A 72089-nucleotide genomic window follows, 5' to 3' on the forward strand; every position below is an offset into this window, starting at 1 on the left:
GGATGAAAATAATCCAATCAGAATCGATGAATGAAAATGGAAATTTGTGAGAGATATGTAACTTAGAGTGCTCTAATAAATCTGGAGGGATATGTAGAACTGTATTTCTACAATAAGTAACTAGGATTGCGAAGATACCGTTCACGTTGGCCCTACAGAGAGTTTTTATTTGCAAGTGAAAATGTCAGAGGTTTAGCCAAAGTCAAAACAATGTCAGTTTGGTTTGTCAACGACGAAGATGATAGCATGAGATGACACGGACGAGGACCGAGATCTGAAAAAAGGGTTTTCATATTCATCGATGGTTCGAGACGGTCTGCTGCGGTCTGAAGTCGTAGGCATGTCCTTGCCTCTAATTCCATTCTCCATAAACACCTCGAAACCTGTAATCTGTTACTGTTAGATAAGGACGCTATAGTATACGGAAAACTGTCGCGTTTGTAGGAGGATACAGGTTGACTAGGACTGAATTTCTATTTGGGATGATGACTGTCATGTTGCTCTAAGTGCAAGGAAAAGTAAGTTAATGAAGGTGAGTAGGGAAACGAGTCCTGTAATCATCAAATAGAAAATTAATCGTGTGCTGCTTTTGATTACACATGTAGTGAAACGTTCCAAAGCGACTTAAAGTGGAACAAGCAGATAAGGTCCGTTGTAGGAAAGCCGAATAATTGTCTTCGTTTTTCTTTTTTTCGGGAGAATTTGATAAAAATGGAAATCCTCTGTCGGATACGTAGTGCTAGGTGTGTCATCTGTAGGTCCGATTAACACGCATTACGGACATGCTACGTGAACTCTAATGACAATCTCTGGAGCGAGGCAGACTTTCCTTTCGCAAAACTCTATTGAGGAAACGTAGAGAAAATGCGTTTGCATCAGAGTACAGATCGATACTATTCCCACCAACAAACACCTTACCCATGATAGAGAAATCAAGGCTCGTAGGAGAACATATAGCAGTTGCTTTTCCCTCTCGTCACTTGCGAGTGAAACAGAAATGGGAATGAAGCAGAGTAATTTAAACTACCTTCCGCCATCCACAGCGTTGTGGCTTTCGGAGTATGTACAAAAATGTAGCTGTAGACATGTAAACAACAGTTGACTAGAAAATTCGATCGTCTGCACTAATGACCAGCGAAGAGGAGATTATTTTGACGAGTATTACTTTATGTTATATGACACAGACTTGTTAAACGTTAGGATGGTCATTGCATGAGGTACACTGCAACGTACATCAACAGTGTAGTCAGATGTATCTGGTTCTTTATTACAGTTATCATGCCGTCTTTTAGCGGTGTTTTGTTTTGACGGACAACGAATGTTGGGAAAAAAGGATTCCGAGCGTCTCTGCTCTAACGTTTCAGTCATATGTTCACCTGAAAATGTGGCTTTTAGGGCCACGAGACCGGTAGTGATACAGGAATAAAGGATAAAATACAGCTGAAGCGGTTATTAATAACCAAGATGAATACTCGTAGCTGTGGTTGCCCCACCTACAAGGCTGTCTGCAGTAGTCAGATGGTTTACAACACTACTGGATTCAGCCTCTGCCATCCAACTGACAGTGAGTCGCAGAGTATAAATGTAGACATAGGTTACATTCAGCCACCTTCGAAGCCACATTTCTCACAGCCGGAAGTCGATTGTGTGAACTGTACACAACCACGCACTATTTGATTCCAAACCACGACGCACAGATGCCTTGATTTCACTATGTGATGAATTGACATCGTAAGAGCTCATGTGAATTTCTGTAGTTTTAACCACTAATGCACTGTCATTGACGTTACGTTCAATTTGGCCTCACGTCATATAACATTAGAAATCCTTACTACTTGTGTTGAAGTTTGGGTTGATAATAATGATGCCTAAAATATGTCAGAGATCAGCGTTCTAAATCCTAAGTTATTTATTGAAGTAATACATTTCGAAAAAGACTAAGTAATGAAAATAATGTTCAGACTAAAGCATGTTTTATGAACTGTGTAAACGTCTTTATGGCTGTATCTGTTCCAGACTACTTTTCGTTCTTGGATAACTGTTTTCACGACTGTTTCATAAATTAGTCTTTTACCATTATATTAATTTGTAGTACTCCATAAGGTAACTGAGGCCTTTAGAAAGAAATTATGTCTTCTTCACAACGCAAAATAATGTTCTGTTGCATGTGCCTTGTGTCATCTTGCTCAGAAACAGAACAAGGCGTGAGAGCAGTGTTACAAAAAGAAGCGCGTTACTCCTCTTCCTTCTTGAAATTTCGTAAAATGGCGAAGAATGAATAAGACACATTGACGACCTGTAAAAGAAAAACATCATAAGTGGCAGATTCTACATTTATTCAACTTCTTGTCCAGAAACACTATAGAGTTTATTCTTACGTACCGCATGTTTGTAGCTGTTCCTATTTAAAGATGTTATGAAAAGGCCAAGGTAGTGCGTCATTTCGAAACTGCTGCTAAAATTAACTTTTCAAGGAGCATACCAGATCCTAGCAATATCCATAATTTCACGGTTACTTTTAAATTTACAATCATCTTATAATTTGAGATTTTAAGTGCTACGAGTAACCCTCTTGTTTCTGTGAAATATAATGCAGGATGCTTTTCAGTTTATTTTGCTTTGCTAAGAACTGCACAGTTTTGGGTCAGTTTGTGTATGTTGTCACTATAGCGAACATTTATCGTCATCATGCAGACCTCACAATGAACGGCTTCGTGCAGTTTAACAACCATGTCTGAATCATTCAACATCTTAACACAATGGCAAAACTTATGCTCATCAGACCGTCCTTTCTATAGCTGTCCTGTCCAGTATACATATAAATTTTGTTTTACCTGGCATGATATGAATTCCATTAAACTTGAGTACTATTTAATAAGCAGTAAGAGGGTTTGAACACTGATTATTACAAAATGGATTGAAACATTCTACACATTCTGTCACTGAACCAAAATTATACCAAGATATAAATTTGAAACTTCAGTTTCAGAAATGAATTTAGTCAACGTTTTTGGTTACAGTGCGTAACTATTCGGTAATTCGCTTACTTGGTAAGTCTAGGAAGATTTCAACTGGCTATTGGTACAACAGAGTCACTTATGTCTAATAATATTTTTGTCTGATCGTATTAATACTGCAGTTCATTAACGAAACAACAACAAAAAATAGCAAATGAGCTAAGCGATACTATGAGGATTCTTCGACGTAAAAGATGAAGAATTCACACCTGACGGCCGTGAAACGAAACAAAATATTAATTTAATGTCAATTATACATGAGGTTATGTTTCGCAGAGCTTACTGTGCAAGCTCCACACAGATCATAACTTGTCGTTATTTTCGGGTGATTACTCTGAGACAGAGCTAATTCAGATGGGGCAGATGATAATATCTAGGTCGAAACTGAGTGTTCAGTATTTTAAGTCAACAGTGTTAGCACAGGGACAATGATTTTTGAATTCACTGATACACAAAAAGTAGATGTGTGTCAGTTTTGCTTTAATTTCTCAGTTTTGGCGAATTAAGACCTGTAGAAAGTTCAAGGACACTGATGAACATGCTGATCGAGGGATAACACAATAACAGAGAGATGACACAATAACACGCCGCGTCGCATCTTTCGCTGGCTTAGTGCATGGAAGGAAGAAACACAAAAATTTAACTGACGATTCATTGCAGGACAAAGTACTACTTTCTGCTTCATAGGAGAGGATTGATGTAAATTTACTAAACCTTGGAATGTGAGTATTTAGTTGAAACATGAGCTAGTAACGTGTTCACATAAATCACGCGACGTCGCCTACATGAAGAAATCGCTAATCATGTTAGTGATGCTACCATACAAATTACGATGGCGAAATCTTTTATGTATTTCGATTTGTTCTTGAATTATTTCAGAATACAAATAATATCTTAGTTAAAATTCAGATTAAAATTTTGAAGCAAACCTAAAACAGTTTCTTTATGATGATTTGACACATGATTCAGTTCATTATTTAATGTTAAATGAGTTTTGTTGTTTGGCCCCCCGCAGTGCAAACTATGTCTTTTAATGACATGATTATTACGAATATAAGCCAGCTTTACTGCTCTTTAAATGGCTTTTATTTTATAAATTATTCACGATGAGCCCATTTCGGAATATTGCCATCATCAGGTGCTCTGTAAATACATAAGTTAAGGATAGTCTTAATATAATGGTCTGTAACTATGATTATAAAAATCATAATACGTCGTTAGGTGTTTTTACCTTGCATAATAACATAATGAAAAACAACTTGATTTCCACCCTTGGCTTATAAATAATGATAACTATGTAAACAAGTAACATAACTGATCCAGTGTCATCCAAGCAGTCAACAAAAATAGCGTACATGAAAACCATCTAAAAGCAGATACGCATCTCCAGTGTACATCTTCTAAAAAAGACAGGGCACAGCAGCAAGTATATTACATGTAAGGTAAAAATACCTAGCGATGTATTATAACTTTAATGATCACAGTTACAGACCATTATGTTAAGACCATTGCTTACTTTTGAATTTACAGACCACCTGATGATGATAATATGCCGAAATGGCTCATCGTGAATAAAATATAAAATAAAAACCATTTTAAGAGCAATTTAGCTGGCTGATATCCATAATATTCATTAATCTGAAACGTACATAACTTGATCGGTTTTCCCCTTTTTTTAACTTGGTATTGCACAAATTAAAATTGTTGGTTTACAATGCTCTCCTTATTATTTCACGTTTTTCAGAATTACATCCCGGCCGCCGTAAGTCCAATAAGGTAAATTTTGAAATATGTAACGCTTGCTGTTGAAAAATTAAAAAGTGTTGGTTACTTGACAGATATTAAAGAAACGAACAATATTTATTTTTATCGAAGAAATTTTGTTGTCCTAAATATAATTCAAGTGGATGTCGAAATGCTTTGGAAGAAGAGTAAATATCTTATATGATGTCGACACCGACGTCATATGAGATTAAGCGACAGCCTGAGAATAAGGGGTTGTGGAAGTCTTTAGTGTTCTAAGCAGTGATCGCTATTTTCATCAATGCAAAGGAAGAACCAAAGTAGTACTGTAAGAAGTGTGTTCGAGCCAGGCTCTTATTGAATAAGAAACCAATACTACCAAGACAAAAATGCGTTGAGAATTTAGAGGAAGGAGGGCCAGCTACGTTATGAGTTGTGGCAAAATGATGGAGGTTGCGTTGCCAGTGGCTCCCTAGGATAGGTGACACTTTGGTATTTCTTGGTAATTGCAGTTTGGCCCAAAGAACAGTTGTTTGCCTCGAGAGATATTAGTTGTTAGATGCGGTAGTATTCAAATTTCAAATCTTGCTCTAATCAAAGGGCTTATACAGTTTGATGAAATGTATCTGGACGCCCTAATGCAACTGACCACGAGAAATCACGAGACGTGGACCTGCTGGTACAGAAGCAGGCGGAGTTGTTAGAGGAAGAGCAGGAACAGCAGTATTGATTTGTTAGGAGAGCACAGTAGCTTCAAATGTGGACCAGTCATTGCACGTCACCAGAGCAACAAATCAATCAGTGAGTTTTCCAGCCTTCTAAAGCTGCACAAGTCGACTGTTGGTGATGTGCTTGTGAAATGGAAACGCAGCAGAACAACCACCGTTAAGCCTAGGTCAGGCCTCATGCACTGACGGACTGGGACGGTCGAGCATTGAGGAACGTTGCTGTATAAAACAGGATGGAATCAACGGAAGGAAATCACACGTGAATACCAAGTTGCTATCAGTAGTCTAGTCCCGGTAGCACGAAGACTGTGCGTAGCGAGTTGATAGGAATTGGATGCAATGGTCTAGCTCAACATTTGTGTAGACAGTGCTAAGCGACCGTTATGGTGGAGTAAAGTCTGACGCTGCGAGACAGAGGATGTCCAAAAACGATTGATTTGGAGTAATGAATCACGCTATATCCTATGGCAATCCAATAGAAAGGTTTGAGTGAGACTAATTCCCGGAGAACTTTATTGGCTGTCCTATTTAGTGCCAAGAGTGAAGTAAGGAGTGGGTTGTGTTACGTATGGGGGTCTTCCTTGTGTCGAGGGCTGGTCCAATGCTGCTCCCCCAGTTACGCTTCAGAAAACGCTAAATTCAGTAGGGTATCAACAGAGTTTATAGAATTATCTACCGCGTACAGTACATGAACTGTTCGGAGACTCTGACCGTTTGTACAAGCATGACAGTGCACCCTGCCCTAAAAGACAGTCGGTGAGGCGACAGTTGTGAATAGTGACGTTTCCCAAAGTGAATGGCAAGCTGATATTCTCGACCTGAAGCCAATGGAGCATCTTAGGTATGGTTTACAACGTCAGCTTCTATTGATATCTCGGCGTCCGACGTTACTACATTCTCTATTTTCGGCTTTTCAGGTATAATGGGCTACTGTTCCTCCACATGCATTCAGACGCATCAAGCAAAGTGCCTCCTGCAGACTTCAAACCCTTCAAAATGGTTAAGGGTGGCCATACCCCACTGTAATGACACTATTGTTCAGATAGTGTATAGGTACATGAACTACTCGGTCGAAACAGATGCTTTTGCAATACAAATAGTATTTAATACTGGCGAATTGTAGATTTTTGTCTTTTTCGGCATTTGGTGTAACTATCACTACACGACTCTTGTTGTAAGACTGGCCATTAAAATTGCTACACCACGAATTGCTACAGACGCGAAATTTGACGGGCAGGAAGAAGACGCTGTGATATACAAATGATTAGCTTTTCAGAGCATTCACATGCGGTTGGCACCGGTAACGACACCTACAACGTGTTGACATGAGGAAAGTTTCCAACCGATTTCTCATAAACAAACAGCAGTTGACGGGCGTTGCATGGTGAGACGCTGTTGTGTTGCCTCGTGTAAGGAGGAGAAATGCGTACCATCACGTTTCCGACTTTGATAAAGGTCGGATTGTAGCCTATCGCGATTGCGGTTTATCGTATCGCAACATTACTGCTCGCGTAGGTTGAGATCCAATGACTGTTAGCAGAATATTGAATCAGTGGGTTCAGGAGGGTAATACGGAATGCCGTGCTGGATCCCAACGGCCTTGTATCACTAGCAGTCGAGATGACAGGCATCTTATCCGCATGACTGTAACGGATTGTGCAGCCGCGTCTCGATCCCTGACTCAACAGATGGGGACGTTTGCAAGACAGAAACCATCTGCATGAACAATTCGACGACGTTTGCAGCAGCACGGAAAATCAGTTCGGAGACCGTGGCTGCGGTTACCCTTGACGCTGCATCACAGACAGGAGCGCCTGTGATGGTGTACTCAACGACGAACGTGGGAGCACGAATGGCAAAACGTCATTTTTCCGGATGAATCCAGGTTCTATTTACAGCATCATTATGGTCGCATCCGTTGTTGGCGAAATCGCTGCGAACTCACATTGGAAGCATGTATTCGTCATCGCCATACTGGCGTATCACCCGACGTGATGGTATGGGGTGCCATTGGTTACACGTCTTGGTCACCTCTTGTTCGCATTGACGGCACGTTGAACAGTGGACGTTACATTTCAGATGTGTTACGACCCGTGGCTCTACCCTTCATTCTATCATGCGAAACCCTACATTTCAGCAGGATAGTGCACAACGGCATGTTGTAGGTTCTGTACGGCCCTTTCTGGACACAGAATATGTTCGACTGGTGCCCTGACCAGCAGATTCTCCAGATCTCTCACCAACTGAAAACGTCTGGTCAATGGTGGCCGAGCAACTGGCTCGTCACAATACGCTAGTCACTACTCTTGATGAACTGTAGTATCGTGTTGAATCTGCATGGGCAGCTGTACCTGTACACGCCATCCAGGCTGTGTTTGACTCAATACTTAGGCGTATTAAGGCCGTTATTACGACCAGAGGTGGTTGTTCTGGGTACTGGATTTTCAGGATCTATGCACCCAAATTGCGTGAAAATTTAATGACATGTCAGTTAAAGTATACTACATTTGTCCAGTGAATACCCGTTTATCATCTGCATTTCTTCTTGGTGTAGCAATTTTAATGGCCAGTAATGTAGAATATATGTACAACGTACGAACGTAATAGCTCGAGAATTGATGCATTCTACTGCCCCGTGGACTGTGATAGCTTGAAGCCTGACTAGAGAGGGAAGAGCAGTATAATTTTGTAACTATTTTTCACAATACTTTCTGGACAATCAAGTCATGCCTAACAATGTTATCAATGTTAATCTTTTTCTATTCGTGAACGAGGAAAAAAAAGTTACAGTTTCACGCCAGCTAAGTACCATCAAAACTATCGAAACTATGTGAAAATATGTACAGTTGACGATGCATAGCAGTGACGCCGATAAAGGTAAGAAGTTTCTGTGAAATGTTTTGTACGTCAAGTGGAACATGAATTACAAAATGGCTCCTCACCGCGACAAAGGACTCCCTGGAGAGGGGAAAGAACCCACTAGCCGTGATGCACAGTGGTCGTTGCGCGCGGTGCATCAGAAGCAGCAGCGACCGTTTGATGGACAGAGGACATTCCTGCAGTAAGGTAGCCGCGTCGTAGGCTGCCAGGGCCACGTTCTCGCTCTGCAACGGACCAAAAGCTTCAGAATGCAACTCATTATGACTTACTACGATCAACATATTGGTAAATAGTTTCAACACTACAATGTCATACATTACTTTATCTAACTGATAAATGTCAGTTAAGTGTATCAAATTACCGACAAAAGTTTCACAAGCTATCGTATCATCTACTTAATATTGTCATAATCACGGTGGAAATATAACACTTTGGAAAACACCATTCTCATTAATATATGATTACCGTTAACACTCAGGCAATAGAGTTCGTGATACAACATGTAAGAGGGAGTAGATTACATCTAATGGACCAATGATGGACTGCCGGTTTCAGTTATCTGTCCTCTGCGGTCTGTTTATTTCGATGATTTATTGAGTTTCATTTAAACATTTATTCTACAAAGGTTAACGATATACTACTATTTGAATGAAATTGGTTCTAGAACCGAAGACTGAACCTGTAGCATCACCTGTTTAAAGAGAATGCTCTAGTGAGTTGAAATAATTGCCATGTTTGATATATGAAGATAAAATTTTGGGATAACTACTCCTTTAAGAAAAACTATTGAATTATTCCTTTAAGAGGGGATAGTCACTGAATGAAACTATGTAATTAAAATCGTACATGGGTTCTAAGAAATTAAACTTTGTAATCAAGTGAATAATTTTTGGTAAGTAACGAAAGTTTTAGAATACATTTCTGTCTAAATAAAATCATAGTGTTTAATAGATTCTAGTGTGAGGGAAACAGAAAAATTTGTAAGCAGAATTACACAACGGAAACATCATTTCCTCATTTTCTATAATCAGTACTGAACTAATATATGGTGGCTAAGAATTAAACAGAAAGGCTACAAATTCGTCTGTATAAATAAATTTCCTGGATGCGCCAGTTTAATTTCCTAGGAAATTTCTAAGTCTCGTGGTTGAGAGGCAGCGTCTTCGGAACGTTCTAGGTCAACGGACAGAATAAGCACTGTTTGAATTTAAAAAGAAAGTAATCAATGGCGGCCAAAGACTTCCTGCGTTAACAGTCTCCCTCGCTCTGCCAATGGACTTGTCAGAGAGGAGGGAGTAAGAGGGAGACGTTTACGGCACTCTCTCCCTCTTGAGGTTGGAAACTACCACAGAAGAAGAAAGAAACGGCAACGGTCGACGACATGAGGATACTGAAGGCAATGGAAACCACTTAATTAACGACAAACAATGTGTACATACAGATCATTTCGCCTGTAACTGAAAAAGTTTCATGATGATACCTCTGTTTGTAAAAGAGGGATTAGGTCCCCATTCGGATCTCCGGGAGGGACTGACAAGGAGTAGGTAAGCAGAAAATACGATGAAATTAGTAACGAAAGTATAACAGGCTCCGAGTCGGAGCGTGGAATGTCAGAAGTTTGAATGTGGTGGCGAACCTAGAATATTGTGAAAGGTAAATGCAGAAGCTTAGTTGGGGGTCTGTAAAATTAAATGAAAGTAAGAAAAGTGTTTATGCTCAGACGAATGTTGAAGAAAATCAACAGCATCAGAAAATGGTATAACTTTTATAGGATTCATTATAAATAGAAAATGAGTACCTGTGAACAGTTCAATGATAGGAGTTCTTTTATCAGATTCGGCAGCAAACCAAACGAGACGACAACAGTTCAGTTATACATGCTGACATCGCAGGCACAAAATTAGGAGTGGGAATTACAAGGGGCAATCAAAAAGTTTCCATTCGGAGGGCGTACAGTTCAGATTCAGTATGTTAATCAGGTAAAACAGCTCTGAAACACTCATAGCCATGACGAACCAGGTTGAAGATAACCGTTCGGTGAAATATCGTGTCACTTTGCGTGGAGAAGTTCGTTACTACCGCTGCACATTCCAGTCCGAAAAGAGCCGTTCACCCATCTAGGCCATTTTTAAGGGACTGAAGGTATGATAATCGTATGAGCAGGGATCACGACTATAGCATGGATCCTTGAGTGTCTCGCACTTGCATTACTTGTTAGCGTAACTTCTGCGTTTCGACAGCTGCAATATGAGAATGTGCATTCTCATGAAGTAGCAGCACACATCGCCGCGGTTTTCATGAATGTTTCGCCTTAACTACAAGCCGTAATTTCTCGAACGTTGTATAGTGCTAATCCTCAGCGATGGAGTTACCAACCCCTTTGATATCAACACGTAACCGTCCGCTGTAAATAAAGAATGGGGTGAACATCATTTTTCCAGGAAGTGGCTGTCTCTTGAACCTTGATACCACTGCATCTTCAACGTTTACCACTACATTTAGCAGTGATGGCACCATCTTAAGTCGCCTGCAAACACGCGCTCTAGTAACTTGTTGCCTTGAACACTGAAATGCATCAGGTGCTGCATGCGAACAATCACCGGCTTTACTTTTTGTTCGGCATTCAGAGGCCGGGGTGTCCAGTAGCTGCAGATCTTACAGTAGGCTAGCCCCTGATGTGTAATTTGCTGCAAGCTATTGAAACTGAAGGCGAGATCCTTTGCTAGCACAGGAATTGTAATGTGTCGGTCCGCCCAAAAAGCATCATCAACCTACCGCCTGTTGCTGTCTGCAGTGCACGAGGTTAGCTTCCCAGATCGACCAGCGGCGTGATCAGCACCGAACTTCGTGCACCGTTCTATAACGTACGTTTTCGACCGATATGCTGCCCGATACACATTCTTTGTTCTCCAAAGGATGTCTATCGGTCTTTGTCCTTCGACGGCAAAGGAAAGAATTACAGCACACATTTGGTAATTACGCCGCCACAGTTAATGTTATCGTATTTACCACACGCACGTCGGAAAGACACGAATGTAACAATAATCCTTGTCTAGATGTTGGTGCTTATATACCTGCATCGAACTCGCAGTACTTTGTATATACGCTGCATAAACGCCCTCAAACAGAATCATTTTGATAGTCTCGTTTATCTATATCATGATACTGAGTTTGTAATTCTGTATATTAAGAAGCTGATAATGTTATTTAGTCATGGGGTACAGTGATAATGGAAGCAAGATTGAAGAATAATAAACACGCATTGGCAGGATCTGTTGGTCTGAGAAAAGAGTTCCACAACGTGAAACGTTGCAGGTTGATCGTAATTCTGATGAAAAACGGAATAAGTTATAGGGAACGACGGCTAATATACAATGCGTAAAATACTCACATGGGACGGTAAGATTGTTAGACCAAGAACGAAGTGCCCGGATTAAAAATAATGTAAGACAAGGCTGCCGTCTGTAGCCTCTACTGTTCAATATACACACAGAAAAAGCAATGACATAAATAAAAGAAAGATTCTAGAGTACGATTAAAATCCTGAGAGACAGGATATCAACCATAAGAGTCGCTAATGACATTGCTGTTCTCAGTGAAAGTGAAGTAGAATTACTGGATGTGATGAATGGGACGAACAGTCGAATGAGTACGAAATACGGACTGAGAATAAACCGAAGAAAGACGCAGGTAATGAGAAGTAGCAGAAATGGGAATAACAAGAGCTTAATATCAAAATTGGCGATCACGATTTAGACGAAGTTAAGCAATTCTATTACGCTGAAAGTAAAATAACCCAAGACGGACGAATCAAAGAGATCATAAAAAGCGGACTATCACATGTCAACAGAGCATTCCTAGCTAAAAGAAATCTACCGGTATCAAACACAAGCCTTTATTTGAGGATGAAATTGCAGAGAACGTCGTTTGGAGGACAGCGTTATATGGGAGGGAATCAGACAGAAGACAGAAGAGAAGAGAATCGAAGCATCTGAAGAAGAATGTTGAAAATTAGATGATCTGGTGAGGTTAGGAATAAGGATGTTCTCCGCAGTATCGGCGAATAAAGGAAGACAAAATGAAGGGAGAGGGTGACGACATAGATCTTGAGACATCAGGGAATAACTTCCGTGATACTAGAGGTACCTGTAGAGAGTAAAATCTGTAAAGGAAGACAGAGGTTGGAATAAATCCAAGAAATAATTGAAGACGTTGGGACGCTGGTTGGAAGAACTATTCTGAGATGAAGATATTAGCACAGGAGATGAATTCGAGGAGGGCATCATCATACCAATATGGAGACTGAGGACTAAACAAAGAACTTATAATTTATTCGGAAAACTTCTGTTATTGCAGTTGATGAGCCCTTCCAGAAACATATGTATATAGTTTAATGTGTATATTAGGTAGTTAAAAATTAAATTTGTGACGTGAACAGTAGTAAAAAAAAAGACGTATGCAACATCAAACTGTTTGTCGTAAGTAACATTATGTGGAGAAGATTAACGTTAAGTCCAGTGGTCCCTATCACTCTGACAAGCGTACTCAAATTGGCTACTTCAAAAGTAAAAATAAATAAAAGAAATCACTGCTCAGCTTTGATGAGATTAATTTCGCCAGTGTCCGTGGTCCGTCTTCATCGGTTCTTTATATTCTCTTTAATCCCTACAACATGCTAAAAAGATTGCGGCATTTTTCTCTGAACATTGTTGCATAATCCAGTGACCCATATTCTCAGGTCTGGCTCAGAGAGATGACGTAACATGCTGTTGCATCCTCTATGCCGACTGATTCTAGATGTACGTTGTTTGGTTTTAAGCTACGCTACAGATACTTTATTTATGAAAATACAATGTACAATCTCCAACAAATTTTACATATTCACATACACCTTTGCCTTTAATCCAAACGTATACAGACTCATTTACAGATATTTTACGTCTACTACGTGTGTAGAGAGATAGAGGGGAAGATGACATATAAAGAGATTTTCCAAAGTCTTTATTAGCAAGTTCTCCAATATGATATGTGCGATAGGCGATGATGTCTCTATCGACGAAACTCTCCAGGCCGCCAACAGCAGGAACACCACTACCACCTCTTACAATGGCTACGGTGAACCATCCGTTGCCATGCGAAAAGGAATCATTAATATCGATACTAAAGTTAAGTCTACATCCATGAAATACACAGGGTCCCTCGACAAGTTCGCTAGCGGAAATGTTCTTCAGAGTATTCTTTTTGTCTGCAGCAGATGTGGTCATTTCGACGTTTTCAATCGTTTTATAGACTGTTTGACGAGCACGTCGACGGTACCTTCTGTATACCATCTCGTCAAACAGTCTATAAAACTATTGAAAACGTCGAAATGACAACATCTGCTGCAGACAAAAAGAAGAATGCTCTGAAGAACATTTCCGCCAGCGAACTTGTCGAGGGACCCTGTGTATTTCATGGATGTAGACTTAACTTTAGTATCGATATCAACGATTCCTTTTCGCATGGCAACGGATGGTTCACCGTAGCCATTGTAAGAGGTGGTAGTGGTGTTCCTGCTGTTGGCGGCCTGGAGAGTTTCGTCGATAGAGACATCATCGCCTATCGCACATATCAAACTATAGTCTGTTGAATGTATATAAAAAATTCTCCTTTCTCCAGTTTTTCAGAAAAATGATTCAAGTTTATGACAAAGATGATCCGGGAAAATTTTTGTAGTTTATTTTTTATAAACATGCATAATCAATGGAGAGTTTATGATTTTATAAATGAAGTGCATTCACATGTTACACACGAAACTCGATGGCTAAAACTAAGAGGTGTGCATTTTCATACATTCCAGGATTACCTATCACAGAGAAATGAAATATATACTGAAACAGGTATTGGTGTTGAAGTAAAAACTGTGTGTTATTGCAAGTCAAATGTTCCTCAATAAAAGACTCACTTCTGTAATGAGGTCATCTCCAAACCAGCAGTAAACAAAGAGCTCCGTAAGCATTGCGTACAAGTAGCAGCCAGACTTCCCAACCTGTCGTAGACCGTTTGCAGTCTGTAAAATAGCTCGTGTTAAACATAATAAATGTAAAGAAAGACTAGCAGTGACATGTTATCACTAATAGAAAAGTTGCTTCGGCCCGAAGAGTCCAGTTAGCAGGGTAAAGTTTGTCTACATAAGAATAAACTCAGGATTTTGAGTTGCCATCGAATGACAGAGTTAAATTTATGTTTATTGATGGCAGTTTCCCATCTGATCTTTTAGTTTATCTGAGTATGCTTTCATCTTGAACAACTCCTTAGCAAGTGAAATTCAAATTTTAAACACTGCGCTAGCAAAGCAAAAGGGAAATGCTTACAGTTACAATAATGACAACGTGAATAAATAATATATGTATTACAAAGTATTATTTTGTCCAAACTATCAATCGCTGCGCCTCGGTTCGGCTTTGGAGAAACGAAAACGTAGTCCAGTATATATTAATGGCCGCTAGATGTCAGTTGCCTTCAGTTTTGCTTGGTAACCGTCATATGTTTAAAATGGCTACTCCGCAGCAGATATCATTTTGTGTTCTCAAGTTTGCGAAGTGCAATTCCGTGATTACAGTGCAAAGACGTTTCAGGTTGAGGTACCAAATTCATCCTCCGAATGGGTAGAACATTCGCAGATGGTATCGATAGTTTCTCGATACAGGATGTGTATGTAAAGGAAAGAGTCCTGGACCCCCACATGTTCCTGAAGAAAATTTTGCACGAATTAAGACCTTTCCATCGTAGTCCTTCAAAAATCAACTCCTCGTGCCAATCGGGAGATACAACTACCTACAAAAACAATTTAGCATGTTTTGAGACGTCGGTTGGTTATGAAGCAGTACAAGTTACAGCTGTTACAAGCTCTGTGTCCTGATGACAAACACAAACGTGTGGTACTTTGTAACAAGATTATTGATGCTATCGACAATGATAACACTTTCGCAGGTAAACAAACACAACGTTCGAATTTGGGGCCTACTGAACCCACATGCAGCACTGAACATATACGAAATTTGCCCAAAGTCTATGTGTTTTCTACGTTATCCCGATCAACTTTTTACGGCCCATTCTTCTTTCGTGGAAACAGGGTTAACGATCAGCAGTATCTCGATATGTTACAAAAGTAGCTGTTTCCGAGGCTGCACGAAGACAACTTCATTTTTCAAGAAGATGGAGCACCCATTCAATGGAGTCACGAAGTGCGTGAATATCTGAATGAAACTCTACCGAACCGTTGCATTGATCGTCAAGGGACAGGCGACTTAGCACGTCTCAGTTGGGCTCCACGGTCACCGAATTTGACACCCCCTGACTTCTTCCTGTGGGGTTTCGTTAAAGACAACGTTTATGTGCCACCACTCCCACAGAACCTGGAAGTTGAAGAACCGGATGAGTACTGCCATAACATCAGTGACGAAGGACATGCTTGCCCGAGTATGGGAGCAATTTGAGTATAGATGTGATATTGTTCGTGTCGTTGATGGAGGACATACTGAATATCTGTAATCTGAACTTGAGAGGTTCGTAAACATGTGAGTAAAATTTCATATTCGTATGTCTTAAAGTTTAATAAATATATGCATTAGAAATATATATTTTCTTTTTGAAACACCCCGGATAATAACAAATAAAAATGAAAAAGGAATAACTAGATGCTGATTATCATATTGGCATAAACAACTATTGTTCCGAGTATGTATCATCTGTGTCAAAGATATGGAGGACAAACTAATTTTAATCATCGCATCAGTGTGTCAGGAATCAAAATTGGAACCAGATGTATGGCCTGCGAAACAGAGGAAAAGAAGGCAAGGTTCAACAAAAGTGAAGAAAAGGGAATGGAGATACAAGAAAATCAACAAGAGAGTGGACGAACTAACTAGGATAAGCATTTGACTACACAACAGACAGTGCATGTACAGATACAAAAAGGTATTTTATCTTTAGAAATGATAAGAATGATCGAGCAGCAATCGGTCTAAGTAAGTATTATTTCAAGTCTGCGAAAATAGAGCTGTTAATAAATGTAATCATACAAGCGAGAGCAGATCTGTGACTGGACGTGTATCACGCACAATGCAATGCACGATACATTCGCGTAACTAGTGGTCAGCGATTAGTATATTTGTTTCTCTGCTTAGTGAATGAAAATGTTCATAACATGGCAGAAGTTTACGGGCTTTGTTCTACTTGACCATAAGTTGGCAAACAAATACGTACCACAGCAATTATACCTGAAGGAAAATTAGTAAAAAGGAAATTCGGAAATTTGTGGTAAGGTCTTGTAGGACGAAACTGCTGAGGTCGTCGGTCCCTAAGTGTACACACTACTTAATCTAACTTATACTAACTTACGCTGAGGACAACACACACACCCGTGCCCAAGGGAGGACTCGAACCTCCGATGGGTGGAGCCGCGCGAACCGTGACAAGGTTCCTGACACCGCTCAGCCACCCCACGCGGAGTAGTAAAACCAATAATTCAGTGAAAAGTATGAATAATTTTCTTTGAATGGTTTCACCGTAATAACTTTATTCGTCGTAATTCTCTTAAAGTAAGAGACATTAGGATATCTCAAGATCGTATGAAAACTACACTCCTGGAAATTGAAATAAGAACACCGTGAATTCATTGTCCCAGGAAGGGGAAACTTTATTGACACATTCCTGGGGTCAGATACATCACATGATCACACTGACAGAACCACAGGCACATAGCCACAGGCAACAGAGCATGCACAATGTCGGCACTAGTACAGTGTATATCCACCTTTCGCAGCAATGCAGGCTGCTATTCTCCCATGGAGACGATCGTAGAGATGCTGGATGTAGTCCTGTGGAACGGCTTGCCATGCCATTTCCACCTGGCGCCTCAGTTGGACCAGCGTTCGTGCCGGACGTGCAGACCGCGTGAGACGACGCTTCATCCAGTCCCAAACATGCTCAATGGGGGACAGATCCGGAGATCTTGCTGGCCAGGGTAGTTGACTTACACCTTCTAGAGCACGTTGGGTGGCGCGGGATACATGTGGACATGCATTGTCCTGTTGGAACAGCAAGTTCCCTTGCCGGTCTAGGAATGGTAGAACGATGGGTTCGATGACGGTTTGTATGTACCGTGTACTATTCAGTGTCCCCTCGACGATCACCAGTGGTGTACGGCCAGTGTAGGAGATCGCTCCCCACACCATGATGCCGGGTGTTGGCCCTGTGTGCCTCGGTCGTATGCAGTCCTGATTGTGGCGCTCACCTGCACGGCGCCAAACACGCATACGACCATCATTGGCACCAAGGCAGAAGCGACTCTCATCGCTGAAGACGACACGTCTCCATTCGTCCCTCCATTCACGCCTGTCGCGACACCACTGGAGGCGGGCTGCGCGATGTTGGGGCGTGAGCGGAAGACGGCCTAACGGTGAGCGGGACCGTAGCCCAGCTTCATGGAGACGGTTGCGAATGGTCCTCGCCGATACCCCAGGAGCAACAGTGTCCCTAATTTGCTGGGAAGTGGCGGTGCGGTCCCCTACGGCACTGCGTAGGATCCTACGGTCTTGGCGTGCATCCGTGCGTCGCTGCGGTCCGGTCCCAGGTCGACGGGCACGTGCACCTTCCGCCGACCACTGGCGACAACATCGATGTACTGTGGAGACCTCACGCCCCACGTGTTGAGCAATTCGGGGGTACGTCCACCTGGCCTCCCGCATGCCCACTATACGCCCTCGCTCAAAGTCCGTCAACTGCACATACGGTTCACGTCCACGCTGTCGCGGCATGCTACCAGTGTTAAAGACTGCGATGGAGCTCCGTATGCCACGGCAAACTGGATGACACTAACGGCGGCGGTGCACAAATGCTGCGCAGCTAGCGCCATTCGACGGCCAACACCGCGGTTCCTGGTGTGTCCGCTGTGCCGTGCGTGTGATCATTGCTTGTACAGCCCTCTCGCAGTGTCCGGAGCAAGTATGGTGGGTCTGACACATCGGTGTCAATGTGTTCTTTTTCCATTTCCAGGAGTGTAGTTACAGAAACAGGCTGAAAAACATCCATTTAGTAACAGGTAGTAAGCTTCGACTTAAGCATAACTCTTATATGTATCCTGAAATCTCTTTTTTCCTCATACATGGTGGGGCATTTGGGTGGAGCAGCGCCACAGATGACAATAAGCGGAAAGCATATGTAAGTATGAAAGGGGAGTTGTCATGACGTCACAACACGAAGCCGACGTTCACCATGTCGGTTGCCCCAGACACTAACTTCTGGTGGAAGTATTTTTGTCTACCAAGATTTTCTGTCACTTCAACTTGAAAAGCTCTCAGGATGAACACTTAGAGAAGGAAGGATTGAAAACATCACACACATAGAAAAATATGTTGTCAGCACATTCAATAAGTGGCATAGACCAAACAGCAACTTCGTCAGTCTTTATTAAGAAAATGAGTTACTGGATTACGCCAAAGGGAGTTTTTACATCACATGCTTCTCTCCTTTGTTATTCTAAACGTACAACGGAAACAAAGTCACGTTAACGAGGCCAAATGTGTCGCATTACTGGATCAAATATGCACGCAAAGGGAGAAGAAATCTGAAAATGCTTCACTGGTACTGTGTTACCCGTGAAAGCACTGTAACATTTACTATTTAATATAACCATTGTGTACACACGACAAAAATTAAGAGCAAGAAGCAATCTCGAACAGTCGTCTGCTGAAGTTTGGTGCGTCTTACATGACGGCGCCAACTTCTAAACAACGTAGAGCGTACATCTATTCTGGCCCACACAAGCCAGAAGAGGCATTACGAAGAGAAAGAGACGTATGCAAACAAACTTCTATAGTGAGAGAGACATGTTATTTCTTAGAAAAGCCTAACAGAGATACGAAACATCGATAGGACCAACAACACTTATTGTTTAGATTATTTTATGTTGCCAAATAACGTAAGTGAAGGGTTCACATAGTACTCTTTACGTAACTTTTCAGCGCATTCGTCTCGCTCATATTCCGTTCAGACTGATAACATGGAATACCGTGCAGTACGTAAATTCCTAATTTCGAGCTAGCTATTGCCAACTGAAATCTGGAATTACTAAAGGCTGACGAGGTGGCTGTTCCTTTGTATCCAAACCTCAGAAATGGATCGATGAATTGAAAATGGCCTTTATTCTCTTGAAGATCATCTCCGTAGTGGACATTAAAAACTTTAAGCACAAATGGAACAAACTGAGACAATGCACAGTACGGTAATGGACGTTCAGATGTGTGGAATCCCTGACGTCATAGGTGTATCAGAAGACAGGTTACATTAATAATTAATTTCGAGAAAAACTGATAAGCCACCCTAGATGGAAATACGAAAACGAATGATGAATCATTTTAAGAGGAATCCAACAGACAAAGCACTTGACTGAAGACTGTAGTGTAGCGCCTTTGTTAATGAAGCTAGCTTCTTTAGTAAGCAATATTATAAGGGGCCTTTTCTGGAATCCAAATGGATTCTTCATATTATTTATCTTGTAAAGAGAGCTGTTACAGTCTTCTGGGCCAACTAGCTGGAAAACCGGTGGAAAAGGCTCCATATCGCAAGAGATTAAAAATATATGTAATATTCCACTGATTAATCGAACTACTCAGGAAGTACCTGTTACAAGGCGAAATCTGAGTGATTTAGAATACGAATTATTCTTCCACCCATTATTAAAAAGATATAGAAACCAATGATTCCCATCTATTAACACATCTAATAACATTCGATACTTGAAAACGCTTCTGTTGTAAATCAGAAGTAACGGCAGCCTAAGCCGGATATTTTTCCCATTTTCCAGAACCGCACTTAAGGGATGGAACCTCTTTGAAATAACATAATGCTTGGCCTAAAAGGAGATTACAGAAGAAAATAACATAAGTTTCTAACATAAAGGACACAGTCATTCACTACCAGGTTTTCATTGTGAACTGATATAGCTGAAAAGTTAAGATTTTTGGATTACATTATAATAATACAGCTGTGGAAGTAGTATTAGGGTTTGATTTGCAAGAAAAAAAATATATAAATTTTTCCTTAGAGAAGAAAGGAGGAATACATTTGTGAAGTATTAAAGATTTCCCAAGTAACAGGATACGTATTCTAAATGCATGGAATGCACCTACGAGAGCAGAAGAAGATGAAGAAGAAGAAGAAGAAGAAGAATATGCGTTTTTATACTTTTTTCTGAATTGTCTGACTTTCATTTTTGTTTCTATTCCATGGCAATATCTTTAACTTCATATGTAGGCCACTTGCTGTATGTCATGTATGATGTGTATCTGAATCTTTCTGGCACTGCAGCTCCAACACTCTACTGTTCTTTTATTGACAGGCTGCATAAAGACATGTTTCCCCGACCACTCCCGCCTTCTAGCAATATCTTTCTGCAGACTTCATTCTTTACCATTTTTCTGCCATTCTCCTTTTATAGTGTTTGATTCCGTCATTTAGTAACATGACACCGATGTCAGGTTCAGTTTTTTCCATTATATATGTATTTTAGTTTAACAACTAGTAACATGTGTAGTGTACTCGTAGAAGTCTAACATACTTGCGTTTATCGTTGATGTTCCAATTTTCCAATTTTTATTCGCACGTTAGGAGACCAAAAAGCTCACTTGAGGTACAAAATTTATGTCTGATAACAAAATCAAAACAATTTGGGATATTATTATAAGGGAGACAGGACAACCAAGAGTACAGGATCACGGCATTACCATCAAAGCGAATGGAAACTTAACAAACAACAAGCAGAAAGTCGAAAACGTTTTAAATAATCCTTATTTTAATGATGTAGAGAAAATAGGATCTAAATGTTCATTAGAAGAAGCAAATCAGTTAATGGAAGAAGCCTTACCCACACAATTTGATACAATTGAATTTCCACCCACGTCTCCTTCCAAAATTAGGAAGATAATAAACTCTCTCAAGAACAAAAGCTCACATGGAATTGATGGCATTTACAGCAGGATAATATAAGCTTGTTCCCAAGAGATAAGTGGGATTCTTAGCCACATATGTAATAGCTCTCTGAAAGCAGAGTATTTTCACAGACAGACTGAAGTATGCCATTGTTAAACCACTGCATAAAAACGGGGATACGTCTGATGTCAACAACTGCCACCCGAACTCTCTTCTGACTGCCTTATCCAAAATTCTTGAAAAAGTAATGTATTGTACAGTAGCTTCACACCTTTTCAAAAATAAAGTCTTAGCAAAATGTCAGTTTGGATTCCAGAAACGTTTTTCAACGGAAAATGCTATATATACTTTCACTAATGAAATATTAAATGCTCTGAGTAACCGGATGTCACCCGTTGGGATTTTTTCTGATCTCTCAAAGGCTTTTATTTGTGTAAATCACGGAATACTCCTAGATAAGCTCCAGCACTATGGTATGAATGGGACAGCGCTCAAATGGTTTAAAACATACGTGACTAAAAGAGTGCAGAAAGTTGAAATAAGCAGTTCACATAATATGCAAAAACCTGGTGATATCTCAAACTGGGGAACAATCAAGAATGGGGTGCTGCAAGGTTAGGTCTTGGGTCCTCTGCTGTTCTTAATATATATTAATGACTTGCCATTCTATATTCACGAAGATGCAAAGCGATTACTTTTTGCCGATGATACAAGTATAGCTGTACACCCAACAGCCAAGAACTAACTGCTGTAATTCTAAACGATGTTTTCAGAAAATCGTTAAGTGGTTCTCTGCAAATGAGCTTTTCATTAAACTTTGACAAAACACAGTGTATACAGTTCCACACAGTAAATGGAATGACACCATTAATAAATGTAGACTTTGATTAGAAATCGGTAGGTAAGGTAGAATATTCAAAATTTCGAGATGTATGCATTGATGATGGTTTGAACTGGAAAACACACCCTGAAGATCTGCCGCACCTTTGAGTTCATCTACTTATGCTATTAGGGTCATTGCAAATTTTGGCGATATACATCTCAGTAAATTAGCTTACCACCCCTATTTTCATTCTCTTCCTTCTTATGACATCATATTCTGGGGTAACTCATCATTGAGTAAAAGAGTGTTCATTGCACAAAAGCGTGTAATCAGAATAATTGCTGGAGCTCATCCAAGATCATGCTGCAGACACTTATTTAAAAAGCTAGGGGTCTTCACTATAGACTCACAAATATATATATATATATATATATATATATATATATATATATATATATATATATATATATATTCACTTATGAAATTTGTTATTAACAATCCGAACGAATTCAAAAGAAATAGCCGTGTACATGGCTACAACACTAGGAAAAAGAATGATCTTCACTACCCAAGGTTAAATCTAACTTGGGCTCAGAAGGGGGTAAGTTATGCTGCCACAAAAGTCTCTGGTCACTTACCCAATAACATCAAAAGTCTGACAGATAGCCATACAGCATTTAAAAGGAAATGAAAAGAATTTCTTAATGGCAGCTCGTACTACTCAGTAGATGAATTTTTGGATATAGTAAGTGGATAACTCCCCCCCCCCCAAAAAAAAAAAGTATTAAGTGACATGTAATCTTTTGTGTAATGTAATATCTTGTATAGACACCTTTTATTAACCTGACACGTTTCACATCATTACGAAGTGTCGTATTCATGACCTATGGAACAAGTACTAATTTAATCTAATCTAATGCAATCTGTCTACTTTAAACAATCTGTAAATGATCAGCATAAAATTATCTGCTCTAATGAGTGGAACTGATCCGAGAACTGACTGTTCCGACAAGACTGGAAACAAATCTGTTAGAGGACCAGTGGAGTATACAGTTAAATAAGTAACTAATGTAAAACGTGGAGTAACACATTATCGATTTCCAAATGACAATATTGAGCAAACAAATCGTACCAGTTGATTCCAGTTTGTACAGTTATTGTGTGTGTTCACGTACCGTGGCAAGTTGGAACATTTGGAAGCAAGTAGAGGCGCCAATGGATACGCTCTGCCCCAGCAACATCGCACCCAGGGTCTTCTCCAACAAATCTGCATTCCTGTTAAAACACATGGCGGGGCACACTTGTTAGAAGTTAAAAAAATGGTTCAAATGGCTCGGAGCACTATGGGAATTAACATTTATGGTCATCAGTCCCCTAGAACTTAGAACTACTTAAGCCTAACTGACCTAAGGACATCACACACATCCATGCCCGAGGCAGGATTCGAATCTGCGAGCGTAGCGGTCGCGCGGTTCAGTACTGAAGCGCCTAGAACCGTTCGGTCACTGTGGCCGGCTTGTTAGAAGCCAATCGAAGAGTATAATGTAATTCCTCAATAGTAAACAACATTCACTATAGGTAAATCTGATATCCGCCTGTCTAAACTCAATCGATTTCATATTTTGTAAACGTTCACTTGCAACATTCCATCGTAGCCGCTTTGTGCAGCAGCCGTGACTCATTACTACGCTGCCCCAGCACAATGGAACTAGTGGTTGGAAAGTATAGGGTAGGGCAAATAACAATGACCCGGACGAGTGGATACGATTGGATGTCAATGTATGCATACAACAACATCCTGTGACGCGCACACCACGTGTACGCTCGCCACGTAGAGCACTCCGGTCCCTAGGATCAAATCTACACACTCTTCACTCCTTACAGTTATTAGCAGAGGTCAGTTGATCTGTCGGTGTGCGATTACTTTGTGTTGGGTGCTCTCAAGTCTAAGGTGTATCACAACAACCATCATAGACTTCAAAAACTCCAGCAGAAAATTTTGGATGTATCTGCAGCAGTTCCGGCACTGCAGCTTCGATCCACTTCCAGCACCTTGTTGACCAGGCCTATAAGTGCCAAGAGACGAATGGTGGCCAGCTTCAACATATGCCATAGTCAGGTTAGTACCATATTTCCTTCCCTCTGCTGTGTTTGTAAGTATCATGGAACTCTGTTTTCTGACCACTTATTTGCCGCACTGTGTATTAATTCTAAATGGTTCAAATGCCTCTGAGCACTACGGGACTTAACATCTGAGGTCGTCAGTCCCCTAGAACTTAGAACTACTTAAACGTAACCAACCTAAGGACATCACACACATCCATGCCCGAGGCAAGCTTCGAACCTGCGACCGTAGCGGTCACGTGGTTCCAGACTGAAGCGCCTAGAACCGCCCGGCCACCCCGGTCGGCTTATTAATTGTCTTGCGAACTATTGACAGATGTCGACTTAGGAGTGTAGAATCTTTCCACACTCCACCTGACGTCGTGACACTACTCGAAAGAAGTTGTGTGTGCTCTCGTGTTATGCAACTGGGTTACACTATTGCTAACTGACGTATAAAAAGGATATATTAAGCATTGCGTCTAGTTGCAAGGGGTTGTCAGCAATTAATGAAAGGAAAGTAACAAAACAACACAGCGCAATATTTGTGGTGGAACGTTATGCTTCTAAACGACTGTGCGAAACACGTTAAGTAATATGTTGTAACAGCTATACAACTTATATTATTTCTAAACGTCCATGTATTTGTGTTGAAGCAGACGCTTTCAACTGTTACAAGTTCTCGTTCAGCATTTAAAAATTTTTCGGTTTCCACATTGGTGTATCGAAGGTTCCGAAGTGCTTCACCTCTTACGGTAACCTATAACATAAGTACGAGTTCTGTAACACATTATCTAGTTGAAACTGGAACATCGTAACCATTTTTTGGTCTTCAGTCGCATGGCAGGTCTGACACGGCCACTAAAGACTTCCTCTACTGTCTCAACGTCTTCATCTCAGAGCAGCCCTGTCTCCTGACGTCCCAATTAATATTATTACTATCGTCTCTTTGAGTTTCAACGGTCTATAGTTCTATGATGTCTTAAAAGGAGTTCCGTCGTCTTGTCCCTTTTTCATGTCTGTGTTTTCCATATATTCTTTCCCTCACCGATTCTGTGGAAAACATGCTCATTCCTTACCTTATCCACCCACCTAATTTTCAGTATTAACCTGTAGCACCTCATCTCACATGTTTCCATTCTGTTCTGTTCCGGTTTTCCTACACTCCATGTTTCACCACCATACAATTCTGTTCATTTTCCTCCTTAAAATTAAGACTTATGTTTGATACACTTTTTGAGACCGTCATCTTGCTGCTTTGATGAGGCACACCACAAATTTCTCACTTCCGCCAATCTCTTCTTCTCATATTGGCACCCTAAGTCTCAATTATTTACTGGATGTATTCCAACCCCTGTCTTTCTCTTTAGTCATTCCCCTCTACGTCTCCCTCTGGTATCGGGGAAGTAGTTCAGTGATGTCTTAACACAAGTCCTACCGTCTTGTTCGTCATCCTTATCAGAAATTTCTATATGTTCCTCTCTTTGCCGATTCTGCGAAGATTCTCCTCACTCCTTATCTCAACAGTCCATCTACTTTTAAACATACTCCTGTAGTACCATACCTCAAGCGCTTCGATTCTCCTCTATTCTTGTTTCCTCACCACCCACGATTCACTACCTTGCTGAGCTACAAACAAACATTCAATTTCGTCCTCAAATTAAGGCTTATGTTTGATACCAGTAGACTTGAACTGGACAGGAATACCCTTTCTACCTTTTATGTCCTTTTCTCTGTGAGATGTTACTCTGCTTGCAAGGTAGCAGAATTCCTTAACTTTGTGTGTCTAACATCTGTGACTGCCCTTTTCAGAATTGTAGACTTTTCTCTATTTGACAGTCTACTGTTCTATTCCTTATTGTAGTATCAACATCCTTCCAGAATTTTAGAAGTTCCTCATCAGTCCTCGCCATTTCAGTATCCCATTTTCTTCCACAGTGGTTCTTTCTCATACCTCAGTCTACTATTCATCATTACTGAGGCTATATCTGCTCCTGTATCTGATTTCAGAGTCTCTGTCTGACCATAGTGGAATTCAGCACGAATCTTCATAGGTATCCCAGTGTGTTCCAGATATACCTCTTCTTCGTGTAATTCTTGAAGAGAGAATTCGCTATTACCGACTGAAATTTATTCCGGAAGTCAATTAGTATTTTTTCTTTCTCATTCCTACTACCAAGTCCTTATTCTCCTGCAACTCTTTCTTATATTCCTTCCACTACAACCGTGATGAATCCCCCATGTTTTTTAGATTTTAATTGCCGTTTGCATACTGAGCTACACACACGACATCTTCATATACTTTCTCTATCTTTTCATCATCTTCATTCAACGGTGGCATGAATACCTGAACTATCGTTGCTGGCGTTGGTTTGCTTTCGAATCTGATGAGACCAACCCAATCACTGCCTTGTTCGCAATAACTGACTCTTAATCCTATCTTTCTATTCATAAAGAATTTTCTGCTGCTGTTGGTATTACCTGATATTACTCTGACCAGAAAGCCTTTTCTTACATCGGTTCACTTCCCTAACTCCCACTACATCTAGATTAGGTCTCTACACTTCCCTTTTCAGTCTTTCGAGGTCCCCTACCAATACAAATATGTAAAATCCTGTTTTCCGTTTGTTATTCCTTCTTTTCTCGTGGTCACCTGGTCCCTCGCAGCCACTTGCCGAAGATCTAAATGTGGTACTAATACCAAATCTTTTCCCAAAAGAGGGACCTTCAGGACACTTTTTTAATTATAGGCTATATGTAATGTGGATACGCATTGTTTGTCGTTAATACTATGGTTTCCATTGCCTTCAACATCCTCATATCTAATCATTGCTAATTCTTCCATCTTTTAGGGCAGTTTCCCACATCAAAGGGAAGACAACGCGCTGAACCTCTGTTCCGTACTGCCCCGCCTATGATGCAGCAAATCTTCAGCCGCCATTGCCGATGACTGTTATTCAAACTTAAAATCATGAAGGAGTTCAGCTTCGACAACAAAAGCAGGTTTGAAAGGCTGCATCCCTGTCTTATACACATTTTCATCCGAGCACTTCGTACTTGGCTTTCCATTTGCATTATTTCTTGTCGGTTCTTATGTATGTTCTATATTACCCGTATTTCGGTATAGCTTGTACCTGTTTTTCTTAGCATTTTGTCCATCTTGCACCAATACAAAAATTTGAGCCCGTTTCTTGTTTCGAAAAATCATAGGTAGATCTTTTAACGTTTCTTAAGTATTCCTTCCACTATCAAGCTCAACATTATAAGCACCTCTTCTGCGTTTGCGTTTTGTTAAAACAAACCGATCATCACCAAAGAATCCTCAATTTTCTGTTTTTGCTTTGTATACTATTGTTGTGAATAGCTTTAATGTAGGAACTGTCGTGCTAATTTTGCAATAGCTAGCGCTCTTTCCGGACTGTCTTCAGGAGTTTTGCTGCAAATTCGATAGAATTGATTCTACATACCTGCCTGAAAAGACTGCCTTCGCTCTTATTTGTTTTCTAGTACGCCAGAGCTCTGACAAACTCTGATTGTATTACTGGATCCCCTATTTCATCCAAATCGCCTTCCATTCCTTCTCCTATCATGTTAGCAGACAGAGTTCTTCCACTTTGCAGAGGCCTTTATTCTTCCCATCTATCCATTCTCTCCTCGAAATCTGAGAGAATGATTTATTCTGAACTCTTAATTTTACTACTTCTGTTTCTAATTTCACCAAAGGTTATATTGACTGCGCTATACGCTGTATCCGTTCCTCCGATGACATTTATCTTTCGATTTATTGACATTCTTCCTACAGTCACTTTATCCTAGCTTCCACGAACTTGCTCTATATTTATTTCCTTAGTGACCTATGTTATCGTAATCCTATCTTCTCTTGAGAATTTTTGTACTTCCTTCTTTCGTCGGTCAGTTGAAGTATTTCTTCTGTTATCCACCGATTCTTCGCAGTTATCTTCCCTCCACTTGTTGTTAAACTTTCGGAAAGCCCTTTCTTTAGAAATGTCAATCTCTTTTCAGCTGAGCCGCTTACTGTTACTTCAGTATCGCAGTACCTATAGCCTTACAGAACTTTAAAGTTATCTAGTTCCTTGAGAGTACTAGGGTATGTCAGTTCTTGTCACATTGATTCTTCTTTGTGATTATATGGTAGTACTACAGGTCGAGAGAGTGACACACGACTGAGCACCAAACTAATTCCTAAAAAAGTTATGAGCTGTTGTTGAAAGATGCGCAGACGGCGGCTAATGAGCAAACAAAAAGGATAAAATCTTGTTGGAGAACTTGTGAGTAAATCCCTGCACCAATACGGATATCAATGAATATATCTACGTATATGAGCAACAATAATTACTTTGTAGTTAGAAGTTTAAGGACGAGTCAGCTTTATAATTTTCGTCTGTTTGCATAATGTGCGATGGATAACAATAATTATTATTGAATCAACTCCCTGATATTACCCATCTGGGACAGAGAACCACTAAATTAACTTCAAGGACAGGGTCCTGGAGAGTATTGATGCGTTACGGTATACTGATAATATTTACTTTATGGACCGTCTGACTACAACTGAATGAAACACAATTTTTGTGCCATATGCGTTTTGCCTATATTCTCTCCCAAGGCATCTACAGTGGCAGGTTGCGTGGGCGATTTTCTTCATATTACGCTCGTCGTCCATTTTTGGTATCGTTCCTCTGAAGACTTGTTTTGAAGCAATGTTTTGGTTTCTGTTGCGACTGTCAGATATGTTGGAGATAGTGATGCGTTGTTCGCATCTGCAAAGGCTAAGGACGGCGATGCGCCCACCTTCGCCGTTACCCGTACAAAATACACGTGCAGTACGTCTTGTCGCCCAGAAGCTGCTTTATGTGCGCCGCATTCCTGTTTCCCATTTTTTTTTATGTTTCTCGTCTATCCTTAGTTGCTCCTATATTCCTGCAGATGTGATCCATCCACGCAAGAGTTTCACTTCTTTTTATTTATGAAGAATCTTCAGAGGAGTAAATGTTTATTTGAGGTAAACAGGGTGAACATTAATAAAGACGGCAAACGGCAGGGACGGTTCCCTGATTGTAAATGGAACCAAAAATTCGGAAATGCCTCATTGCCGCGGTACATGGCGCTGATGAATGACAATTTCTCTGACCACTTGTTCCTTGTGTGTTTTAGGCTGTGTGGTTGACGCAGCGGAATGGTTTGGAATTCACGTCGGGAGCAAGCAGAAATGGTGTTTGTGTGCCGCGAAACAGACAGAAACTTTCGAGAGGCATCACGGCTATACCAAAGCAAGTATCCTCACAGATACCATCATCACAGAACATTTCAAGCCCTTTTTGAGCGTTTGTTGGGTTGTTTTGGGGAAGGAGACCAGGCAGCGAGGTCATCGGTCTCATCGGATTACGGAAGGATGGGGAAGGAAGTCGGCCGTGCCCTTTCAGAGGAACCATCCCGGGATTTGCCTGGAGGAATTTAGGGAAATCATTGGACGTTTGTGTGATCATGGGTCCTTTCAGAAAGACGAACGTGCAGGGAGGCGGCTGACTGTGCGTATAGCAGATCTGGAGAACCGGGTTCTACTGGAAATTGAGACGAAGCCCTGCAAAGTCTCCAGACAAGTGGCCCTCCAACATTTTGTAAGCCATGCATTAAATTGCATCCAAAGGAGGCCACTTTGAACATCTGATGTGAAGGGGATGCGGTGTACTCACAGATGACAGTACGACATGTAGGACGTTTTGCATTGCTAGCGTGATTGCTTCGATTGTTGTTAGCAAGGTCTCCATAAAAGTCTTGGGTAAGTTAGGGCATGTGTAGATGTGGAAGCAATGTGTGACTCCATTTTGGAACGGCCTAATATCTGCAGGCAAGAGGTATATAAAGTGTTGAGCCATGGACACTCACTCCACCTCATATTAAAACTACTTCGAAGATCTCCTGTAATATTTACGGCAGTAACCAGTAATATAGCTACTGGTGAACTTTAGATAGACTGTTAATTTCTGACATGAGTCATTATGAAACCTGTTGTCCCTTCTCCCTTTAGGATGAATACCTTTAAATTTGTTCCTTAAGTATCTGTTCAACTTCTATCATATTCAGTGAATTTTGCGTCATAAGAACAAAAATAACATTTGAACATTTTTCGTAATTAAATTATTTCACTTTAACGAGCACATGCAGCTTAGTGAATCCGTGGAGAAATATCAAAACGATAACATAATCAGAAGCAGACTGTTAGTTGACAAACAGACACAATTTTCCAGTTCATATACAAACACAAGAATGCATGCAAACGTTTTTAGCAAGCGGGAAATAGTACCAACCAGATTAGTTAGTAATAGTCTTACTTTATAATTGCTTGGTGGTGACGGACACACTTCTCCAGTCGGTTATGAACTTCACGACAGGCAGTCGTTTCAGAAGAGTGCTCAGGTCGCTCTGATAGCACTTTGGCGAGATTTACAATTTTACTGCTGAGCAGTGTGAGCTGCATACGTAGCTGCGCAATGAGGCTTACGTTCAACGAGTCGAGCACCATGGTCATCACCACGGTGTGCAGGCACGTTACCATGCAGAAGACCCACGCGGCAGCAAAGCCCAAGGGCTGCATCGCGTCAAAGGGCAGAGCCAGTACGTAAGGCAGGCCCTCAGCACACACAGGAGAGACCAGAAAGTAGGCGCAGGCGCCCACGCCAAACCAGATGTAGGTCAGCGTGAAGCGGCGCACCACGCGGCACTGCGCCCGTAGCAGAGGGATGTCGTCCCACGTCAAGAACTCGGCGAAGTCGTGACCCACCTGAAGGCAGAGAAACGAGTCACTGAGAACCCTCTAAAGGACTAGCTCACAGATGCTGCTATGTAGAATAATGAGACTTCTCAGAAGCAAATACTGACACTTAATAACGAAACTAAGTTACCTAACTGAGTTACCTAACTGAGTTTTTGCTAATAAAGTCATCTACATCGCTTAATCTACATGGTGACAATTATTGAACTATTGAAAAAAAAGAACGTGCACTACTGGCCATTAAAATTGCTACACCACAAAGATGTGCTACAGAAGTGAAATTTAAGCGACGGGAAGAAGATACTGTGATATGCAAATGATTAGCTTTTCAGAGCATTCACACAAGGTTGGCGCCGGTGGCGACACCTACCACGTGCTGACATGAGGAAAGTTTCCAACCAATTTCTCATACACAAACAGCAGTTGACCGGCGTTGCCTGGTGAAACGTTGTTGTGATGCCACGTGTAAGGAGGAGAAATTCGTACCATCACGTTTCCGACTTTGATAGAGGTCGGATTGTAGCCTGTCGCGATTGCGGTTTATTGTATCGCGACATTGCTGGTCGCATTGGTCAAGATCCAATGACTGTTAGCAGAATATGGAATCGGTGGGTTCAGGAGGGTAATACGGAACGCTGTGCTGGACCCCAACGGCCTCGTATCACTAGCAGTCGAGATGACAGCCATCTTATCCGCACGACTGTAACGGATAGTGCAGCCACGCCTTCAAATCTGAGGCAACAGATGGGGACGTTTGCAAGACAACAACTATGTGCACGAGCAGTTCGACGACGTTTGCAGCAGCATGCACTATCAGCTCGGAGACCATGGCTGCGGTTAACCTTGACGCTAGATCACAGACAGAAGCGCCTGCGATGGTGTACTCATCAACGAACCTGGGTGCACGAATGGCAAAGAGTCACTTTTTCGGATGAATCCAGGTTTTGTTTACAGCATCATGATAGTGGCATACGTGTTTGGCGACATCGTGGTGAACGCACATTGGAAGCGTGTATTCCTCATCGCCATACTGGTGTATCACCCGGTGTAATGGTATGGGGTGCCATAGGTTACACGTCTCGGTCACCTCTTGTTTGCATTGACGACACTTTGAACAGTGGACGTTACATTTCAGATGTGTTACGACCCGTGGCTCTAGCCTTCATTCGATCCCTGTGAAACCCTACATTTCAGCAGGATAATGCTCGACCACATGTTGCAGGTCCTGTAGGGCCTTTCTGGATACAGAAAATGTTCGACTGCTGCCCTCGCTGGCACATTCTCCTGATCGCTCACCAATTGAAAACGTCTTGTCAATGATGGCCGAGCAACTGGCTCGTCACAATACGCCAGTCACTACTCTTGATGAACTGTGGTATCGTGTTGAAGCTACATGGCAGCTGTACCTGTACACGCGATCCAAGCTCTGTTTCACCCAATGCCCAGGCGTATCAAGGCCGTTATTACGGCCAGAGGTGGTTGTTCTGGGTACTGATTTCTCAGGATCTATGCACCAAAATTGCGTGAAAATGTAATTACGTGTCATTTCTAGTGTAATATATTTATCCAACGAATACCCGTTTATCAACTGAATTTCTTCTTGGTGTAGCAATTTTAATGTCCAGTAGTATAATTAGTTACAACGACAGACCGCACAAGCTTTAATCAACATGTAAACGTCACTAAAGATATTCGGATGTAGGTTATGACATGTTCGATATGCATACCATCGTTGACAGTGATGTGGTCCAGATGAACAGTGAAATTCTGCATGATCCGCTGAAGTGTCGGAACATCGAAGCTGTCGATAACATCCTAAATAAATGTATTTTGTAGGGAGCACATTGTGCTCATGTGACAGCGATCTAGATGGTTGTAAAACAATAAACTGGTAGCCAAGAGCTCACGAATTCTTTTTATTCCATGATTACCGGTTTTGGCGAAACTAAAGCCGCCATCATCGGATTTTAGGACACATGCAGGTTACAACATCAAGGCAAACAATGGTGATATTAATAGTTGCCTTACAAAATAGTCATAAGTATCACACAGGCGTCCAAGAGAGATGGAATTATAAATGTTAAGTGTCTTCATCACATACAAGCGCAAGTTAAATATATGGTTTCAACCAAGCTTTGGTTTTGGGGTTATTGCTGAGCATCTTGCCTTTAATATAGCCCCACAAAGAGGAATCACATCTCTTCAAATCCGGAGAATATTGCGGCCAATCAAGCCCCGTACTAGTGGCCTCTGGGTACCCCGGAGCCAGAATGTGATTCCGAAAGTGCTTCTCCAGAACATCAAACACTCTCCTGTTTCGATGGAGTCGAGCTCCGTCTTTAATGAACCACATCTTGCAGATATCGGGGTCACGTGGGATAATGGGAATGAAATCATGTTCCCAAACCCTCACGAGGCATTCAGTAGTCACCGTGCCATCAACGAATATCGTACCGATTACACACGTCTGCAAAAATTTTTTTTGTCAGCTGCATGAGATATTTTTACTGAATTATATGTTTTAGAATGCGCTGATTTCAGAAGTGATGTCCATTTTTTCTATCAGATAAGGTTTTTTTTGCAAATTCTAACTCAAAAAATTGGTAAATGCATTCGTTTGTTCAAAATTATCAAACATAATACTGTTTTACAACCAGTGAAATATTATTTTGAGACATATAGTAACAATTTTATAATTATGCATGTTTTTTATGAAACATTTTCTTCTTCTCCTTGATACTTCGCCGATTCCTTTTCCGATATCCTCTTTAGTTTCCCGCTTAAGCACCCACAGTAGTCAGAAATCATAGTGACATCCCATCTTCCATGCTACCGTCTCTGGATATCACGGACATCCTGGTTAAACCGCTACCCCTGTTCTTCACTGTTAGCTCCCACGTTTTCAGGAAAACTGCCTATGTGGGAGCGTAAAAAATGGACCTTCAAGCTCATATTGCAGCCTTGAGCTTCATATGCTGCTAGCATCCGTTGAAAAATGGTTTTGTAGTCAGGATCTACATCTACATCTACATCTATACTCCGCGAGCCACCTTACGGTGTGTGGCGGAGGGTACTTATTGTACCACTATCTGATCCCCCCTTCCCTGTTCCATTCACGAATTGTGCGTGGGAAGAACGACTGCTTGTAAGTCTCCGTATTTGCTCTAATTTCTCGGATCTTTTCGTTGTGATCATTACGCGAGATATATGTGGGCGGTAGTAATATGTTGCCCATCTCTTCCCGGAATGTGCTCTCTCGTAATTTCGATAATAAACCTCTCCGTATTGCGTAACGCCTTTCTTGAAGTGTCCGCCACTGGAGCTTGTTCAGCATCTCCGTAACGCTCTCGCGCTGACTAAATGTCCCCATGACGAATCGCGCTGCTTTTCGCTGGATCATGTCTATCTCTTCTATTAATCCAACCTGGTAAGGGTCCCATACTGATGAGCAATACTCAAGAATCGGACGAACAAGCGTTTTGTAAGCTACTTCTTTCGTCGATGAGTCACATTTTCTTAGAATTCTTCCTATGAATCTCAACCTGGCGCCTGCTTTTCCCACTATTTGTTTTATGTGATCATTCCACTTCAGATCGCTCCGGATAGTAACTCCTAAGTATTTTACGGTCGTTACCGCTTCCAATGATTTACCACCTATGGCATAATCGTACTGGAATGGATTTCTGCCCCTATGTATGCGCATTATATTACATTTATCTACGTTTAGGGAAAGCTGCCAGCTGTCGCACCATTCATTAATCCTCTGCAGGTCTTCCTGGAGTACGTACGAGTCTTCTGATGTTGCTACTTTCTTGTAGACAACCGTGTCATCTGCAAATAGCCTCACGGAGCTACCGATGTTGTCAACTAAGTCATTTATGTATATTGTAAACAATAAAGGTCCTATCACGCTTCCTTGCGGTACTCCCGAAATTACCTCTACATCTGCAGATTTTGAACCGTTAAGAATGACATGTTGTGTTCTTTCTTCTAGGAAATCCTGAATCCAATCACAAACCTGGTCCGATATTCCGTAAGCTCGTATTTTTTTCACTAAACGTAAGTGCGGAACCGTATCAAATGCCTTCCTGAAGTCCAGGAATACGGCATCAATCTGCTCGCCAGTGTCTACGGCACTGTGAATTTCTTGGACAAATAGGGCGAGCTGAGTTTCACATGATCTCTGTTTGCGGAATCCATGTTGGTTATGATGAAGGAGATTTGTATTATCTAAGAACGTCATAATACGAGAACATAAAACATGTTCCATTATTCTACAACAGATTGACGTAAGCGAAATAGGCCTATAATTATTCGCATCTGATTTATGACCCTTCTTGAAAATGGGAACGACCTGCGCTTTCTTCCAGTCGCTAGGTACTTTACGTTCTTCCAGAGATCTACGATAAATTGCTGATAGAAAGGGGGCAAGTTCTTTAGCATAATCACTGTAGAATCTTACGGGTATCTCGTCTGGTCCGGATGCTTTTCCGCTACTAAGTGATAGCAGTTGTTTTTCAATTCCGATATCGTTTATTTCAATATTTTCCATTTTGGCGTCCGTGCGACGGCTGAAGTCAGGGACCGTGTTACGATTTTCCGCAGTGAAACAGTTTCGGAACACTGAATTCAGTATTTCTGCCTTTCTTCGGTCGTCCTCTGTTTCGGTGCCATCGTGGTCAACGAGTGACTGAATAGGGGATTTAGATCCGCTTACCGATTTTACATATGACCAAAACTTTTTAGGGTTCTTGTTTAGATTGTTTGCCAATGTTTTATGTTCGAATTCGTTGAATGCTTCTCTCATTGCTCTCTTTACGCTCTTTTTCGCTTCGTTCAGCTTTTCCTTATCAGCTATGATTCGACTACTCTTAAACCTATGGTGAAGCTTTCTTTGTTTCCGTAGTACCTTTCGTACATGATTGTTATACCACGGTGGATCTTTCCCCTCGCTTTGGACCTTAGTCGGTACGAACTTATCTAAGGCGTACTGGACGATGTTTCTGAATTTTTTCCATTTTTGTTCCACATCATCTTCCTCAGAAATGAACGTTTGATGGTGGTCACTCAGATATTCTGCGATTTGTGCCCTATCACTCTTGTTAAGCAAATAGATTTTCCTTCCTTTCTTGGCATTTCTTATTACACTTGTAGTCATTGATGCAACCACTGACTTATGATCACTGATACCCTCTTCTACATTCACGGAGTCGAAAAGTTCCGGTCTATTTGTTGCTATGAGGTCTAAAACGTTAGCTTCACGAGTTGGTTCTCTAACTATCTGCTCGAAGTAATTCTCGGACAAGGCAGTCAGGATAATGTCACAAGAGTCTCTGTCCCTGGCTCCAGTTCTGATTGTGTGACTATCCCATTCTATACCTGGTAGATTGAAGTCTCCCCCTATTACAATAGTATGATCACGAAACTTCTTCACGACGTTCTGCAGGTTCTCTCTGAGGCGCTCAACTACTACGGTTGCTGATGCAGGTGGCCTATAGAAGCATCCGACTATCATATCTGACCCACCTTTGATACTTAACTTAACCCAGATTATTTCACATTCGCATTCGCTAATAACTTCACTGGATATTATTGAATTCTTTACTGCTATAAATACTCCTCCACCATTGGCGTTTATCCTATCCTTGCGGTATATATTCCATTCTGTGTCTAGGATTTCGTTACTGTTCACTTCCGGTTTTAACCAACTTTCCGTTCCTAATACTATATGCGCACTATTTCCTTCAATAAGAGATACTAATTCAGGAACCTTGCCCTGGATACTCCTGCAGTTTACCAATATTACGTTAACTTTTCCTGTTTTTGGTCTCTGAGGACGGACGTTCTTTATCAACGATGATAATGTTCTCTCTGGTAAGCCGTCAGGTATTTTATCGTTTCGCCCAAGGGGGGGTCCCTCTAACCTAAAAAACCCCCGTGTGCACGCCACACGTACTCTGCTACCCTAGTAGCTGCTTCCGGTGTGTAGTGCACGCCTGACCTGTCTAGGGGGGCCCTACAGTTCTCCACCCAATAACGGAGGTCGATGAATTTGCAACCATTATAGTCGCAGAGTCGTCTGAGCCTCTGGTTTAGACCCTCCACACGGCTCCAAACCAGAGGACCGCGATCGACTCTGGGCACTATGCTGCAGATATTAAGCTCAGCTTGCACTCCGCTTGCGATGCTGGTTGTCTTCACCAAATCAGCCAGCCGCCGGAAGGAACCAAGGATGGCCTCAGAACCCAAGCGGCAGGCGTCATTCGTTCCGACATGTGCTACTATCTGCAGCCGGTCACACCCAGTGCGTTCAATAGCTGCCGGAAGGGCCTCCTCCACATTACGGACGAGACCCCCCGGCAAGCACACCGAGTGCACACTGGCATTCTTCCCCGACCTACCCGCTATTTTCCTGAGGGGCTCCATAACCCGCCTAACGTTGGAGCTCCCTATAACTAATAGGCCCGCCCTCTGTGACTGTCGGGACCTTGCCGGAGAATCGGCCACTGGCCCAACAGGCGAGGCATCCTGTGGTGGCTCGGAAACGATGTCATCACCACTAGGAAGCACCCCGTACCTGTTGGAAAGGGGTAAGGCAGCCGCCACGCGGCCAGATCCAACCTTCGCCTTTCGGCCAGGCACGCGCGAGCCCACCACTGTCCGCCATTCACCCTGGAGTGATGGCTGACCGGTAAGATGCTCACTGCCGGAAGACGCAGCGACATCAGGGGTTCCATGTGATTCCAAGGCCACCGAAGTAGGCATAGGTCTCACCACAGTTGCCCCAACGCCACTACGAGCCGACGCCTGCGCCTCGAGCTCGATGAGCCTAACAGACAAAGCCTCCACCTGTCCCCGAAGAGTGGCCAATTCTCCTTGCGTCCGCTCACAACAACCACAGTCCCTACACATGACTATGTTTACCCTACTCTATACGGTGACAAATTCCCAAGATAATCTTCTGATGAGCTACTCTGATAATCAAGAAACACTCACTGAAATACGAGACGCGAAAACTACGCTAGGTTTTCCCAGAAAAACTATTTAAAAGCTAAGCGCAGCAAATAAGTACAAAACACTGTTATTGAAATAAAAGGTTCTACCTAGTAAGCACTCGAACACGCAAGAAATTACAAAAATAAACTAGTAATTACACAGATAACTGAAAATAAGTCGCTGCTGTTTGTAAAATATGTAAGAAGCAAACGGTGTACTCGCCTTAGTAGTAGCAGGAGCTAGCGATGCGCTCTCGCTGACGGTCTAACTGATCCTTAGTATTTCCCAAAAACTTTCCCACTACATCCCTGAACGATACCCAAGCATCTTTTTCCTTCTCATTCATAATTTTCACAAAGAGGGCGTCGGTTAAAAGTTTTCTTATGTCGGGGCCAGTGAAAACTCCCTCCTTCAACTTTTCTTCTGACAGCTTCGAGAGTTTTGTACATAGATATCAAAAGCAGTCCCCACCGTTTTGCAGCGACTTTAAAAATAGTTTCATCAACCACAATTTGATATGGAGAGGGGGCAACAAAGCCTTTTCTGGTGGTGCCAAAGTATCATTGATAACATTAGTTTTTCGGGGTAGCCAATTACTTTTAGTCCAATGCTGTTCTTTGGCTCTACTGTCCCACAAGCATAAGAAGCATCGGTATTTGGTATAGCCTGCCTGCTCACCCAAAAGGAGTATTTTGAAGTCCCCACAAACCATCCATTGATGGTCCTGATATTTGCGTTTCTCCAGGATAATGGCCCAGTCGTCAAAGTTTTCGTCCATATGCACAGAAAGTCCCACCGGAAGCGATGCTAATTTATTTCCATCGTGCAATAATACTGCTTTAAGGCTAGTTTTGGATGAATCAATGAATAGGCGCCATTCAGATGAGTCATAATGCATATAAATGCAATGCATGAGTCCTTCCACATCATCCCGTGACTGGACACTGCACATCACGCAGTCACCCGTTGAGGGTGAAGAGAACGCTCGATCAAGAAATGTGGATTTTCAGTCTCTCAAATGTGCCAATTATGATTACTGACGAACCCATCAAAATGAAAGTGGGCTTCATCACTAAGCCAAACCATGCATGCGCATGCTAATTATCATCACGCCCCGCGGCCAACCGTGCAGTTCGAAAGTCCTAACGCAAACCGTTCAGAAGTTATGACGATTTTATTTCATGCAGTGCAGTAATTGTCACCTTGTATGTCTTTATTTCCCTCATTAGATCAAATCTTAGAACTTGTAACACAACCGTGTATAGGTTTTATTGCGTCTGACGCCGAATTTTGTTTCAAAATTTGTATCTTTTAGTCTGATAAAGGTAGTAGTTGAAACCAACTTATAAATAAATAAGTGTATTAAGTGATCTAGGCAGCTTTTCGCAGAAATCGATATCAAAGTGGTTAGAGGGTGAACAATGGATCAATTGGACAAGGATATCTATACGTTTTGGAGAATAGATAGGTGGTTGCTAAGAATCATCTGTAACCCTGTTTAAGAAGTGAGACTCCCTAAATCAAATTCACCAGAAACGAATACTCACTGCCGTGTTCCCATATTCAAGTTCGTTAAGAACTGCATTACCTTGCTAGGTTAGAAACATGAGCTAATAATGACTGAAAATATTGTTACAATAGTCATCCTTTATCATTTTAAAACAAATGGTAGCATTATGTACGAAAGTCATCTGACGAACCTTACCCATCGATACTACTACTCACAGAGTGAGACATAAAACAGTCTGACAACCTGGCGGTCGAATTTTGCTCGTATGTAGGGCTTATAATTCATTTCATATTCGTCTATTTCGGAGGAAATTAAGCGTCCCTTCGGCAATTATTAGTCCTTTCCCTCTGAAAAGATCTACAAAATGCACTCCTTCATTTAATGACAAAATGGAGGCCTAAGATAATATTTCTTCAGACCATGTGTTATTCACTCTGGTGTGATACACGGACGATAGCCATAGTTTTCTCATAGTCAACTGGTGATAAAATTATTCACCAACCACGAATAATTTTGAAGAAATTTTAAACATAGCATGGAAGCAAAATCATGCTATGACACAAACGTTGTTCTTAGATCTCAATGCCAATTCTTCTGTTAACTGCTGTTAAGTGTTATTGTAGTTTTAAGCACAATAGGATGGTCTCAACTACCCGTCTATCGCTCCCCGTTACCTAACAAGGAATGTAGGTCGTAGCAGTAGTGTAAAAATAAGAAAATTCTATATAGTTTTTATATTACTCTATTTCGGAGGTGTATTAAGCGTCCCTCTGGTAATGAAGTGTCCCTTTCTCTCCGAAGACGTTGCAAGCTACACTCATCCACTTACTGATGGAGTGTGACTGATAGTGGTACAAAATACGGATTTAAAATGATATTTCTTCAGCATTTTCCATTATTTTGAGAAGCATCTTTATTCGTCTTGCTGAAGCACACATCAATATTTTTATTCAAAGAAGTCTTCGATCTCAGGTTTTTTTTTTTTTTTTTTTTTTTTTTTTTTTTTTTTTTTTTTTTGGAGGGGGAAAGCGAACTCACTGCCCCCTGGCCGCATGCAGCCTCAACTGACGCAATAACCCGTGTTCAATGACAGCTTTGACTAGCCGCGGGAGCCCTGCACCTCTATTTGAGGATACCTCTCTATTCATTGAGAGGGATGGTCGTCCGCAGTGTCTTGTATGTCATAAAGTATTTAATACTGCGAAGAGCTACAATATACAACGACATTATACACGTCTTCACGCAGCGCACTACGATCAGGTAGAAGGCGTTGCACGCAGAGAACTGGTAGCCAGGCTTAAGAACGACATACCAGGAGACTTAAGTTTAAAAACGGTTTCGTAGTATGGAGGGTATCAAAACATGCAACATAGTTCGTGTTCTGTAATGCGTTTATAATTTTCAGATGAATGAGAGCAGAGAAAACACTACTGAATCTGCAATTTGAGCAAGCTACGGGGTCGCTCACATCATTGCGACGAGTGGCAAGCCGTTTTCGGTGGGACCACTCGTAAGATCGTGCACGGTAGTAGTAGCAGAATGTTTGTTTCCAAGGGAGGTGCAGGCTATTGAAGGGGTTCGCCTGTCGAAACAAACAATGTCTCGTCGAATCCTGAACATGGCAGCGGATTTAGAGACACAGTTCAGGAAAAAGGTGGAGAGTTTCGTTTCATTTTCGCTAGCGGTTGACGAAAACACCGACATATCGGACTGTGCTCAGTATTTGCAGTCTTTGTGCGTGGTGTCGACATGGAGCTGCAAGTAACTGAAGAACTCTCGGATGTGGTACCACTCGATTACACCGCAACAGGACGTGACTTTTTGACGCTGTTTCTGAATCAGTGGACAAGATGAATTTGCCGTGGGATAAGCTCCATTCTGTAGCGACAGACGGTGCATCACAAATGATCGAGCGCCACCAAGGTTTTGCTTCTCGTTTGAAAAATAAACTCAGGGACTAATTCGGGACAGACATTTTGACTCTTCATTGTTTTATTCAATAAGAGGCACAGTGTGCTGAAACAGTAGACCTAGGTGGCGTAATGAAAGATCTCGTGAAGTGTGTCAATTTTGTGCGGCGTCACGGTATGAATCATCGCCAATTCAAAGGATTCCTGAAAGATATGGAAGCGGAATATGGGGATATACCTTACCACAGTACAGTTCGTTGGCTGAGTCGGGGAAAAGTTCTTGATGTTTTCTTTGCCATTCGTGAGGAAACATCCCTTTTTCTCGAAATGAAAGGGGAAGAAATGCGTTGTCTGAAAGATATATAATGGATGTCAGACCTGGCGTTCCTAGATACATAACTATGCATCTGAATAATTTAAATCTGTCATTGCAGGGCAAAGGGCAGCTAATCGTTGACATGCACGACCAGATCAAATCGTTCATGAGAAAGCTACGTTTATTTGAGAGGCAGATGAGTAATGGACATTTAACGTTCTTCAATCGTCTTGCTTCTTTAAAACTACCTGAAGGTACTACTTTCGGCGATTACCAATCAAAGTTAAAGCAGCTCATCAAGTCGTTTGAAACACGATACCGAGACCTCACTAGTTTGGAAATGGAACTTAAGATGTTCAGCACTCGTTTTTCAGTTTCCCTCGATAACTTGTCATCGTCACTTCAATTGGAGATTATTGACTTGCAAAATTCAACTTTGTTGAAAGAGAGGTACTACAAGACGTTGGATTTGTCACGATGGTATCATTCATTACAGCAAAAAACATTTACCAAGCTTCACAACAATGCCGCTCAGATCGTGTGCATGTTTGGACCTACGTATTGTAGGTAGCTTTTCTCAGCAATGAAAAGAGTAAAAAAAGTAAGGAACGATCGTTTCTTCAGGATGCAACAATGAAGGCCATCCTCGACATTAACGCTGCAAACATTTTTAAGCCTGATATTTCCGACCTTGTAATGAAAAGAAAATGTGAAGCTACAGAGGCCCAATAAATTTAGTATGCAATTTCTTTTAAAACAGTTGTTTCTTATTTATTTCCTGAACATCGTATTTCCTGATGTAGCATGTCACCACGTCTTAGCAGCTAAGAGTACGAGGTTGTCGATCTTGTAAGACGCAGCTGGCACATCAGAACGCTGGCCTTGCCACCTGCCTCAGCCAGCCGTGCCACGTGCCGGCGTGCCGGCCCAGTCGAGTGGCCACAGCGAGCGACGCGGCTCCCTGGAGCAGGGAGCGCTCCGCGGCTCACGACGGAGCCGACGAGCTGGAACAGCCTACTATATTCTGTCTGCATCTATTTATGTAGTGGGTAAGAAACTATATAGCAAATTGATTTATTTCACGCCAGAATAAAGTACTAATAACATATTCCGTTTAAGTATTTGTTGGTACTACTTGTCAATAATATTTTACAAGTTTTGAACAATGTCGTTATTGGTGATTTGCAGTTAACAATTACCCTGCCGCGTAGCTAAATCAGAGTGACGATGGAAGGAAAATATATTAATTTACTACAGTTTATAATAACAAAGACGCATTGCAGAAGGAAATTACATGAAAAACTAAAACATATTACCTTCTCTAGTAAATTCAGCATAGTTCAGTTACCTTCCCAGTAAAGGTATAGTTCCTGGGGGGGAGAGTGTAACAAGTGCATTGAACACTATAAATTACAGCATCTCGGTAGAATTTTCACTGCTGATAGCGGAAGTAGCACCGACTTAGCAATCGTTCAGTGTGTGCCACGTCAGTAAAAACAAACCACAGTAGAAAGTTACCCTGAAAGTGAATATCCATGATAGTTACTTAAACTCCGAAGAAGGAGCAGCATGTAGCGAACTCTGCACCATATATAGCAGAGTTTTTCTGTTTCTGGGAGAAAATATATCTTTTACAGAGAGCATTAGGTACCAGATGAGGCAGGTCTGGATTTGAGACTTCCTGGCAGATTAAAACTGTGTGCCCGACCGAGACTCGAACTCGGGACCTTTGCGTTTCGCGTGCAAGTGCTATACCAACTTTTTTTTTATAGCAGCAGCGCGGTTCCGGACTGAAGCGCCTGGAACCGCTTTTTTTTTTTTTTTTTTTTTTTTTTTTTTTTTTTTTTTTTTGTGAAGTAGGTCAGGGGGCGAAGTGGGCAGAGGTAGTACTTGGAGGCCTGGCCACGGTGTCCCCGTCTCTTGACAGGATAAGGGAGGGGCAGCAGGAAGGAAACACGGACATTGTATTTTTTTAGTAACAATAATATTTTATTTATTCGTTTAATTTTAATGACCCAAAAGAAAAATCATATATAAAAAAGAAGGGAAATAATTATAGGGCCGAAGTGACATCCTCGTCACTTCACTGGGAGTAACATCCTATCCCTCGAAATAACGTAAACCTGGGACTCCCCACCGCTTCGGAGGGTTATGAAACATGCTGCCTAGAAAGTTCGCAAAATGCGTTTTATATTTAGAGTGGCGTCTGATGATTTCGTGTTGTTCTAGTAGATAATGCCAATATTCCATGCCCGATATCAAGGTCAGCGAGAGCACGTAGTGCGATGCGTGTCCTCCAATCCATCGGATTGCCGATGTTTTTTGTGAGGGGAAAAAGACAGGGTCAGGGGAAAATAAAGCGTCCGTCGCGATCGTGGATTCGTCGGTGCATCGGAGGAGGGCTATGATGCGTTGCGTCAGCCGCCAAACATCCTTTGCCTCACCGCACTGCAGAGAATGTTCGTCGGTGTCCTGCATGCCACATATAAGGCAGAGCGGGGAATCCACCATGCGAATGTCGTACAATCGTTGGCGGTTGACTGTCTTTCGGTTGATTAATGTATACCATGACGATCGCGCTGCTGTGGTGAGGAGAGGTGTATGGACAGCTCACCAAATCTGTCGCCAGTTTCGTGTAGGGTATTTAAGTTCGACAACATTGCTGCCATGATGACGCCGCAAGTACCGATATATCTCACGGGTAGGGGGGATTCTGGTAGAAGTTATCTGTAACTGAACACAACTAAAATCAACAAAAAATCGCGCGACCTGAGAAAACGAGGGCGAGATTGTGCCTACCGCCACCGGTGGTTCAAAGGACGTGGGAAGAAGCACATCCAGGATGGCTGACGTGATGGCGTGTTGCCGTTGGTTCCAAGTTCGTAGCGTCGCTCGCAGGTATAGAGCTAGAGCCTTGTTCCACACATCCGTGAGGTTAAGTCCTCCAGAATGAGGTGGGAGAGTTAAAGTCTCGTATTTGATCTTAAACAACGTTCCTTGGCTGACATAGTATCCAAAGGCCGCCATTAATCTGTCAGCAACACCATGTGGCATTGGCAGTACCTGTGCCAAGTGCGGCAGTCGCGAGGCCAGGTGAACATTAGTGTAGTCCACCCTTTGGAGCAGGTTGTGCGTTCGAAGTGAATTGTTGCGTATGTGCAGGCGGACGTTCTGGAGTAGACGTCGATAGCTCGCCGCCGCTGATTGCCGTAGCGATCGGGTGAACAAGACACCTAAGCATCGCAAGATGTCCACCGTCGTAAACGGACTGCGCAGGGCGTCCAGCCCTCGACCGATGGGCATGATATTGGTTTTATTCATGTTGACCCTGCTTCCCGCAGCTACTCCGTACGTAGTAAGAAGGGTAACCTCCTGACTTACTTCGTTGTCCGATCGGACGAGTATCATCAAGTCGTCGGCATATGCACGACACGTGAAGGAGCTCGCACGTAGTCGGACGCCTGTTAGAGTCCGTCTAAGAGTCTGCAGCAATGGTTCGAGCGCTATTGTAAACAGTATCATAGACAAGGGACATCCTTGCCTAACTGAGCTGCAAACAGGAATCGTTCCTACCTCCCTGCCATTGACTCTCACCGTCGAAGAAGCGCCACGAAGGAGGCGCATGATGACGGTAATAAAATCCTGTGGTATCGCCATTCGTCGCATGGTCGAGTCAAGGAAATCATGGTTGATCCTGTCAAAGGCACGATCAAAATCCACCGATACGAACGCCGCTCGCATTCGACAAGCTTCCGTCAGGGAAATTACGTCACGGTATTCGCCGAGGATAGAATGTATGTTGCTCCGAACCCCTAGACAAGCCTGGTCTGGTGGTATTGTCTTGGATATTACAGTCTTGAGCCTCGCCGCCAACATTCGCGCAAAGATCTTATAGTCAGTATTGAGCATCGTGAGCGGTCTAAAGTGATGGGCGCTGAAACTCGCTGTCGATTTCGGTATTGGTATAAGCAGTCCCGCCATGAACTGCGACGGAACGTCAGTGTCAGGGCTCAATAACTCATTATACATCAATACCAACTGGGACATCATTAAATCCGCAAATGCGCGGTAACATTCGAGTGTCAACCCATCTGGCCCAGGGGATTTATGCACCGCACCCTTCGCGAGTGCGCCCCGGATGTGATCTTACGTTAGGGGTTCCAATAGCGCCTCTGCATCCGGACCATCCACTTCCGTTTGCATCTGTCGCAAAATTTCTTCTCCTGTCCGATTGTCCGTCGGCGTCCCAGTGAAAAGGAGGCGGTAATGCTCCAGAAACTCAGCAGCAATGGCCTGTTGTGACGTCAAGGGCCGACCATCGTCATCATGGAGGACTGTGATTAGGGATCGGCGATTACGCGCATGTCCCTTAGACACATGATGCATGCCAATACGTTCTCCATCGACGTTGTCCAAGCACCGAGCACGGATCGAAAGTCCCTCCAGTCGACGTATCGTGATCGATAAAATGCAGGCCTGAATGCGATGGACTTCCGCTTGACGCTCGGGCGATGGGGCCCTGGACAACAGGTCGCGGAGCACCATGTAGTAATAATCAAGTGTATCTCGGAGCCATTTCGCTTTTTCCTTGCCATACGTTATGAGAGCTCTTCGAATCGCCGGTTTTGCACACTGCAGCCACCACGAAAGAACCGTACGGTGCAGCGGCAGACGGCGAGTGCAAGTCCGCCATGTTTCTTCGATCCGCTGGCGACATTCGAGATCCACCAATAAGGAGGAATTAAGTTTCCGGGAACTACGACTCCGCCAGACCCGCTGCCGTGGGAGGGTTAACGTGCATAAATATGCAAGGTGATCCGTAAAAGCTGTGGGCCAACGTTCAGCAGCCATCACGTGATCTCTTAATCTGTCAGAAACATAAATCCGATCCAGCCTGCTCGCCGAGTAGCTAGTAAAATACGTGTAGCCCTCTCGCTGCCCATGGATCTTTTCCCACGTGTCCATAAGGGCCATGTCCCGGCAGATCGTGTTCAATGCGTGGCAGGAGCTGAAATTAGGAGTTTGATCCTTCGGTGTGAGTACACAGTTAAAATCCCCCCCTACCAAGATGTGGTCATACCTCCCATGGAATAGGGGGGCAATCTCCTCCGAGTAGAATCGTGCACGCGCCTGTCGATTGTCAGATCCGGAGGGTGCATAGATGTTGACGATACTAATGACGTTCACGGTCATAGCCAAACCCCGAGCCGAAGGAAGGTACTCGAGGTCACACATCGGAATCCCTTCCCGGACTAGTATCGCTGTGCCACGTCCTCCATCTGGAGTCGGCGCTAGGTAAGTGTTGTATCCATGCACGTCGGGAAAAGCAGCATTGAAGGTTTCCTGCAACAGCAGAATATCAACGTCTGTGGCGTAAACCATGTCCCGGAAAAGTTGCATCTTTGCAAGCGAACGTGCGGTGTTAATGCTTGGTTCGTTGTCGTTGTGATGCTCGTGTCATGTCATTGAGAACTCCAAGGGCTTTAGTCCACTATTCGTGCTCAGAGAGGTACCCGCAAACGGGTTGCCCTCCTTTGTTGTCGTTCCGTGGTGTGCATCTTGTAGGTGAGTGGTCATCATTTGGGGGTGGCAATTCCTGTATGTCTTCGACTGGTTCCGCCCAGTCGCAGTGGTCATCCATACGAGAAACGTCCTCTGATGTATTTCGACGTGGCTGCCGGGACATTGGTGTCCCTGACTCCTTCGTCGGCAGCGCTGGGTCAGTCGGTGTCAATGAAGAGGGACCATGTGAAAGGCAGGACATCCGGTCACCATCTGACGGAATCATGTCAGCGTCCTCTAAAGGCACGTGTTCTGTGTCAGACAGTTCTTCGGCTAGGATACCTTCCGCGTCCCCTAGGCTAGAGGGGGGACGTGTAACCCGAACTATGACGACGCTTTTTGCGACGCTTCGGCGATCGCTGTTTGCGTGCCCTGCCCTCTGCTGCCTCACTGTGTTCGTCGATCCTTCGTTGGTCCGTTGCCGGCGCCACGGTCTCGATCTCTACTTCCACGTCACGTGCTACATGTGAGTGTTCAGAAGGTTCCTCCATCAACTGACGTGACGTGGGTGTAGGGACATTCTCCGAGTCACCTCCATGCTCCCGTAGCTCGGTCTGTTCTTGCATAAACACGTCCTTGTCACGCTCCGAACTTGGCAACACCTAGCGGCGGGCCACCGACACGTACGTCATCGGCAGTTGCGTGGGAACTTCTCGCTGTGACGCTTCTCCATGTGGCAGTTGCGCGACGCGGCGTTGGATGCACTCCGAACGGATATGTCCTTCTCCACCAAAGCCAGAACAGGTGCGTGGCTGGCCATCGTAGATCACAATAGCTCGACATCCGCCAATGTAGAAATAAGACGGGATATGTTTAGTAAGGACGATCCGCACCTGTCGCACGCCGTTTAGCACAGGATAGGTACTAAAACTTGCCCAGCGTTCAGGCGTATGACTAAGTACCGTGCCATATGGTCGCAGCGATTCAGTAACCATCGATTCTCGCACCTCAAACGGCAATTCAAAGATCCGAATGACCCTCACACCCAATCCTGAAGGAGCTACTGTTACATCGCTGATATGGCCATCAGAGTGTCGAAATTTAAATCCTCTTTGAGCAGCGGAGAGAGTTCTTTCACACGCAGCTTTATCGGTCATCTTTACGTACATTGTACTGCTTACAATGGACAGGTGTATTCCAATTATGTCTGCAGCAGGTAAACGAACTTCTTCTCTCAAGAAACGCTCTATTTCGAAAGTTTTGGGTCTGGCAAATTCGTTGTGGAACGTAAATTGGAGCGTAGTCTTTCGAAAATTTGTGTGCTATGGCGATCGAGGCAGACAACAACACGCGCGAGTAACAGCGGTGTAAACACTTCCTCGTCCGCGCTCGCCCGCGGCCGGGACAGCAGGTCCGTGCCGCGCCAGTGCCTAAAGCAGACTGAGTTGAGCTACCGAAGCACGACTCACGCCCGGTACTCACAGCTTTACTTCTGCCAGTATCTCGTCTCCTGCCTTCCAAACTTTACAGAAGCTCTCTTGCGAACCATGCTAAGCCATGTCTCCGCAGTATCCTTTCTTTCAGGAGTGCTAGTTCTGCAAGGTTCGCAGGAGAGCTTCTGTAAAGTTTGGAAGGCAGGAGACGAGATACTGGCAGAAGTAAAGCTGTGAGTACCGGGCGTGAGTCGTGCTTCGGTAGCTCAGTTGGCAGAGCACTTGCCCGCGAAAGGCAAAGGTCCCGAGTTCGAGTCTCGGTCGGGCACACAGTTTTAATCTGCCAGGAAGTTTCATATCAGCGCACACTCCGCTGCAGAGTGAAAATCTCATTCAGGTCTGGATTTGCTTCTTAGCACTACTGAATACCTCAAACACAAAAAGAAGTGCTGCAACAACAGATACAAAAAATGTTAAAGGGAGATATTATAGTACCAAGTGAAGGTGGATGAAACTTTCCACTGATATAACTTCAATAAGTTTTAAAAAAATACTGTCAATGTCTTACTAGCTACAGTTTTCGCAGTGGATTCCCTTCGTTGTATTCTTCCTATACAAAAAATTTCACGGCGGTCTTCGATATATCGGACTGGCCCATTACCTTGGCACTCTCTGGGTTAGAGTGATTTCACCCAGGTGCCACCACGATTGCAGTCGCCGTGAAGAGGTGGCCCAGATGTCGTCAGATCCACAATGAGGTCTGGGGAGCTCGTCCGGCAGCCTGTGCAGTACGGACCTGCAGTACGAGGAGGCCGCCGTTATCTGGGCCACCTATCACGGCGTCTGCAATCCTGGTGGCAGCAGGAGGTTGGCGTGGCGTGCACAGGACGCACGCACTTTCTGACACAGCTAGAGTTATCTTTTATTTCAAGGGCGTTTCACATCTTTTCACTATAGCGAGATGCATAACAGTCGCAAAAATTTGAGATATCCTTAAGGAATCCTTAATACTCAACTTTTTTTGTCCCCAACGATACATCAGCTTAATAAGTTACATTTCATTTGTATCTAGAATCACTCTGCCCACAATAACATATCAGTCGGTTTTCAACTATGACAGGAAAAATTGGTCTATACGATGCATAATTAAATGAATGTGTAGAATATTTATTTTAGTGTTGGCGCACTCCCTAAATTCTCTTACATATCCCCTGCGACACGACCACCCTCTGGGAGTACCTGTACCCCAGTTGTGTACCACTGCCACATTTATACCGACTAATGGCAGCTGGAGAGAAAGTTGTGCCTTTGAACACCTTTCTGACCTCTCCTCTAGTCAGACCTGTAATGGAAGTTTGGTTTAGTTTCTTACTATATTCTGAAAGATATCATTCACTTTATGTGTGTTGCAGTCTTTTTCTGAAATTACACAAATTCCTTCGGCAAAATAAGGTTTTTATAATGTGGAAACAAATTCCAACTTACAATATGTTCATATACCAAGGAACAAATATTTTATTGAATTTTAAAAACCGTCGCCGTCTATAACATCTTTCCAATACGATACTTAATAGTCTCTGTGTTACATTTTTACTCCACTACACCCCTATAATCAGTAAGACACACCAAACTGAGAAGAAGTATTATGAAATACGAGCTACATGAGCCGTGCGTGGCTCGTGTTCCCTCCATCAAGTATATTACATCCCGTTTTTAATGTACTTCCACCTCACTACGTGAATTTAAATTGCTACTGTCACTGAGTTGCTGCTTTGCCTGACCGTGACCGGCGCTAGCAGCGCGTATTGATATATCCCCTTTTGTAGTATCTTTGCTTGACTGCTATTCCTTTCCAGTATTTATCTGTCGTAAGGGAGTTCAGGTCGCGAGTTCGGGCTGCCAGTCAGTTGGAACGCGTCTGGAGCGCAGTCCGGACCTGCCAGTCAGGTAGTTGCAATGCTGTACTAGTGCAGTCGGGTTGGAGCAGTGTGGTATGCGTCGACATGGCTCGCCCGACCATTGCCATCACTTGAGACGGGCCACGGTCTTGGAGGATCGTCGGTCGGTTGTGTGTGCGTGTGTGTGTGTGTGTGTGTGTGTGTGTGTGTGTGTGTGTGTGCGCATAGACTCCAGATTTGTCGATTTGCCTTTATGCGTGCTCAGTTATTTTTGGGTATCGTTCAGGTCTTCGGCAGTGTTTGTCAGGTTGTGAGTGAAGTTTGCTTTATTTCCACTAACGAGTAATTTAGATGTCGGCATTCTACGGGCAGTCGGTCGGTTGCTGCGGACCAGGAAGTTATCTCCGCACGGTGCAGTCGGCTGGGTCCACTGCCAGTCCATGCACAGTGTTGGCGCGTGTGTGGAGCTGTCTGATCGCTACGAGCTTCCTGGTTCACCGACCCTGGACGTCAAAGCTGAGTAGTGGTTTGAAGTACCCAAGCCACGTCCATTGATGTTGTGTGGTTCGTTTCGGTGGTTCGCTGTTGGGAAGGTTTTCCTGTGAGCAACACCGAGTGCTTGTAGTGTTGAAATTTGGCCGCAATGTGGTGGAATTAAATATATTGGTTGATTACAATTCAAGTGCGCCAGCGGAATTTTCTGCCTTGTGGCCGTAAGTGTTCGGGTTACCTGCCCTGACCAGTAACGTAATTTCAGGCAGTGTCTTTTTCCTCACCTGTAGTCGCTGTCCAACACGGTGTGTAGTTTTGACAGCTCAATACATATGTATATTTGATTGTACATAATCACGCCCGTAACATTTTGTGTTTGACTTCTCATGTACCGATTGGTGGCAAGCAAGTCGTTTGTCGGTCGGTCCGTGGCTGTCCCTTGGTTGGTTTCCGACGGATCAAGTGTAGTTGGGCTCACCACCTGTCTCACCTAAATGAACGAGGGCAGACCGAACCCCTGGAGGCTTCTTAGTGCTGTTGTCTTTACTGTATTTCTCACCGGTGTTTAATTGCCTTTTTATAATTTGTCATAGCCAACGATAAAAGAAAAAATCTTGGTTTTACTGTGTTTTATGTAAGTTTGAATTCCGGCAAGTGGATATTTATTGAAAGGTTATTGCCGTTGTCGTCTTTTCTTTTAGTCCGGTTTCAGCTACTTAAAACGTAAGGCTTATGGTTATATATTTCAAAATTTTGGAAAATTAATTGTGGGCCTTCAGCCTTCGATCCTTATTCTTAAAATTACCTTTCAAGCTTAAACATTGCGGCATTCTTCCCTTGAAAGGTTATGATAATTTATTTTAAAATCATCAAAATTTAATTGTGGGCCTACGGCCGTTTGGATTTCATCTTGTTTACCTTTGTCTATCCACTTTTCTCTTGAGGCTTTCGGCCTAGCTGTGATATAAAAATATATTTTAATTATTTTATTTGCTATTTTAACTGCATTTCTATCTTGTTGAATTTTATGTTTGGAGGCCTTCAGCCGTGAAAGAATTGCATTTTGAATCTCATGGTTGTAATGTTCGGCTATGTGCCGCTTTGGTTGTAAATGTGTTATTAAATTACAATAAATCACAATTTTGAAGGTGAAACTGACCCGAACCTTATTTGGCCCTTTCCACAATTCTGATCACCTGATCTGCCCAGCGGGTTTAGCGGGCGTGTCTCTACAGATTAAAAACATTTTGAAATACATGCTACTGACAACCAAATTTAATCATTAAGACAGTAAAGAATCTCTTAGGATCAGCTGTATGTCGTGTGTCTGATCGAGCTCTTTCTCAATTCGACGTAACCTTTGTGATTACATGTATGTCATACGCGACGCCAGGGCAGAGGGATGTGGAGTGAGTTACTTCTGTCTGCTATACGCAGAGTGATTTCAAAGGTTTGCATTACAGTGACAAAAACTCAAAGATAGATGTAGGAAGTAGCTGGTATTTAAGTATTCTGGAGGAGTATCCTTCTATTTAAGAAAAAACAAAAGCGTTGGTTGTTTTGTTCGGGTTGTTATACTATTTTTGAGCTAAGTTTGTGCCAAGGGGTATTTGTGTCTTGTGGAAGGTTCTACTGCTATGTGATAGACTAAATTATGACTGGTGGACCCTGTGTTATTGTTTAAAAATGTTATCTTGGGGAGACTAGTTTCTCAGTGCTGTCACTGTACGATCCTGTATGTTTCTGCCTTTAGTGATATTGCTTTATAGGATCTAATGACGGTTGATTTCAGATTGAATGTCTGGTATACTTAAACGCTCGGAGATTTTCAGTGAATGTTGTCAGTAGTACTACTCCGGCACCATTTGCTGGTGTGTGCTGCATCGCAGTTGTGTACGTAGCCCGTCTGAAGCTACTGTGGTGCCTGGATTGTCAACCAAGCTGCGGTGAACAAAAATTAATAATCCTTGTTAATTGTTAATAATTTAAAGTAACGTTAAGTGTTGTTGATGGTACCTCATCGTGAAGTTTGTGAGGTGCTTTCATTGCTTGGTGTGGGAGGCGTGGTCACCGACTGTAAAAAACACTTTCATTACTATTTCATAGTTAGTAGAAAATTGTGCGTGTTATACTGAGTTGTGTAAATAATTATTACGGTTTTATGTTTTTTTTTCTGGTCAAGCAGTTTCATGTCAATTTTAACTGTGCAAACAGCCTTCATGCTTTTGCAGGCCTTTCGTTAAGTAATTTCAAGTAAATAAAAGTTTCAAAAGGAAACAGTTCAATTTAGTTGCGAGTTCCCGTGACTTATGTATTTGAAATTTATTTGCTAAATATCCATTTGGACATACAATCCACAGAGGGTGTGCCCTAAAAGAAACTTTGAGATAAATGATTTAATTATGCACAATCGCTGGTGAATGTTTAGAATGAATAAAAATTTGAAAGTGTCCGTCAGCCTTCCTAACACCCAGTCCTCACTCCATATCGCTTTTTGATGGATAGATGGTGGCAGAGCAAAAATATATGGTGGAGTAGTAAGACTGGCATATTGTTATTAAGATTACTGTTCCTTGCATTCTGTTTCACTTGGACTAAGGCGACGGTGAGAGACCTTTCATGCTTGTGGAGAGATGAGCTATTGCATGAAATTAGAAAGAGAGGTATGGGTTCACAAGAAACAATTTATGAATTAGTGCAAGAGTTACGACAAACTACTAGGAAAGCTATTGCTATGAAGTTTCGCCAAGACGAGGTAGGCAAGGCCTTCGAACCATTGTGACCTGCCTTTCAAGAATTTGAAGTACATAATGAGCTCTTTCACGAAACGAGACCTACTGTTGGCAACCTTAGGCGATTACGAACATGTTTTATACATTATAAAGATAAGTTAACGGATTTGGCGGGTGTGCCGGACAATGAAATTTCTACTTTATAACTACGAAAGACAGATTGACAATGGTTATCAATGGTAGGTGTGTTTGACAGTTCCTCAATATAAAAGACTGAAATCGAAAATATGTTGAAAAATCAGCGCGAGGTGATGAATAATTTTATTGAGTTGCCTAATCCGTTGCAGGAGTGAATTCTGGGGTATAAAAATTTCTCTGGGAAACTCTGTTATGGGAATAGCAGAATTTCTAGAATTATTAGTGGATGTTCAAGAACAGGGACATGCAATGGCCTTGACGGCAACAGAATTGTTACGGGTATTATTATCAAATTTGGAACGCACCTTGAGAGTGTGGATATTATAAGTATTAGAATACAATATTTATCTTGGAATTGATGAGAGTGCAAAGGAACATTTCTAATAATGTGAAACCTTCACGGGCCTTTCAAGAGTTCGTATATGCACGATTTGGAAAGGAACAGGTCCAGCCAGTGTGGCCGAGCGTTTCTAGGCGCTTCAGTTCGGAACCGCGCTGCTGCGAGGGTCTCAGGTTTGGATCCTGCCTCGGGCATGGATGTGTGTGACGTTCTTAGGTTAGTTAGGTTTAAGTAGTTCTAAGTCTAGGGGACTGATGACCTCAGGTGTTACGTCCCATAGTGCTTAGAGCCATCTGAACCATTTGAAAGGAACCGGGATTGAATAAAAATCCATTGACGCAAACGTAACTAGCATTCACAAAGCAGTAAAAACATTACGCTTCCAGTACATGGCGACAGAAATAATAATACAGGTTTTGGATGATATTAAACCACAAGATGGAGATTGACTCTCTGTGCAACACATCACACATTTCAGCAACGTAGCAACACAGTTCGCCAAATACGAGCTATATCATATGTAGATGAAACGAGACAAATGAATATCGATAAGCTACTACTGTTACTGCGGTACATGGTTTTACTAGACACTTAATACCAAATTATTGAAGAATAGCGGAACAGAAATTGCACAGTTATACGAAAAACTCAGGCAGAATATGAAGTGTTGGGGTTGTGGGGAAGCGGAACATGTACCACGTAACCGTGGACGTAATAATAGGAGGGACAGTACGGATTGGCGGTGGCGGACGAGTGCCATTGTCAGTATTCTGGAACTTGTCACTAAAATTAAGTTCGTATAGGGAACTGCTAACAGAGAACAAAAGAATGTACATTTTGTAAGTTGTGCTATTAATGAGGAGACTGTTTGTGCTTTATTTGCTGCAGGAAGTGGGACAACAGCTGTGGACAAACAATCGTTTATGACACATAGTACACATTCTAAGTGCCCTACTGTGAGTAAACAAAACCTACATATCATCTGATGACGTTAAATTTACATTTCTTATTTTTTACGATTTCGGTACATTTGATATTACACGATTATATTGTTTTATATCTTCGTAGCGTGATTTGTGAAAGGAGGAACAGCATGATCATCTTCCATCGCTTATGTCTATATATTTTCTGTTACGCTTAAAAACAATAGCTGTTCTGCAAAAATATTCAAAATATGTCTGACAACTCTTTGACGATGACGAGAAATCCGGACTCCCGTCTAGCTGCTTCTCACTCTTAACTCACCACTCTCCTCACGACGTACATCACCACCGGTAGGAACTATTGCGGCTAATCAACAATGACACGTCACCTTGCTGACTAGCATCATTTCATTTTACAATTAGTTGCTGTTGTTACAGCCAAAGCTGCTTCTTAAAAACAAATAATAGTGATAAAAGTATAACCGAAGATTAAAAAACACACGATTGCTGCTCATAGTCAACTCCAGTCGTTAGCAACGTTTCTGGCACCAGTCTGAAATGTACTGCAAACGTCATAGAAAACGCATATCATGATGGGTAAATTAGGATACGAATGTTAGTGTTCTGTTCGAAAAATGTATTTATTTTACTATTGTGGAGTGAAAAGCCTTCTGTCCTCTTGATGCAGGTTGCCCGCAGTAGCAGCAGAGACGACGGTCATTTTATCACGTACGACGAGTGTCACACACTGAGTAGAGTTTTAATGAAAACTCAGGTTGCACTTGAGAACATATATACTGTTGCTAGTGAACCAATTTTTAAGTAATATCAAGACGCCAAAAAAGTACATACTTGTGTAATGGAAACTGGTAAATGGATTATGCCACGAAAACATTTAATAAAGTGTGTTACACAAAACAATAATACGGACTGATATCAATTTCTGCATTACAGCATAGTCTATTAAGGTTCACTTAAACTTTCCAGAAAAACGAAAAGCGCATGAAATTGGTTTACTTTACATCAGTACTTTTTCGTTTTGGAAGTCTATACAGCGGTAATGAAGTATATTTTTTGGTCGTCGCATTTGATTACTTTGACGCACATCTTTGAAATTACTAAGTTACCCTGTCATATCTTTAATTTGAATCGCAGAGGACAAACACCTATTTCTCTGTAGTCTTGCGTATCGATCAAAAGAACGGTTTCGTAGGTAGAATATCATCTACTCACAATACAGGACGCTGATGGCATAAATTTTAGATCATGTAATATTCCTGCAGAGATATCCGATGGAGCGTCTTCATCCTCACTGAGGATATTACAGATAGTAGCAAAAGTCGGGCAGGCTGAATTCCTTACCAAAACAGCATCTAACTTATTCATTATCCTACGTAAAATATTTTCTCTAATGTCAGTCAGTTTTCATATGACATTCTTAAAAACTTTTAACGAAACAATCAGACATATTACTCAGAAATTTTGAGTTTTGCTTTGGGTGCACTAACATTTATAATCCAAAAATGTAGCAAAATCGTAATCATCTTTTCATATCAAACCTATGGGAAAAATGTTAGCTTTCAGTCGCCAAATCCAAAAAAGGAATTTATGAAATTAGGTAACTCCTCCAGCAATCGGATGTTCACCAATTACTTGTTTCAAAATGCATTTACTTTGAAACATTGCTAGTCTTAATTGTTTATTACATTATTTTAAATCTTATTTTGCAAAACCGTAATATTTCGGACAACAGTGATGCGAACTTTAAACCCAAATCATCAGTCATAGTTTCTGATCATTAACATTCAATGCAACGTGTTTGTATTCTGAAATTTCGGCAGTGAAACTATTCTCGAAATTATGTAACTCAGCGTGTGATGGCTTGAAGATATTAAAAATCAGTAGATTAAGCTAATCGTCTCTACTTAGAACATGGGACGAAATGAGCACATGCTGTGTCCCCTAACACAAACAAAATGAAGAGCTAATCGTGATCCTGAAATTAAAAATATTGCCCGAATGACGGAAGATCTGCTCTGCTCTGCTGCAGTACCTGAAATTTAGTCTGTATGTAAACTGATGGAAATAAAATTTAATCGTTTACATCTGCATCTGCCCCTGAAATGAACCACGCTACTGAGCAACTCGACTGCGCTTATGTGTACGAGAAGGTTCTGAAAAGGGGGGGGGAGGGGGTGTCAAGTCGTTAAGTACTGTGAATTAAAATTTTACCTCCCTGTGGGTCCAATATCGAAAGTAGAAGAACAAATAAATGGTTGATGGGCTCAATTTACACTATATGTTCCAGGTGCATGCTTCTATAAGCAAGGGTGTCAGTTACGACCACGTCGAGTCAAGCATGATAATACAATAACACACACATTCCTAGAAAGGTTTGTATACGAAGTATGTTTAGTATGTTTACATTATCAGAAGGAAGGGGACAAGACAACAACTTCGTGAACACATGTGTGACGAGAAAACACCGGCAACCTCTTTATTTAGACTTAGGTGACAAAAGTCATGGGATACAGCCTAATATGGTGCCAAACCTCCATTTCCCTAGAGTAGTGCTGTGACTCTACGTGGCATGGACTCAATGAGTCGTTGGAAGCCCCATCAAAAAATGTGAGCCATGCTGCCTCTACAGCTATAAATTATTGTGAAAGTGTTGCTGGTGCAGGATTTTATGCTCAAACTGATCTCTTTATTACGTCCCTTAAATGTTCGACGGGACTGAAGTCGGGTGATCTGGGAGGCCGAATCATTCGCTTTAAATTTCCAGTGTTCTTCAAAACAGTCGCGAACAGTTGGGGCCCAGTAACATGGTGATTTGTCTTCCATAAAAATTCCATCGTTGTTTGGGAACATGAAGTTCATGAACGGCTGCAAATGGTCTCCAAGTGGCCGAATATAATCAGCTCCAGTCAACGACCGGTTCAACAGGACCAGAGGATCAAGTCTATTCCATATGAACGTAGCCTACACCATCATGGAGTCCCATCAGCTTGCACAGCGCCTTGTTGACAACTTGGGTTTACGATTTTTCAGTCATCTGTTTATAATTGGGCAAATGGTGAAAAGTCCCAGGTGCAACGATTTTGAAAAGAAACCAGTCTCTATCGTCTAAGAGAACTGGCAAAATAAAGGGATGAGTAAGCATATTCAAACTTCGAGGACATGAAATATTTCTGACAAGGTCATACCCCATACGATCAACGAAATTTAGGGACTAGAGAAATCAGAAATTCTAAGAATTTTGCAAGAAGACAGAGAGATCGAGTAGTGGACCCTGTAATCCATTATAGGTAGTGTCGAAAGAAGTGCTGGTATATGGCTTGTGACTGTCGTGCGAGTAGTATATAGGATAACTGTGTCACGATGGGTTCAGGCTGAAAACATTTAGGAACTGCTGCAACGCTTCCAAAGTGTGTGCTACTTAACTAGTCAAGACTTAATAAAAAACGAGGAGTACCAAGAAATAATGTACTCAGCTAATCTGCAATTTCAGAGGAACTTCTTCTGAATTTCTATTTTTCTGTATATTTGTATACTATTTATAAAAGTTAAATTTTATGCTGTGCGGCACCTATAAGATAAGTAACGTAAACTTCCCCTTAACATGGTTCAGAAGAGCATATTCATTTGTATCAACACTGCACGAAATGACTTCCTGTCTTAACAATGCAGCTACATTTTCGTGGCAACTTCTGATAAATGCAGGTGGGACATTGTATTCAAGGTTTATTGCCTTCGCATGGCACAGTCTCCGTTCAATGTTCGCATTTCTCTCTGTAGTGAATTCTGATAAACAGTTATGGATGACTGACTTTGATGTTAAACAGTTTTTTTAGTGGCGCATGATAAGGAACAACGTAACAAAAAAGTGTCAACGAAAAATCGCAATTCTGTTTGTATCACAATGATTCTGTTCCTAGCAACCGGTAAGTCCTCAGACTTCTAGTGATAGACATTACAAATCAATTTTCTGTGACACCCTATATGTGTGGTCTACATATTTGGAAGGAGAAGCACCCTGAGCTTCATGAACAAAGAGTCGTAACTATACAGCACGTCATGAGTTGCAGAAATGCCTCCACTGTAATGTAGTTCTAACACTTACCTGATCAGCGAGCTGATGGAAGGCACGCTCGCACATAACGGTATGTGCCAAGCGGAAGAGCCAGGTGCCGTTTGTGTCTGCAACACTGAGGGTCAGTGTGAAGACGTCCATATCCGCTGTGCCCTCCCGGAACAACACGATGAGCGTGGAGCAGACGAAGGACAGGTCTAAGGATAACATAGCGAAGGTGTAGAGTCGGAACCAGAAAGGTGAGCTGGCGGCGCCACTTGGGTGTCGCATGACGGCCGTCCAGTGCAGGGGCTGCAGCAGGTAGTTGAGGTCGCTGGCAGCTTCTGCTGCGGCCGCCGCTGAAGGAGACGGATCCGCGCTGGCCATACTGCGGTACTCCCTGCACAGAGAAAGGGGTCGTGGACACACGTTTCCGCTGTTCCGAGACGCTTACCAACGAAAGTCTTGTAAGTGCTTTGTTTCTGTAAGCATCCAGTAGGCGTATAGCTCGTGCACATATCGTTACCCCTACACAGCAAAGCCTTCAGCACATGGGACGAGGAGGCTAACGTGGACGTGGACGTGCACTCTGAGACGGTGTATCCCAGGTCACGAGACATGGTGTCGTTGATACAGTCCACTAGCTGGTTAACGTGATTTTGTTCTCTCAGCACAGTGCGGGATTAGCCGAGCGGTCTGTGCGGACTGTGCTGCTGATCCTGACGGAGGTTCGAGTCCTCCCTCGGGCATGGGTGTGTGTGATAGGATAATTTAGGTTAAGTAGTGTGTAACCTTAGGGACTGGTGACCTTAGCAGTTAAGTCCCATAAGATTTCACACACATTTGAACATGTTTTGCTCTCTCAGCGCTCTCCAGTCGGTTTGCTCACGGAAATGGTCGAATGTAGAAATTCTCCCTTAGCTCTATTAAAGCGTACATTTCCCCTCCTGGCGATATTCTGGTCATGTTGTTCTGTCTGGGGTATACGTAAATAAAAACTTCAATATCCGTGTAATAAGGCCAAACTGAAAGATACATGTTCACCGAGGAAGGACATAAGCTTATTGGAACAAACTCACTCCTGTATAGACTGCACTTACATTTACACAACATCAAATGTTACAGAAACTATTTCTGTTAATTTCGTAGGAAACCTCCACAACCTTTTAGAAAACGCGAAGGAAGAAACAAAAAATTTCCGCTCACATTCTCAGTTCCAGATGGTCGCCCCTCATCCATCGGCACAATACCGCACTCAGCTTTTATTGGCAAAATATTTTCCATTACATTGTTCTAAAGGCTTTAATTATCGAACTGTTAATGATATTTAATTATAAAAATCTTAATAAGAATGACGCATTTTCATGGAACTTCACTTAATAGTTACCTCTAAATGTCTTACTCTAATAACTAAATATGACAAAAATATGAAAATTCTTAAATCATCAATTTGATATATCCCGCCGTTTTATTAAAACAAATCGTACCAATAACGATTCGTTCCCGAGTTATTCAATGTGCTGGTGCTTAGAAACTGCATATATTTATTATAGATCGTCTCTGCTGAACACGACAAATACAGTATGGCGTCTTACTTTCTGCTTGTAATACAAGGGGCGTTCTCGCTTCCCATTGGTTCTACTTTATTTGGTACTTTGCGCAAATATCGCAGAGCCTATTTTATGAATCAGATGACGAAGTGGCTCCTCTACGTGAACTAGCAGGAAGTGACTACAAAAAGTTGCAGAGTGCCTCGTCAATTTTACCTAAATCCTCCAGTGTGCCGACAACTTAACACATTTCCTTCTTGAGCGCTGAGCGCTTCCATCCCTCTCTTCCGAAAGGGCGACCACCTAAGTTTTCACTTGCCAATCAGCGCATCTGTAAAACATAACATCGCAGTCTGCACGCACTGTATGAGCAGGTTTGATTATATGCCGTGAAATTAAATTTTATCGGCAGAGGCAAGAGTGAGGGAGAGAAACAAACATTGTAGCGCGGAGAGCGAGTGGGACACTTTTCACAGTTTCTTCTCTTGCCATCCATGTAATAGAAGTTTCAGGTACACTGATATAAAAAGGCAGGAAGCAGTTGTGCGAGAAAGTTGGCAGGCATGTTTCTATATCTGACAGATGAGGTCTATTCAGATTTCGCGCCAGTCGCAAGGGAGTTGCGCTAGGAGCAAGGTTTGTTTTAAATACGTGCTGTAACGGTCGTGAGCTTTTGTTGCCTTTGAGATTGGACATCGTAAGTTTTCTGCAACAAAGACGCCATTGTGAACATTTCACTGAGTTTGTATGGGATCGTGTAACGTTCCTTCTGCGATATTGCAGAAAAAATTGGCAGGACTGTAGCCATTGTACATGAATGTACGGTCGCAAGAAGACCGGGTTCCGGACGTGGCACTACCGAGGGAGAAGATCATCGTCTTCGGCGTATGGCTCCGGTGCATCGTAGTGCGTCTGTAGCAGAGATTTTAGCAATAGTTGGCACCACAGTGACACAACGATCTTTTACTGTTACATTAATAACTGCGAGCCAGACGCTCACTTGCTACTTCAGTGGTATCAAGGGAGAGATCATCGAAGGGCAGGAGAGCTTCTGTAAAGTTTGGAAGGTAGGAGACGAGGTACTGGCGGAAGTAAAGTTGTGAAGAAGGGGTGTGAATCGTGCTTGGGTAGATCAGGTGGTAGAGCACTTGCCCGTGAAAGGCAAAGGTCCCAACTTCGAGTCTCGGTCCGGCACACAGTTTTAATCTGCCAGGAAGTTTCAAGATAACATACACCCACATGCCACTATTGTAACCTAACATGCTCTACAGAACGTCGACATGTGTATGTAGGAAAAAGTAAAATGTTGTCCAACTCTTCATGGAGAGCGCTCTGTCAAATAGTAGAACTCTCCGTGATGCACTACGCCCCCACGTTTGCCACTCGAGTTTGTTGACCACCTTGGTGACCCTCTTCCTTCGACTAAACGATCCCATGACTCCTTATCTCCCCTATCAGTCCTACGTCTTTTTTTCTTCCTCATATTACTCGATTGAAGTGGCGCTCCCAATTACATCTCAGAGGACTACATGCAACCTACGTCATCTATTATTTGCTGGATGTATTCCAGTCTCTGCTTCTTCTACATTTTTCTCCCTCTAGAGCTCCCTCTAATACCATGGAACTCTTTCGTGACGTCTTTACAGATGTCCATCCATCCACGTGGTCGTGCGGTAGCGTTCTCGCTTCCCGCGCCCGGGTTCCCGGGTTCGATTCCCGGCGCGGTCAGGGATTTTCTCTGCCTCGACTGGGTGTTGTGTGATGTCCTTAGGTTAGTTAGGTTTAAGTAGTTCTAAGTTCTAGGGGACTGATGACCATAGCTGTTAAGTCCCTACAGCCATCCTGTCCCTTCTTCCTGTCAGTGCTTTCAATATGTTCCTTTTCTCGCCGATTCTGCGGAGAACTTCCTTACCTTACCAGGCCACCTAATTTGCAGTATTCTTCTGTAGCAGTACATCTCAAAGGCTTCGATTCCCTTCTGTTTCGGATTTCACTCAGTCCATGTCTCACTGTTATGCAAAGCTGTGCTCCAAACGAATATTCGCATAAAGATCTTTCTCAGATTCAAGACCAATTTTTGATAGTAGCACACTTCTCTTGGGCTGGAATGTCCTTTCTATCAGTGCTAATCTGCTTTTGATGTCCTCTTTGCTCCGTCCGTCATGGTCTTTTTTCCCTATGTAGTAAAATTCCTAACTTACAATTAACCTGCTTCCTGATCACCAATTCTGATGTTAAGTTTCCCGCTCTTCTCATTTCTGGTATTTCTCATTACTTTTGTCTTTCATAGATTTTCTCTCAATCCATATTCTGTACTCATCAGACTGTTCATTTAATTCAACACACCCAGTAATTGTTCTTTACTTTCACTGAGGACAGCAACTTTAACAGAGAATCTTGCCGTTGGCATCCTTTCATCCTGAATTTTAATCTCACTCTTGAAATTCTCGATTGATGGAACAGTAGGGGGAAAGTGTACACTCCTCTCTTACACCGTTTTTAGTTTAAACACTTCATGTTTGCTATTCCAGTCGCATTATTCCTTCTTGATTTTTGTACTTATTACTCATTACCCGTCTTTCCCTACCTTACTTAAGGGCAAACTGATCGTCATCTAACAGATCCTCAATGTTATTTTACATTCTTCTGTATATTATTCTTGTAAGCATCTTAGATGCGTGAACTGTTAATCCTCCGTTACTCGCGCCATAATTCTTGCCACGATCACTCGTTCGGATGACATTTGTCATACGCATCATAAACTGTGTATTTGGGGACTTTTAACGGTGTATATCAATGGTTTTAGGAGTATTTTACTTAAATCTAAATATAGTACACTTAATACACGAAATATTGCAAGATATACACTAGATGCTTAATATTTTTGGCAATTGTTCGCAAATAGCTCCAGTATCTCTCTGACCACCGCCAACTGTTCACTCTGTCTCTGCAAACAACTCTATCAACAGCTATCAAACCTCAGAAATCTCAAGTGCAACCTGAATCGATTTTCATTCCTACAGAAGTAGCATGATTGAAGTCCGCGGCCCTTTCAGTTATACCACAACTTTGAAAAACTCTTTCCAGAAAGTCTCAGAAAGCCATGCAGATATTACAAACCAATGAAAGCTCTGGTCTCTACAAAACTGTTTCCCCAGAAAAGTTACCACGAACTTAATTGATGTAATATTATTAGATGTTGTGATAATGGGTATTATATTACTACGAAAAATAACTTAGTAAAATCTATTGTAATACGTTATTTCTGGATGCAGGTAAATGGGTAATAATATGACAAGATCTTGTTCTAACACGGATAGGATATTCACTTTTCCTCTATTTAGCTATTGCATAATTTACTAAAAGGAATACGTCGTCTTAAGTTACTTCTTCCTGTGCTCGATATTTATCGGTTTCTGTTACTTCTTCTTCTGTTCCTGGATCATGATCAATTTCATTTAACCAGTCCTCGTTCTCTGAGTTAGTAACATCACTGTCAGCATTTTCATTACTCATGTCATGGAACCATTACAATTATACATCAAGATCTCTGCTAGACTCTCTCCCAGACTTTTTCACAAAATTAAAGTATAGATAATATGTATTTCCTGTTGTTAAGTATTCTAGGTGAAAAGCGAAGTAACTAGTTTCGATACGCCTAAAATTACGTACATGGAAGTCGGATTGAATCTACACCTTTTGTATTGCCTAAGGTCTGATGGTATTACGCCAGTCCCATACATTCTGTACAAACGTGGATAGTCAATTTTTTTGCCACTTGCCCAACGATTTCAGAAACTCGTCCAAAGCGCTTTCAAAATTTGGTTCTAATACCGAATCCCCCTATCTCTTCCCTGTAGACTCCTTTTTCTACTTATATCACGTCATCAGACAGGCTTTCGCCCTCACAGAGACCTTCAAGGCACCCTTTCCACCTATACGCTTTCCCGACTGCATTTGACAGTGGAAGCCCCGTCAAACTCTTAATATTACAACACTCGTTTTTAACTTCATCGCTGGCCAGAGTGGCCGAGCGGTTCTAGGCGCTACAGTCAGGAAGCGCGCGACCGCTATGGTCGCAGGTTCCAATCCTGCCTCGGGCATGAATGTGTGTGATGTCCTTAGGTTAGTTAGGTTTAAGTAGTTCTAAGTTCTAGGGGACTGATGACCACTGCAGTTAAGTCCCATAGTGCTCAGAGCCATTTGAACAATTTTTTTTTTACTTCATCGTGTTTTGCCTTTTCTATATGTTGAGTCCATCCTTCCGACAATAATTTCTTTTTCGATTTCTGCAGCTATATACACATTGAAAGATGGCGATAGTATCGCGTACACAAGGTATGCAGTGCACTGGCGGATCTGTCATTTGTACTCAGGTGATTCATGAAAAAAGTTCCAGACGTGATTATGGCCGCACGACGGGAATCATTAGACTTTGAACGTGGAGTAGTAGTTGGAGCTAGACACATGGCACATTCATTTCCGGAAATCGTTAGGGACTTCAATGTTTCGAGATCCGCAGTGTCAAGAAGTGCCGAGAATATCAAATTTCAGTTATCACCTCTTGCCACGGAGAAAGTAGTCTCCGATGGCCTTCGCGTGACGACTGATAGCAGCAGCGTTGGCGTAGAGTGGTCAGTGCTAACAGCAAGCAACTCTGCATGAATAACCGCAGGAGTCAATGCGGGACTTGTGACGAACGTATTCTTTAGGACAGCGTGGCGAAATCTGCCGTTAATGGGGTTTGGCAGCAACCCACCGACGCGAGTGCCTTTGCTAGCAGCGCAACATCACCTGTGCTCGTTACCATATTGGTTGGCCCTTGAGCGATTTGGAAACAGTAGTCTGGTGAGATGAGTCCAGCTTTCAGTTGCTAAAAGCTGATGGTAGGTTTCGAGTGTGGCAAAGGCCCCAGGAAGTCATGCACCCAAGTTGTCAACAAGGCCCTGTGCAAGCTGGTCGTGGCCCATAATGATGTGGGCTGTGTTAACATGGAACAGACTGGGTCCTCTTATCCAACTGAACCGATGTTTGACTGGAGCTGGCTATGTTCGTCTACTTGCAGATAATTTTCATTCATGGACTTGATGTTACCAAAGAACGATTTCATTGTCGGCAGGTCACAGTTGTTCGCAACTGGTTTGAAGAACATTCTGTGCAGTTCTAGCAAAGGGTCTGGCCACCCGATCGCTCAACATGAATCCCATCGAACATTTATAATGCATAATTGGGAGGTCAGCACGAAGTATCCTGCACTAGCAACACTTACGCAACTATGGACTACTATGGATGTACCATGGCTCTGTATTTCTTCTGGGTATTTCCAATGACTTGTTGAATGAATGTCACATCCAGTTGCGGCACTATGCCGGTCAAAGGGAGGCTCGAAACGATGTCAGGAGCTATTCCATGACTATCGTCACCTGACTGTATTGTGTTTACTAGATGAAAGTGTTGAACGCAATCGAATGTCTTTCGAAAGCAAAGGGACGCAATTTTTGTTCTCAGTTCCATTATCTATTACCTTCTGTCAAAGTGAAGTTACGCATTCTAGCCCTGATGAACTAACTGGGACCGACGAATCGTAGTGTTATTCTCTGCCTTTAGCCTAACGCGTATGCGGTCCGGATACTTTCGGCCGTTGTCACATTTGTTAACCTTAGAAGCCCCTCATTTGGCATTATGAGACAGACTGCACCCGTTTCAAGAACTCACAACAAGGAAAAATCCCTATCCGTATTGGCACCTGAACACAGTTCCTTCACTGGCAGTCACATCGCACTTTTTCATCTCTTCAGGCCTTGACTCGTTTTTATGAACGACAATGCGTGACACCATTGAACATCTCTTTGGACGAAAGCATATTCGGCGAAAGGCCTAGGCTGCCAGTAATTCGGCCTTACTCCCATGGAGCATTTTTAATGCACCGGAGAAACGTACTGCAGCACCTTCACATGCACCAACGACCAACCAGCAATTAACAGTTCGGACTGAGGATGGAGCGCCCTACGTGTGATCAACCTTGTGGCCAGGATGGGAGCACGCCTCAGAGAAAGACTTTCCGTCTGTGATATACTATTAAGTACAATGTTCCGCCGTTTGAAATGTTCAGGGGTCCATCATGAATCGCAGTGACTTTTGAATAAAAGTGTCCTTTCTGTTCGTTTCTTCCAGTTATTTTCCGTACTATATAGAAAAACTTCATTGATTGGAAGTGACACATTAAGCTGAAGTTACATTCGTCCTTAACTTTCCACATCAGTGTGGATATACACATACACCAAGAGACGAAGGAAATAACTATTACCCATAAGCAAATCTGTCAGTGGCTAAGAAAGGGGTTTATCAAAAAGACCTTGATCATTTGTTAATTAATATAAAGAGTTTGACAAGTAGTAAATCAAGTTCTAAATGTAATCTACAGTCATTCCTTCTGCACAACTTCTTCCACTCCACAGACGAATTCTTACTTAAGATTCAGTAACGTATCCAGTAAATTGTCTCGTTTCTCATTCTGCCGATAAAAGAATCGTTGAAACCATGTATGAAACAAGGCATAACTAACTAAGCGATCTACTAACTAGTTACATCTCTGATTATCACGACTTTTGTGCGTGGTACGTTTGTGCCTTGTGGCGAATTCTTCAACCACTGCAGGATGATCCGAATCGTTGGTTTTTCATGGAGCAAATTGTTAATATAACCCACGAAACATGACGTTAGTATTTTTCGCCGTTTATCGGGTGTTGCTCCTAAGAGGCCTCAGGCAGATTTTGCCTGGCGATTAAGCAGATATTTGCAATATCCTTTTTTTAATGTGTAGCTACAATTAGCCCAAACAAATAGTGCTTATAGTTTCCTTCATGCGATTCCCAGTGTCCATCCAAGACATCGATTGTTTCCCATTACAAACAAAGTGACTTTTGAAATTGAATTTTACGTGTCCGTTCGATATAGCCTTTCTTAGTTGAGTGGTTAGCGTGGCTAAGTGCCACACGTCGGACTTGTGTTTGATTCCCAGTACTGCGAGGGAATTTTCCTTAAGAGTACTGGAATGGTGTGTAGTCAGTCGTGTGATGCCAGTTCAGGAGATAGTTGAACAAGTAGTGGCTGCTCCAGGTCACCTAAATTGGCGAAGTGACGGATAACGGGGTGCTGACACACGCCCCCTCATACTGCATCCAATGACGCCATTTGCGGAAGAGGATAGAGCCGTCGATAGCCCTCCGCAACGGCTTGTGGACTGAATTCACGTTTGCATTTGATAGTGTGATCCTTAATTATTCCAAGTTGATATTCGTATCATCGATGTCTGTTAGCAGGGAGCGTAAAGCAGTAAGCATAACCAGTATTACAACAGCGACAGAGCAGAGCTGTTCTGCATGTTTTACAGTCCTTGTTGACACATATCGATAAGACGAACTTCCCAATAGACTAATATAGATCTAATGAATCGAATGGGCACGAAAAATTCCGCTTTAAAAATATTTTGTGTGTAGCGGAAAACAAACCGCCGCTTTTCGTGGACGCTGGGTGTCGCGTGGAAGACGTGACTGGGCTGACTCTAACTACACGTTGCAAAAACAAAATTACAGACATCTACAGAAACACCAGAGAAAATTTGCCTGGTGGCTCATCAACCTCTAATATATAAGCAATGCTAAAGAAGCTGCAATGGAATGTAGCCCAGGCAGTCATACCAGGGGTCCAGGGAGGGTCGCCCTCCCACCCTCAAATCTCTCAGAGAAGGGATAAAAATATATTCAGGTGTTTCTCTTTCAAGAAAATTATTTAAAGATTGGTGTTACGCAGGTTTTTAAAAGGATGGGAACTGTGACTTTTTTATCTCTGCTTACAAGTTGCCGTTTCTCTTTCAAAGTATTAAAAGTACTTTACATCCCATGTCTTAGCATCTTCCCAACACCATCCCCTAAATTTTTTCGTATGGGTGCCCTTGAATGTAGTCCTCGATTACTGATCGTGTTATTAATATAAAACGTCTACAAGATTAAGAATGGAAATTAAAATACGACCCTTGAATCCACTAGACACTTTCAATATTTGAATAAAGCAAATGAGCGTAACTGGTAGACGTGTAAGAAAGAGCGTCCAATGTAGGTAGAACCTAATGACCTAGTATATCTGCTCTGGTCAGTATACAGATGCATAGATAACGATAGTCTTACCCTTCTCCAAGATTACATACTACACAAAAATCTCAATTCATTATTAACTTTCTTTCAAATTTCCAAAGTTTTTGAAATATGATCATTTTTATCATTCACGAATTAATATAGTCCATAGTGCAGTTTTGTACAGAGCAGAAACCTGGGACATTAGTAAAAGAAATGAAAATAAACTGTTTGCCACTGAGATGGATTACTTAAGACGAAACTCATGCTGTACTAGGATGGATAGGATACGAAATGACGTAATTCGACAAAGGATGGATAGGGATATTTGTGACGACATCCAACCAAAACAGCTAACACGTAGCAATTACAGATAATGGCTATGTGTGAGCACTGATTTAAATCAATGGGTAAAGTTGAAAATTTGTGCCGGACCAGGATTCAAAGTCGTGTTTCATGCTTCCTAGACAGATGCGCTGATCACCGCGCCATCCGAACACCGTGGTCGTCGCAACTGCGCGGACTATGTGAGCATGCCTCTCGCCAGATCCAAATTCTCAACCTATTCACACTCTGCTAATGTAGTGCCGCTTGCCCATTATCTTCAATACTGGCGGTATTTGCGCATTCCCGTAAGAGTTCGAGCCAAGTGTGTGGGTAAGTTGAGAATTTGGGTTTGATGGGAGGCTTGCTACTATAGTCCGTGCAGTGGCGATGACTACTGTAATCGGATGCAGCAGTGGTCAGCGCATTAGCCTAGTAAGCAAGAGATTCGGTTTCGTGTCCTGGTCTGGCACAAATTTTCAACTTTCCAGATTGATTTAAATCAATGCCCACTCACAGCAAATTCTGTATTTCCTTTGTGATATTGGCTTTTGGATCAAAATGGTACATGTCTTTCGGACATCTCTGAAAGAACACACAACACACACATATAAAAACAGCTGATGTGATATGGCCATGTGAATTGGATGAATGGAGACAAGATACCAAATACAGCACTACGGCTGACCATCCCAGCGGAAGAAGTGTCGTGCACGACTAAATTGGCAAAATGGTTTACATGAAGCAATAGAAGCAAGCAATGTGAACGTCAAGGAAGCCAAGACGGTAGAAGACATAGACTGGGGGCGGAGAAGCGGCGTCAGCCGAACATATTCCGCAAGAACAAGAATTAATGTAGCAAAGATCTACTTTATTGCAAGTCAGAGATTTTTTTAAACATGACGAGAGTCGACTTCAGACAAATATCGTAGAAATATTTTTAAATTAATTTGTTCAATATATTACTTTTCGTAACGCTATGTTCTTTCTTGAACGTATCTTTTTGTGTTTGTAGACTAAAGTTTAATTAGACATTGTCTGCGAATTAATCTGATAGACTTAACACCTGATACGAATCTACTATAGCGTAATACGATAAATATTTTATTTTTTCCTTCTCCCTCTATTTTCAAGCTTTTATCTTGGGAAATTAATGGTATATATATTTCAATTTTTTTACAATAATTTGGTTTATCTTTTCTTAACTGCTGCATGGACAATACACACACCCATGCCCGAGGGAGGACTCGAACCTCGGACCGTGACAATGCGCCGCAGACCGCACGTCTACCCGGCGTGGGCCGGTGAAGAGGGTTCAAGGTACAAAGAAACACAGCAGGAGAAACTATAGCAGACGTTGAAAGTCAAGACTGTTCTTCTTTTGGTCAGTAAGTTGCTGAAGACGTATCAAAAGTGGACTACTGTAATTGCTGCATTCTCATCCGAATGTTCTGCTGCAGTTCATGAAGCCTATACGGTCGGCTGCGATACAATTTAGACCTAAGGGCTCCCCACGCAAAGTAATCGCACACTAATAGATTATGTGACCGGGATTGCCAGCTATGGCCGCGACCAGACTGACCTCTGCTAACAATTCTATCAGACGTAAAGCTTCTGTAAATGTGGTCAAAGATTCGGCAGGCCGCATGGGTGGTTGCTCCATCTTGTTGGAAATAACCTTAAGTGTGTTCCTCCTCCGTCAGTGCTGACACAAATGGTATCCACTAGTCTGGGCCACTTTTATTTGCCCCACCCCATACAATGATTTGTTTATAGGATGAGTTTTTAATTTCAAATGTAATGAAGTTCACCAGAGGAATTAGTATCTGATACCAGGAAACGAGTGTGAATCTTAGTACGGCGACTGAAATTATTCGAAAGGAATCTCATTTATGTCAAGCGGTGCCTTGACTACTGTTACAGAAAGCAAACTATACATGTTATTAATATTGCAAGTGATTTTAACAGTTATTTTTCTATGTGGCTGAGCTCAGTGGCTTTGTACTGAATCACCCCAAGAAATACAGAAATCAGGCAGAGTGTGTATGACTTTATTAACGACAATACGCGCTTTGTACTCTTCTCTCTCAGCAAATGGCGTTATCCATTTATATCTCTGTCAATAAAACCACTATACTATGATCCAGTTCAAGATTAATGAAACCGCTAAACAAGCTAAACAAAAACTATACCTTCAGGTAATGTACCTTGACATCCAACACAAGTAATTCTTATCGACTTACGAATTTAACAATTTTCAATTCACGGATGACAGAGATAAGATACACAGAGAAGCTTCTTGAATAAAGCACTTTACGTCTCTGAGAGCGTCATTCTCGAAAATCAGAAAGCTCATGATCGAACACTAGACAGTAACTCCTACGTACATATGTCATTATGACAATAGCAATTTTGGAGGAAGTAGGATTTATGCAGACGGAAGTAAATGATGTTAAAGGGCCCCATCACCATCGAATTGAAAGGAGGGACTTGATTATTTTACATGAAATCTATTCGCAATTTAGAATGTGAACAACTATCAGCTGTATACGTATACTGCTGGAAAGGGGAGACATTTTGATTGAATGAAGGTTGCCCGGTGTCGGTGAATAAAGACGATGTTGCGGTGCCGGTGTCTTTCAGAAGTAGAATACGTTCCTGCAGTATCGTTTCGTGTAATTATTGTACAGTGCCTTCGGGAG

At 42.3% G+C, this 72089-nt stretch overlaps 1 protein-coding gene across 1 annotated transcript; it reads right to left on the minus strand.

Annotated features, from left to right (window-relative positions):
• Positions 1-2233: 2233 nt before the first annotated feature.
• Positions 2234-59768, minus strand: LOC126195628 (uncharacterized). Its single transcript, XM_049934254.1, has 4 exons — positions 59433-59768; positions 30790-31068; positions 8431-8592; positions 2234-2296 (listed from the first exon to the last, which is right to left on the minus strand). The coding sequence occupies exons 1-4, from the start codon at positions 59766-59768 to the stop codon at positions 2234-2236; spliced, it is 840 nt and encodes a 279-aa protein (XP_049790211.1).
• Positions 59769-72089: the final 12321 nt, after the last annotated feature.

The sequence above is a fragment of the Schistocerca nitens genome, chromosome 7 (genome assembly GCF_023898315.1).
Source record: "Schistocerca nitens isolate TAMUIC-IGC-003100 chromosome 7, iqSchNite1.1, whole genome shotgun sequence".
Taxonomy (NCBI): Eukaryota; Metazoa; Arthropoda; class Insecta; order Orthoptera; family Acrididae; genus Schistocerca; species Schistocerca nitens.

Coding starts and splice junctions, on each gene's coding strand:
- LOC126195628 (XM_049934254.1), bottom strand. CDS start 59,768: ATGGCCAGCGCGGATCCGTCTCCTTCAGCGGCGGCCGCAGCAGAAGCT. Junction 31,069..59,432: donor TCCATCAGCTCGCTGATCAG/GTAAGTGTTAGA, acceptor CTCTGCCTTCAG/GTGGGTCACGACTTCGCCGA. Junction 8,593..30,789: donor TGGTGCTCGACTCGTTGAAC/GTAAGCCTCATT, acceptor GGTCCGTTGCAG/AGCGAGAACGTGGCCCTGGC.